Here is a 72,089-nt window from a genome sequence, read left to right on the forward strand (position 1 = left end):
TTTTTCTTCTTTGATTTCAACCGGTAGTGTCGTGACTTGATGGACGCCGAAGTGTGAACACGAGTGAATTTCTTCACGGACGATATATTCAAGAATCATAGGGACATGGCCACCTGGTCACCGGCGCACAAGTCAGCCTGCAAAACAAAGAAATTCAACGGCACAATCCGAGTAGCGAGTTGTCAAGGCCGGGGTCATCGATGAGGGTAGCCACTGGTGGTCCGGCTCTTTTGGATGGCAGGTCTTCGCTGGTGCTCAGCTCGGAGAGATCACGGGGCAAAAGTCAGTGACGGATCGCAACAAGGCTTTTTTTTGCAGTGATGCTTCTCAGCGTGATGAAACAACTCTTAATGGTGTGCTCAGGGTTGGGATTAAAATCTGTCGGAGCAATTCACTGGAGATTCCACAAACCAAGAGCTTTAAACGTGATGAGGGCAGAACATTGGGGAACTCGACACAACTCAGGCATGTCAAACCATGGTGTCGGCAACAGCTCGATAGGGTAGCACTCATTAACAAGGCGTTGCGAATGAAGAACTGAGGCTGCACAACGCCAAAAAGACGGCTGGAACGGTATTTTGACTTTGCTCTATCGCCACCTTCGTGAAAAAGGAGTCTTCCCCTCGGTATTGCCTCTCTCTTTTATTTTCGTGGAGAACGTGAGTTCTCTCTTTTTGCTTAATGCCGTGTGTTCTCAACTTTTGTGTGTGCCCCCCATTAGGTTTGAATTTATGATCTCACAATATTCAATAAACCCTCCACGACGAAAAACCTTTTATAGGCTGAAGATTAGGGTTTTATTTCCCTTTTCAAATCAACATCCGCAAAGATTTCTTTTCGCACGCAATATCACTTTTTATTTTATTTTCCACATGTCTTGATTTTATCACCTAAAGATAAGATTGCAACCCGATTTTCTTAAATTCCAAAAATCCACCATAATATTATTTCAAATCTCCATTTAGGTCATTTTTATCATTAAAAGAAAACGGGCTCGGGCCAATTTACTTGCTTCGTGGGCTTAGTCCGACCTGCCAAATTAAAGCTTAGAACTACTAAATCAAACCCATTTGTCACTGACCCAATGTAAATGCAAATTAGAAATAAATGCACCTAAAACTATATGCTATGCAATTAACTATTTTTTCAGGAATAAAATTAACTAATAATTTTTTTAATGCAATAAATGACTAAACGAGTCGTCAAAATGTAGGTGTCAACACAGAGGCTCCCTGTTGTGATCACTAATTGGTTCCATTGTATTTTCAATGTAAAGACCAGATTCCTATAAGTTCAAATAGTGCAAGAACAAAATAACAAGCTAACTGAAAAAGTCACCGAAGTCAAAAAATGGAGAAAAATGAGTAAAACTTACCAGATGATTGGATGGCTCACAAGCAAAACTATGTGAGGTTTCTCGAAAGTTGTCTTGGCAAATGCAACACTGCTTTTCTGACCACCTATTTATATGGGCAAAGAACCATGTTATATGTGCAATAACATTCAAAAAGCCTCAGAGAAAGTACACAGTGAACCACAATTTAGATTACAAATTAACTCACCTCTAAAAGAGCTTCACGATCTCACACAAAAATTGCTGTAATAAAAAAAAATTACATATGCAACAATAGCAGAGAGGGAGGAGATGTATCAGACAAGGTTTGCATTCGTCGAAGTGCAAGATTTCCAGTTAGACCAAACAAACACAAGTGAGCTCGAAACTTTTGTTCTGGAACTCCCCACACGAAAAATGCCACATAAGGAGGCATTTTCAGATAAAATAACATAATATAAGACAAAATAATATTCCACATTAGAGTAAATGCACACGACTGTTACTTTAAGGAACTAAATAGATTTGCCCTAGAGCTCACTGCTGACAACACAATCACAGAAGCAGGTAGCATATAATTTCAATCTCAACCGAACAAGCATAAGTAAATTGGCTAAAAATTTCTTGCAAGCCTTTAGTAATAGTTCTTAACCCACCAGAGATCAAGACCCAAGCGGAAGGTGATTTATGGAATATCAATGCTATCATGAATTGGTGTGGCATTGAAAGGTTGGAGCCATGAGGCGCCCCAGAATTTTATCCAAGATTGACTGGTTAATACTACGAAGGATCATCATCAACAAAAATAAGGTTCTCAATGATAAAGGAAACCATTTAAAAAAAAAAAAGAAAACAAGGAAGTGCATCCCTTTTCTTCACAATCATATCACAGCATCCACATAACTAATCATGTTTTAGATTTTAGAAAAGATTATTCTTATTTAGATTGTATTCACTAGAAGAAAATTTAGAACATCTCAATGCACCAAATAAAAATAAACGCTTCTCTTTTCTATTATTAAATTGCAAAAGGTGACACTTAACATTGACAGCATTAGCCCCACCTCAACAGCATTTGCAAGTTATCCTTCCAAGAGATTTTGCCAATAAAGATCACAGTGGTATTTGCAAAGCAACCACAGTGAATGAGCTTAAGGGCAGAAGAAAAAAGATGTTGGGAAGAGAACATACAACAAATGCTGAAACATACAACAAACGCTGAAAAGCATAGTGCATTTTGATTCACAATTTGTTTGGTAGGTCACGCAAGTGCAAAAATAAGCACAGGTTTTGGGCAGCAAGAAGAGTTCAAGATATGTCATCAATATAGCAAGATGCAGTTTTGTGAACATTTCGTTCTACAGATGTCAATCTTTCAGCTTCACCGGCTGGTTTTCGAAAATTAATGTGAAAAATCTGGACGAGGAAAATCAGTTTGTATCAAGCATCGAATTGAGGAACCAGCTTCACCTCATTCCGGTGGGTGCTCATAACTCCGCAAACCTCCGAGCTGGTGAAGAAAAGCATCCTTAGTTGGAAAAGAAGGCAACGTTAAAAGTGAACAATTTGGCGCTCAAAAACCATTGGAAGAGCAACATTGTAGGTGAAAATGCACAAATCAAAACATGCATACAGATAAAGAACACCATTTTAACCATAAATTATAAATTTAGGTTCGGAACCAATTTTTCCAATATGATGTTACCCAACAACATAACATTCTCCCGAACTCGCTTAATATCAGTGAGCTCATCCATCCTTACTTTTCACATTGCAATGCATGGACCGAACTCTAGTGGAGCTGCATCAACAATCTGAAAAATAATTACCTTAAGGGAATGGCGCAAAAAGATTTTCCAAGGCCCATCTTCACGACTTACGCATCATCCGAGAGAACAAGGCGCCTCCGAGAATCAATTCTCCGAGAAGAAAGGAACACTTCCATCAACATCCTGCATGATTCAGAGAACAGAAAGGATCAGATATAGATTGCAGGTGGAGGCAGAGATTATCCCAGAATGAAACCAATGAACATTATCATTACTCACGGTGGCCTGAAAAGTGGTTTGAGAAGAGCTGTCGAAGAGCACAAAACCGAACTTCCTGCTGATGTCTCTCACAACTTGATCAGCAGGGTAAGGCCTCCGATCCCTCAGAGTTCTATAAGCTTCTATAACGATGATGACCTCATTAGCGGTTTTGTTCCATCCATATTGCTGCTTAAGAAGAACTGCAATCTCTATGTGTGTCCTCGGAACAAGCAGGAGATATCATCGACAATTGCAAACAATCTGCCACAGAGGGTAAGACATGTCAAATCTTGATGTGGGATAAGCTAATCGAGAAGAGAAGACAGTAGTGCAATCCCCGTCAATTAACAATCCAATAAATTTCATTTTCTGGCTTTCAAGAGTGAGCCAGGGGCTCGAGTTCCAATATCAGTCTGTATTACGCATCGATTTGAGGGAGCAGAATCAAAATTTATGCCTTGAAAAACAAAAAGTTACCCGAACCCAAGAAAATTTACTGTACATCAAAGAATAAATCCCGGCAGTTAACAAATGAAAGCGAAATATGAAAGAAGTTAGAAGCATTACCTGAGGAACAAAAAGAAGTCAACGGAGACAAATCTATAATCATGGCTCGGGCATAATTGATTTTACTTCATTGGATCCGAATGCTATCAATGCTGATGAAAGGTATCTCTTGGAGGGGAGAGAGAGGGCCATCCTCTGGCAAATACCCCGACTTCGCATCCATATATGAACAAAAATTGTTGGAATTGGGGCGGGCGAAACGGGGAGATGGTTGCCTGCAGAGGGGGCTGAATTACTTGCTGTTCGAAAGAGCTTTGCAGTGGCTGAAGAGAAAAGCCAGCCCAAGGCAGTAGTGGACATGGATGCAGCTGTGGCATACAAGAATATCATCATCATCATCATCATCAACTTTCGCAAGCCAGTGCAATCGGAGACTAAACGAAGCTCTTGCTGGATATTCAAGCAGCTAATTTTCAATTTTTCAGCTCTGAAATTCAGTCGTACTTCAACACGAGAAGCAAACGTCTGCGCGCATTGGAAGAAATTACTTCGTATTAAGCGTCGAACTGAAGAACAGAGACACGAAATCGATGCATTCAAGACGAAATGACTCACTTGAACCCGTAGAAATCTGACCGTAGATGGAAGGGATTGAATCGCGGCAGTTAGCAAAGGACAGCGAAAGTGGATCGATTTCACTTCATCGGATTTGAGAACCCAATCAATGCGGATGTCGGGGATTTCTTGGATTTCCGGAAATTCATGCGGAGCTTCTTCGTGGAAAGTATCGATTTGTATTGAGCATCGAGTTGAGGAAACAGAATGGAAACCGATGCCTTCAAGAACATAAACTTACCCGAGCCCTAGAAATATGATAGATGAATCAATTTATTGGATCCGATGGCCCTCAATGTAGATCCTAGGGATCTCTTGGACGAGGGGCCAATAGTCGCCGGTGTGTTTTGAGCATCGATCTTTCAGATTCTCGCATCTTTCTATATACAATCGTTGGAGGGAGGGAGGGAGGCCATCCTCTGGCAAGTCCCTCAACTTCGGACAACTGAAAATCGATAACGCTTGGAGAGAGGAGAGATGGCGAAGACCGCTTGATAGTCTTTCCACGTTCCTCATATGATTAATCCGAAGAGAGGTAAGAGAGGAAGGAAAGTGAAGACTCCAGGAATCCTCATCGTCTTCCTCCGAAGGAAAGCACTCCTTGTCTCCCTCCTCCCCTCCCATGCTGCTTCCGTCCATTACCGGTGTCTCGAGGGAAGTGAGCATGGGCAAGCCCCATTTTCTCACTGGCTGCTTCATATTCTTGCACTCCCAAATATAAAACGACCGCAAATTTGGAGGCAAGCCCCCTTCGGGGAAGCATTCGATATTTTCACAACACGTAATTTCTAGCCATTCAAGGGACGTAAGACGATGCCACTCCAATGACTTTATCTTTGGACAAGAGTCAAGTCCAAGGCGCAATAGGGTGATTGGAAGGGGAGGGAAGTCCTCCGTCTCCAATGCTGGACACCTCATTATTTTCAAATCAGTGAGATTGTTACAACTATCAATGTTACAGCTGGCAATAGACTTTATCTTTGGACACCTAGAAAGTGAAAGTCTCAACAAGGTGAGGGGAAGGGGAGGCAAGTCCTCCATCTCCAGTGCTAGACAATTATCTATATTCAAATGAGTGAGATGGACGAGCGTGCGAAGGCACTGTGGTAGGCTTCTCAAATTCATACAATCGCCAATATATAGAGATTCTAGCGAGTCTACTGCGGTGATCTCTGCTAGAGACTCTACTCCCTTACAATTCACAATATGAAGTGTCTTAAGAGTAGCAAGTCTATCCTTAGCAAACGGAAAAGATATCCAAGAATCACAACCGCAAATCCGCAGATATTTAAGCTGGGACATTGTGTTATTGTTGCTTGGGTCATTTGGAAGAATGGTTAGTCCCATGATTTTTGGACAACCCAGAAAGCTCAAATGTCTAAGTGTGTGTAGCTTGCTTGGAAGCCTTTCTAAGCTCGTGCAATACCTCAAGTCCATCCTTTCAAGGTTGCATGGCAGCTCAATCTCTCCTTCTGCCTCCATAAAAGATGTGAATTGAGGACAATCTTCAACGACCACTCTCTGGAGGCAAGTAAGATTTTGCGTTCCATCTCCATCTTGCCATAGGTATGTTAGCTTGTCACATCTACTTATATGAAGCTCCTTTAGCTTGACCAAGTGGCTGATAAATCCATTATCAAAGCAAACAAGCTCGGCAAGATTCTCAATTTTGAGAATGGTTAAAGAAGTTAGGTGGTCCAACCTCTTTAAGATCTCCTTGTTACATTCCTTAATGTGTAACTCACAGAGAGATGGAAGACAAACCACATTGGTTGAGTCATTCAAATGCGAGCATGAACAAATTTCTAGCTTTATGAGATTATCTAATTGACGAGGTAATTCCCCTATCAACTCTCGACATCTTCGAACAACAAGATGTTGAAGACGGGAGAATGGTACTTTTTCTTCTCGGCCTCCAGCATAATAAGACCAATCTTTCCATGCCAACAACCCTTCAAACTTCAAAATCGTTAAGGATGGAAAAGGGCTTTTAGTTCCGTAAAATTCAGAGCCTATCATGAGTACTGCACTTAGACCTTCAAGAGATAATTTTTTGAGTGAAGGGAGTTGTCCAAGTGATGGCAATGATGTAACATTCAGACAACCATGCAAGCACAAAGACACTATGTTAGAATAGGATGGATCACCAAACCATGATGGGAATATTCCACCACCATAATATGAAATATTGAGATTTTCAAGATTAGTGTGAGGTCGCAGAGAGTCAAGAACCCGTTCTTCGCATTTTGTATTCCAGAAATTTCCAAAACCTTCATGCCAATGCAAGAATAAGTTGCTAAGGTCTTGCTTTCTAGAGAAATTAGCATTAGTTGCATCTCTAAATTCGTCCACCTTCTGCAATTCAGATATGAGTAACTCTCCTTGAAGATGTGGCAAGTTCTTTAACTCATTTAATTGTGACCCTCTCTTTTGTCCTACCACAAACTTGGACAAGATAATAAGATTCCTCAGATTACCGATATTCAATGGCATCTCTTTCAAATCCGTTGTATCTCTAATGTCAAGAAACTGTAAGTTGACCAAATTTGCTATATCCGGAGGCAACATAGAAAGGTACCCACAACCTCTTAAGATCAAAACTTGTAATTTCCACAAGGCGCCAATTGACTCAGGTAACCTTTTGATTTCAGTGTACGAGAGATTGAGATGTCGGAGATATTTTAAATCACAGACACAATTCGGTACCTTTGTGATGTCACAATGAGATAATGATAGCACCCGCAAGTACTTCAAGTTTGTTAGCAAGTTGTGCAGCACCTTTTCGGAAATGAAAATTCTTCGACTAAATTGAACATTCAACATCATTAAACTTCTTAGTACCTTCATTTGAGCATATGCTCTTAAGCTTTTTGATGTAACAAAGTGTGAGACAAATGATGCATAACGAGCTTTCTCTTTAGTACTCACTACTTGAGAGTCCCCAGAGGTAAAGCATGTCGTATTTGCAATTGATTTTGCTAGATCATTCAAAAGATCATGCATCAAAAACTTTGATGTGTTAACATTGGATTGCTGAAAAAAAAGATCTAGATACTAACTCATCAAAGCAATCACGTCCTAATCTCAAGATACGCTCTTTTTCTTTTTCTTCACCTAAAAAGCCCTCTGCTATCCACAAGAATGCCAGCTTGTCCCTCTCAAATTCATAGTCCTTTGGAAATATAGCGCAATACGCAAAACATCTCTTCAAACAAGAAGGAAGATGCGAATAGCTTAATTTCAAAGCTGGAAGAACCTCACCATCTTTTCCTATCGCTTTATCCCATGTTATGTTATTTAAGATAGCTTCCCATTCTTTGGGATTCTCTCTATTATGTAGGAGACCGCCCAACATCTTTGCTGCCAAAGGTAAACCCTTACATTTTTCAGCTATTCTCTTGCCTGCTCTTTCCAAATTTGGGTGCTTCTCAAAATTTCTTGCTCTTAGAGCATGATAGGCTAACATGCTGGTACAATTATCTTCAGACAACACATTCAAAGAATATGACAAAACTCTTTTTATGCAAACAATAGAATTGTTACGCGTTGTGATGATGATCTTGCTTCCCTTGGCCCCTGCTTCAAATGGCTTTAGGAGGGAAGTCCATTCTTCGTACTTCACATTCCAAACATCATCTAAGACCACAAGAAACTTCTTTCTAGATAGATTGTCTTTCAACTTTGTTTGAAGCCTATCAAGATCTTTGTCCTCGCAAGGCTCTTTGGTGATCGACCCCAAAATAGTCTTTGTTATGTCAAGAACATAAAAAACATCTGAAACACAGACCCATGCTCTCCTCTCGAAACAATTACTCACTTTGTCATTGTTATACAATCGTTGAGCCAAGGCCGTCTTTCCAACACCGCCCATCCCAATTATGGAGACTATGCTTAGTGTGCTATCAACATTTTCGGCTTCACCTATCAGAAATTTGAGTATATCCACTTCTTCCTTCTCCCTACCGAAAAGCGAGGCTCGGTAGAGAAGTGCTGGGGAGCCTTTTGTTGGTGTAGTGAGATCTATCCACAACATTCTCTCTCAAGCTTAAGGGAGCCTTCTTGTTGACAATATCTTCAAACCTGCCTTTGATCTCTTGTAACTTGGTTTCAAACGTGGGTGAGTGCAGTTGGCTAAAGGAAAGGAACTTCCTTTTCACCCCACCTTTGTTTGTGCTGGATTCTGCCTCCGACTTGACTTGAGCAGCTTCGATCTCGAACTCATCGAGCAAGTCTTCTGTGTCATAGGCCAAGTCCCTAACATTGTCTAGCCACTGCTTCACTCGATGGTCACCGTCGAGTTGCTTGTCCTCTGCATCATCAAGCACTGCATTGATTGTTTTTAGCATCTCCTCACACTTATGGAGCAAGGTGCCAATTCCTTCCCGTTGCGCATAGTTCGATACCATAGAAGCCAACTTTTCGAGCAGGAACTGAAAGAAGGAACCCAAAAAGATCTCTCCAATGGCCATGGTGAATCAATCACTATAGTTTGTGGAGAACAACAAGGGTTATGAGGAAGCAAAGTGATAGTGAGCTAATGGAGAGAGAAAACTGTGAAGACCAGGAAGACCAAGACTTTTAAGGATGCACATTAGAGGTTAGAGAAATCAAAGTAAACTATTTTTTTCCACAAATGGTTGTTTTGTAATATTTTGAGAATATCCCCGGTGACTGTATTGAGTATCATGCGCCTTCTTTGTCTAGAAAGTGAAGCAAAAGTGAAAAAGAGCAAATGGGAAAGAAATTTTAATAGATTCCAAGAAGAATAAGACTTTGCAAGGCACAAATTAGTTGTGTTGCTTCACTTTTCACATCCCTTGTCTTCCGTCCCAATGTGAATATCTCTTTTATCTTTATTAGTAGAACTTCCTCACTTTACATGTCTTGCTTAAAATTGACAATGCAATAATTTTCGTCCAACTCTTTTCCAGTTTATTCATAGAGTGATTTTTCATTCATAAATCTAGAATTATGTCAAGACTTTCGTGTATCTTTTCAAATTCACTTTCAATAAAAAAAAAAAAAAAAAAAGCAAAGAGGAAAATGAAAGTTAAAAAAAGAAAGCAAAAAACTAAAAAAGAAAAAAAAATGCAGGGATGGGGCAGGAGAGAACCCCACCGTTCCACGGCCCTCTCGGCGGCGTTCTTACCGTAGAAACCCCCGCCAGGTTGACATTTCCAACGTCGCCACCTTATAGGGTGCATTTGGAATTGGCATTTCCAAGCCACTTTAGCCCTCCAAAGCCCTTTGAGCTAAAAATGAGTGTTTGGCAAAATGTTTTGTAAAGATACTTGGCTGAAAGTCTACCTTGTGAAGGTTGAAAGCCCAAGGTAGGTTGGGGGCTGCCTTGGGCTTTCAGCATGCCGAAAATGCTGAGCTGAGGGGAGAAAAAAAAATTCTTTCCAAATTATCCTTGTTGATTTTTTGTTTTTCCGATTTTGCCCTCTCATCGTCTTCTTCTTCTTCCATGAGTGGGTACTGTTAATCTTCTTTGCGGATACAACCTTGCCCGCACCGGCCACTATGCTGGCAGCCCTCTACTGCGCCAGAACCACCCGCGCTGGCGACACGTGAGCCCTCTCTGCTCCACCGTCGTTCCGCCGGCCCTGCCAGCCATCGTCTCTATGCCTCCACCAGATTTGAACCCGAGCGGATGGCTGCCCCTTTCGAACCGAAGCCCCTGCAGCAGATCGTGAAGCTCGCCGCACCAATCTCGCTCGACGACCGCATCACCACTGACTGCTGCTCGCCTCCGCCCGACGCTGTCGTCGCTCAGCAGCTCGGGACCCAGCACCTAAGGCCTTCACCGCTCGACTACTGTTGTCCTGATCTCGTTGCTTGAGTGCCTCGACACCTGCAAATCTGAGCTTGCCTCCGCCCGATGCCGTTGCTGCCCAGCAGCCCGCGACCCAGCACTTGACTCCGCTGTGCCGGCCGACGCTTCCACTCGCCATTTGCAGGACCTCCGCCTCAGCAGCTCGCCTTCGTCGCGCCTTTGCCCACTGTCCTCCGCTCAGTCGCCGACCCCTGCGCTCCCTGTGACGCTGGTTTTCCCCCTTTGCTGGAGCCCGACGCCACCGCACCTTAGCACCACCGCCCGCGAGCGGTCGCTGGCGAGGTCCTCCCACGACCTCGATGCCCTGGATCTAGGTCGCGGCGGGGTCGTCGGAGGTCGAGGCGGCATCGCGTGACCTCGCCGCCCCATATCCGGGGTCACTGTAGGTCGCGGCGGCGTCGTGTGACCTTGGACGGCCTTTGTCGATGGTCTTCGGGGGTCAGCGGGGTCGCCGGAGGTTGCGGCGGCATCGTGTGACCTCGGATGGCCTTTGCCGGTGGTCTTCGGGAGTCGCTCGACCCCGGCAGCCCTCCCTAGTCGTCTCCGGGGCTGCCTAAGTCGGATGTTGGCTACCGGCGACAAATTTCGATCACCGGCGGCCGCCTACCTTTGCCGGTCAATTTTTTTATTTTTATTTATTTTTTCACAAAAGCCCTTTGTAAATGTAATTCTCCCAAACACCATTTTGCTCAAAGGTACTTCACAAAGGGCTTTCAAACTACAATTTACCAAACATAGTTTGCATTTTGAAAAACACCTTTAACTCAAAGGTCTTTGCATTTTCCTAAAGACTTTCCCCAAAAGCCTTCCCAAACACACCCTATAGTCGCCTTCATAGACAATATTTTTCTTGAGATGTTTTTCTTAAGAGTGGTTTAGGAGTTAGGGTGTGATACCGTAGATACCTAAACTTCTGTTCATAATATAAACTTCTTTTTTTCAATGAAGCATCTCATTTTTTTTTTCAATTTTGGCTCACTTTAAGGCATCCATTAAATAAATTATTTTGTTATGTTATATGATTTTGTTGATATGACTTGCTCACTCAATAGAAATTGAGCATAACAATTAACGTGGCTCGTTTAACCTATGGATTGGGTGATGAAGAGATAATGGATGTGTGTTGGTTTAAATGATCTTAGCGTCCAATATGTCTATGCTAATGTGCAACATCTCAAGATATCACATCGGATGTCAATGTGGACAGTTAATGGCTATCAATAGCGTTATTGTCATATCTACGTTTTCAATTTGTGGTTTTAATGAAGGCCTTGACCCATTGAACAAGAAAACCTTTAGGCACTTAATTACAAAAACAGGGTAACAGTTCGGATTCTTGTGTGTCAATATCCAAGAATTTATCATACTGATTATTGGTCTAGATTCAAATCTTAACCATATTTTTGTTTACGTGATAATTGTCCTACAAACTTAATCTCTTGATTCACTGCTTAGTCTCACTTTATTAATTTCTATATTGAGATTTGTCATTCTTTCATGTAAAAGAGAATAGGAAAAAGTTTTGTTAATTTCATGCCATTACAAAAAGATTTTAGTGGATAAATGTCAAGCACACTTAGAGACTATAAAGTTCTCGATGTTGATTTCTTTCTCAAGTAATTTCAATCATAAAAAGTCGAAAAATAAGGTATTGTTCTTGCCTTTCTTTTTAGCCAATTCCATTGCTTTCCCTTTGATCTCCTCACCCAAACCAAAAAAGTATATGCTCAAGCTTCGGCTTATAATTAGTGTGTACATATTTTTTAAAGTTGAATCTTTCAATTTAGGAACTTATGAGCAACAGTTGAAATTGTCCGCAACTTATTGAATTTTCATATCTTTTTGCTTAGTTCTCTCTTATGTAAAGCAGAAGCAAGCTAATGGAGAGAAAAAAAGAAAGAAAAAAAAAACTATTTAGTCCTAGAAGACAAAGACATTCACCTACCAAAAACATTAAACAAAGACGAAGATCAAGGCATTTTTTTTTTCTTAATCCATACATTCTCTGCAACCTTATAATTTCAATGTCTTCATTTGATATTTCATTGGTGAATATGCAAATAATGCAGGCTTTTACGTGGCACTCACAATGCTAAAGATTTGCAGCAAGACGGGCAATGATGATCTACTGAAGGGTGCTAACATAGTAGTTGATGATCGAGAACCGCTTGATAGGAGAATCATGGTCCTTTGCATGATTTTCTTGTTCATAAATGTGATGCTTAGAGTATATCTAGTACATTGTACATTGTTAGTTGGCGATGTCTGACCCTTTTTTTTGCCTAGTGCCGAATGAAGCTAACCACAATTAATACAACTGACAAATAAATATCTTTGTACAACTTGCATTGACTGAAATAAATGTTGACGATCCACCTAACATTGGCATCTTCTATTATACATTTGCAAGTCATTAAAGACAACTAGCTTTGACTGTTTGATAAGGGGAACCAAAACACGTGCTTTGGGAAGAGTCAGGTACACCAACAAATCCATAAAGCAAGTTGCTTAATTTTACTCTAGAAATAAGTAAACAATTCATAAATCACAAACTAATCCATCAAGCAAGTTGTCTTGGGCTAGCTTTTCCTATTCAAAGGACCACGATTCTTCTATCAAGTGATTCATGGTCATCAACAACTACTTCAACACCCTTTAGCAGATCATTACTGCCCATTTTGTTGCAAATTTTTAGCACTATAGCTGCCACATAAAACCCTATATTTAAAAAAAAAAAAAAAAAAAAAAAGCCAACAAAACATTCGTAAGTTATAAATTTTTATCAAGATATGCGTGTCTTCTAAGTTGGTCATGTGAAGAAATATCACCTCACATCCTCTGTTTTGGATGGCCACAAGAAAAGGCCCTCTCTTTCGGACGACAGCCAAAAGTCTTGATTTGAAAAAAAAAAAGAAGAGTTTATTTATCTAACTCAAGGACACAACGTGCATCAAAACATGGTCTCTTCGGTCTAAACTCAAATTGTTTGCCGTGGTGGTATACTCATAAAATACTTTTCATCGAGAAGACCAGGACTTTACTATATATCATGTACTCTTTCTTTTTTTTTTTTCTTTTTTTGGTTTAGAAAGTGAAGCAAAAGTGAAAAAAAGCTAATGGAGAAGAAACTTTAATCAATCTCAGGAAGATCAAGACTTTCCAGGCGCAAATTGGCTTCATTGCTTCACTTTTTGCATCCCTCATCTTCCTCCCTAGGTCAATGTCCCTTTTTCCATTTCTAGTAGACTTTTCACACGTTACATGTTTTGTTTAAAATTAAAAATACTATAAATTAGTATAAGAAGGAAGCTAAGAAGTAACCCAAAAAGATCTTTCAATGGTCATAGGTGAATCCGTTAGTGTACAGTCAATCAAGGGTTATGTTGAAGCAAAGTGACAATGAGCTAATGGAGAGAGACAACTTTAAAGTCCCGGAAGACCAAGATTTTCACCTACCAAAGAGTGTAAATAAAGACCAAGACTTTTAAGGATGCTTTCTGTCTACAAGTGCTTTGTTCATGTTGACAAACCATACACGTGGGAAGACCAAGACTTTACTGGATATCAGGTACTTTGTGTCTAGAAAGTGAAGCAGAAGCAAAAGATCTTTCAATGGTTATAGGTGAATCCGTTAGTGTACAGTCAATCAAGGGTTATGTTGAAGCAAAGTGACAATGAGCTAATGGAGAGACAACTTTAAAGTCCCGGAAGACCAAGATTTTCACCTACCAAAGAGTGTAAATAAAGACCAAGACTTTTAAGGATGCTTTCTGTCTACAAGTGCTTTGTTCATGTTGACAAACCATACACGTGGGAAGACCAAGACTTTACTGGATATCAGGTACTTTGTGTCTAGAAAGTGAAGCAGAAGCAAAAGAGAGCAAATGAAAAGGACAGAGGCTTTGAAGGACAGGACGCAAATTGGCTTTGTTGGTTCACCTCTCGCATCCCTCCTCCTTCATCCCCATGTGAAAGCCTTTGTTTTTCCATTACCAGTACAATTTCCCCACTTACATGCCATGCTTAAAAATCGACCCACCAAAATTTTCGTCCGACTCTTTTCATGCTTAATCTTACTGTGATTTTTCATTCAGTAATTTCTCTTGTACTTGTCTATTAGAATTATTTCCAGCTTTCCATGGTTCTTTTTGAAATTCAGGTTCAATAAAATAATTTTAAAAAGCAAAGATAAAATGAAAAAGAAGAAACTTTACCAAAAAAAGAAAAAGAAGAAAGGGCAAAAAGTTAAAGAAGGAAAAAATAAAATAAAAGCAAGAATGGGGCAAGAGAGCGCACCACTGTCCCTCGGCCACTGCCAAGCTGTTCCATTAGCAGCGCTGCTTAATGTCACCTTCATAGACAACATTTCCCTGAGATATTATTCCTAGAGCGTTTTAAGAGTTAAGAATAATGACGTCATAAGTACCTAAGCTCTTGTTCAGTTTACAATTGAATATCTCAACCTTTTTTTTTTATTTCAATCATGAACCTCAATTTTTCAAATTTGGCTCAATTTAAGGCATCGGCTTAATAACTTGTCATGCTATATGATTTTGCTAATGTGACTCACTTACCCAGCAAAAGTTAAACATAATAACTAATGTAGCTCCTTATCTTACAAATTAAGTGATGAGTAGAGAGAAAGTGTGTTGAGTTAGACAATATTAGCATCTCATATATCTTAGTTGATGTGACAACATATTAAAGTTTAGAATTGAATTGGTAGTCATATAATAAATTTATGGATTTTTTGGATAATATTTTGTAAAGTCATATACATTTGTCAAAATATTGAAGTCGTAATGATGCTTTCTTGGGACAAGGGTATGGCACTTTGTCATCCATTTAATTTTGGGTGCTTTTCACATGCACATTAGTGGTTAGAGGAATTTTTTTTTAAAAAAATACTGTTTGTCCACTGGTGCTTGTTTGGTAATATTCAAAGAATTTCTCCATTTTTTTTGTCTCGAAAGTGAAGCAAAAGACAAAAAGAGGTAATGGCAAAGAAACTCCAATAAATTCCAAGAAGACCACAACTTTTGCAGGACACAAATTGAAGTTTGTTGCTTCGCTTTTCCATCCCCCTCATGAATCCCCATGAGAACGTCTCTTTTTCCATCACTAGTAGAACTTCCATGCATTATGTTTGGATTAATCTCTGTTGTTTTTTCTTTTGTCAAATTTGTCTCAATTCGAGGCATTTGTTAAAAAAATTGCCACATCGTAATGATTTTATTGACACAATTCGTTTACCCTGTGAATTGGGTGATGTGGAGAGAGTTTGTATTGGCTTAGATAATCCTAGCATCTAATGTCTTTATTGACGTGGCAACATCTCAAGATACCATATTGGACACTTATCTAGACATTTAACAACTGTTTAACGGTGTTGCCATCATGTCAACATTTTTCGTTTGGAACATTAACAAAGGCCTCACATTGACCCTCATGAAAAATTGAGATAATTGATTGAACGAGAAAACTTTAGGTACCTAATTGTGAAAGGGCTAATGATTAAAGTACTTGTAATGTCATTGTTCCAAAGAGTTTATCACAAAATCATTGGTCCAGGCTCATATCTCAAACATACTTTTATTTATGGAATATTTGCTCCACAACTCATCCTCTCGATTCATTTCTTGGTTTCCTTTTAATAATTTTCTTTTGTAAGATTATTCATTCTTTCGTGTGAAAGAAAACAGGAGATAGTTTTGTTAATTTCACGCGCCAAAAGATTTCAATGGCTAAATGTCAAGCACATTGGAAGACTACAAAATTTATCGATGTCAATTTCCCTTAGTTTTCTTCCTGATCATTTGATCGTAAAAATTCAAGCTTTACACTTGAAAATTTTTAGTGGATTATCAAACGTTTGATTGAAAATAAACTTTTTCTTAGTACTTGATTTTAGTTCGGTTGGATATCATATTAATGGTTGGATATCATATTAATAGTCTTATCATCACATGTAACTATATGGGCACACTTAATTTAAAACCTTTCTATGATTTCTTTACCAATTACATCTAATTTGCCTAAATAATATTTTTTTGTAGATAATTTGTTCCAACTTTTCGAGAGATCAATTGATATCATCTGGAATCCCCAGTCTGACCCGCAAGAGACAAAATTGATACCATAGAATATATTGCAGCCCAATATAAGCAGTTAACGACTACTTAATAGCATTGATGTCACATAGACATTTTCCGTTCACGATTCAATGGAGGTCTCGCATTGACCCACATCCGAAATGTCAAGATAATTGATTGAATGAAAAAAAAAAAAAAACTATAGATACTTGATTGCCAGTTCATAGGTAAGAAAATTCATGCACCTCACAATCTGGTTTTATTTCAGTCAATTTGAATATTTTTGGAAGCCGTAGATACATAATGAAATTGATGACGTTTCTTTTATGAAGGGTTTGCTTCAACCACACGTATGTAAAATCGAATAAGTTTCTCCTCTGATTGTCTTTCTCTTTTCCTTAGCCAGATCCCAAATGCTTGAAACAAGGTGCCATCAAATCATATATATGTGCCAAGAGATATTTTTTTATATATATACAAGGCGATTGTTAATGAGAGTTGTAAAGTTATACACATATTTCAACAGTATTGAAATACTCCCTCATCCATTTAATTTTGGCGCTCTTCACCGCATTATGGTCAGTATTGTACATTTTTTTCTCTTTTATAGTCAATAACTTCGTGGATTCCATAATTTTTTATTTTGTGAAAAAAAGAAAAACAGAAAATTGATATTGCTTGCAGTTGAGGCCTCTATGTACCAAATTAGATTAGTGCATTTGTCAATTTAATTTTTTTTTTTTGATGTAGGCACTTATATTTGGTTCAAGTATACCAACTTATGAGGTTGGAGTTGAAAACAATCAACCATAAAAACAGCGCATTTTATGCTAATTCCTTATTCTTAATCAGATATGATATGGAAATATTAGATATGGACATAATTAAAGGACCTCATTAATTGGCATCAAATTCAAATGGACTTTGGATTTCATAAACAAGATTTTTACTCACTTATTAATCTTTTCCTTTTTTCTTTAATAGATTCCAAGAAGACCAAGACTTTTACACATTTGTATGTTAGCAACAAACCACTGGGGGTTGCCCCAGTGGCCACCCTTCCAACATGGAAGGGGAGGTGAAGGGTTCAAATCCCCACCTTCTCAGGGGGGGATGGGGGTAGGGACGCGTAAGTTTCGAGAGTGGGTTGCGACTCCCACGCCCTGCAAGAGACAGGGCACAAGTCTGCGAGTGAGTGTAGAGTAGGAATAGAGTATGACTAACAAAAAAAAAAAAATGTTAGCAAGAAAGAAACTTCAATAGATGCCAAGAAGACCAAGACTTTGTATGTCTTTCTTGCCATTACCAATAGAATTTCTAGGCGCTACAAGTCTTTCTTAAAATTAACAATGCCATAATTTTCCTCCAATTCTTTTCAGGTTTAATCATTTTGGGATTTTTTCATTCATTAATCTCTATTGTATCGGCAAAGAAACTAATTTATTCCAGGAAGACCAAGACTCTACATGTCATTTGATTGTGCATGTCATTTGATTTTTTATTTTTTTTCGTTATTATTTTTTTATTTTTTTGTTATTATTTTTTATTTATTCAATTTCGTTACTATAAGCAAAAAAAAAAAAAAAAAAAAGAAGGGGAAAATAGTAACGAATTCAGACATTTATCAATAGTTCAGAGACCAAATTAAGCCGATCGAAAATTCAGGGACCAAATCGGGCATTTATCAATAGTTTAGGAACCAAATTGAGCCGATCGAAAGTTCAGGGACAAAATTGCACATTAAATAATAGTATAGAGACCATTTTTGTGATTCCAAGAAGACCAAGACTTTTGCACATTTTTAATGGGAAAGAAACTTTCCAAGAAGACCAAGACTTTATATGTCTTTCTTGAAATTACCAATAGAATTTCTGGCGCTACAAGTCTCGCTTAAAATTAACAATACCATAATTTTCCTCCAATTCTTTTCATTTGGGATTTTTTCATTCATTAATCTCTATTGTATCTTTTCAAATTTGAGTTCAACAAATGAAAAGAAAAATGCAAAGAGAAAAACTGACAAGAAGAAAGAGCAAAAAAGTTAAAAAAGGAAATAAAGAAGGAAAGGGGCAAGATAGAGCACCATTGAAGAACGGCCACAGCGTGTTGTTGCCGTTAGCACCGTCACTTTGGTGACTATTCCCAACTTTGCCACCTTATAAGTTACAATGACCTCCATAGACAATATTTTTCTTGAGATGTTTTTCTTAGAGTGGCTCAGAAGTTGAGGATAAGGACATCGAAATTATCAAAACTTTTGCTTGTTTTACAATAGAGTACCTAAACTTTTCTTTTTTCAATCAAGTATCTCACTTTTTCAAATTTGATACAATTTGAGGCATTCGCTAAATGAATCATCATGTCATATGATTTTGGTTACATGATTCGCTCACCTCGCATATTGAGTAATGTGGAAAGAAAAAATATTGACTTAGATAATCGTAACGTCTTATATATCTCGGCTGATGTGGCAGCATATCAAGATATCGTAGAAAATACTAATGTGGGCAATTAACAACTATTTAATAACATTAGTATGATATCAACATTTTTTGTTAGTGATTTAATAGAGGACTTAACCTATATTCGGAAAATTGAGGTAATTAACTGAATGAAATAAAATTTTGGTATGATTAAAAAAAGAGTAATAATATGGATACTTGTGCATCATTATCCAATAATTTTATCCTTTTTTTTACGTGGTATTCATGTGAAAGGGAATATTAAATAGTTTGTCAATTTCAAGCCATTGCAAAAAGATTTTAGTGGCTATATGTCAAGTCCATTCGGAGACTATAACGTTGTCAATGTTGATTTCCTTTATATTTACCATTCCTGCCCCTTTTTCTTGGCCAATTCCATTGCTTTCCCTTTCATCTATTCACCCAAAACTCAAAAAGTATGTGTAAGGTGGTTTGGCTTAAATCAGTTTGAACCAGTTTGAAAATGTACCGATTTTCAAAATTGGATTTGCCTAGTTTTAGAATCCCACGGGTATAGAACTGGGCTTTTGGCTACTGTTGTATATGAAGGGACTCAAGCGCTCAATTCCACGGATCACCATCATTTTACTTTATCACCAAGGCCAAACGATTCATGCGTTCATGGGCAATTGACAGCATTACATATCTATAACCGTTTGCTCCAGACACAATCACTTATTCACCCCTAATCCAATCACTAGGATCGCAAACTAGCAAACTAACTGGTTCTCCGACTGGCCTAAGTTTGAAAACATTGGTGCCAAGTTCCTATTTCTTCTTAAAACAAGTAGATAATGACCATCTTATATTAATTGAGTTGTAATTGACGCAATACTTTTGCCACGTAACGAAAGATGATAGCTAAGTGATTATAACTAATAAACATTGATGCTCCTCTTTCTCCTTGATTATATTAGATCTAGAAATTCTTCGTACTGCTCCAAATGAGGTTGATGCTGAACTTCCATGGTACATTACTCCTGTTGTTGCGCTAGTTGGAGCTACGACTAATGCTTGACCTTTCCCTTAAAAATTTCGTATTCAACGGTAAGTCTTTGCTTTGGCATCGCACGGACTTCAATTTAAGATGCTAATAAATCTTAGTCAATAGGGAAAAAAAGTTAACATCTACCACTCTTAGGAACCTTATATGCTATTAGGAACTTTGTCGAGCATGGCATGCTATCGAGAGGTCGTAGGACTTTGTCAGGCTTAAGAAGAGATCTAATCGCCCCAATCAAAAGAAATGAAATCTATCAACCATTGGATTTTGTTGTAAAGCAAAAAACTAGAAAATGATGCAGTGCAATATATTTAGCTACGCAGTAGCAGTTTAATTTGTCACATGTAGTTTTTGGATATCATGGTTTCTGCGAGCACGAGAAGAAAACTAGTCACAACATTTGGAAGCAAATTACTCAGTATCATCTCCAGCGAGTTTGCTAAGAATTTTCTTTTGATAAGCAAAAGAAATTTACTACACAATGGCGTCAAGCAGATGCTAGCCCACGTAACAAATCATAAACGCAGTTCATGCTATGAGGTATAAGAAAGAATGCACATTAGTAATGTCATTGTCACACAACCAAAAGCCGTGAAAAGCCATCTATCATTCAAAAAATAAATAAACCAGTCTTGCTATTTTCAAAAGTATTTCTTTCTTCACAACGAAACAGTAAGCTGTTGAAGTGAATCAACCATGAACACGGCCCAACATAAACGATGAGTAACAAAAACTACTTACTGTTTGATGTTGGGTTCTAAAATCCAACAAAAGGAAGCTCTCTAGTAGAACGCAAAAACAGGAGTGTGCCATAGATTCATGGAGAATTTAAACAGAAATTACAAGACCTATGAAACAGGCAATTGGATAGAAAGCAAATGAAGGTGTGTTGCAGAAGGCAATCATAGACATTGTGGACCTGAATATCCATGCACAGTGATGAACAAAGCATTACTGCAGGGTGAGCTCGGCATCTAATTTGTAACAACAAGAGAGAGTGTGTCAATCATCATAGATGCTGAGGCTGTGTTCTCCATTATAGCTACTACCTAATCATCTCTTTGACCCAACAATTGAGATTCAAATGCATAGTGGCAAGTTCATCTTCAGAATAGCAGATTAGTACGGCCGCACCCATTAAGTCAAACCATTAACTGAGAATGAACCAGTCACTGTAAGTAGACTGCTTCTGATGTCCTTGCTGGCATCAAGGCGAGCTGAGAGTTGCCAAAAGCATTATCTGCACATTCTTTCTGAATCATTGATTTCAGGAGTTCCAGTGGCAATTTTTAGGACTAACAAGGAATGAGATGGATCAGTCCACTATTAATTAACTTGGTTTATAGATGTAAGCAAAGTTTGTCTAATTAAATCTGTACAAAAACTTGAAACTTTGAACTTGTGAAGAAGAAGACTTGGAAAGCAAGTTATCTTGACAACTCGAATAAGAACATATGACCTTTAAATGAATCACGAGGCTTGTACTTATTGTCAATTTCATGTATATCCATTAAGGAGCTGTCTCCAACTGCAATATCCTCCAATTCACTGATGGCTTCTATTTGGTTAAGCTGCATAGCAATGCCTCCATCCTCAGAGCTGCCATCTAGAAAATCATTATCTTCCATATCTGATGAGTCCATAAAAGTTTCTATCTTTTTCTTCCTCCCCGTATAACCAATAAGGCTTAGGACTTTTTCCTTCCAAATAACGAGCGGACATTTCCGAATCAGCTCCGCACCTTCATAAGCTCCTCTGAAGAACACACTAAACCTCTTTCCCCTCTCAGAGACATAGAAAACGCCATAATGCTTCAACAAGAGTCTCATCAGCTTCTGAGGCATCACAAATTCTTGTCGAAAGTGCGAGAGGTGATTGGTTACCAACCTCTTTTCCATTGTGAAGCTAAGTAACTCGTGCATTGCTGCAATGGATCTCTTGTTGAATTCTTTCAATCCAGCTTGAAGGCCACATGCATCAGCATAAGGAGTCAAGTAAGACCTTTTCTGAAAGTGCTCAATCTTCCCTCCCTATCTACACACCTTCTTGTAATTGGGAGGAAACTTCAAGGGGAAAGATAGGGAAAGCAACCCTAGAGTATGAAAAGGCAAATTCTGATACCCCCAATATGATCTTGTCCAACTCTGTGATAGCCCAAGCAGGATTCCGCTCTATGAGCTTGAGGTAATCAACTTCATATGGAGATTTAACCACTTTGAAGTGCCGCAGATACTTGTGTACCCACTTGCTCCTAAAATTAGCTGGCAAACCATACTCTCTCCTGAAATGAGCAATTTTGTCCAGAGGAAGCCATTTATCGACCGATATCGTCAACATCCTAGTCACGTATTCAACAGCCGTGCCAGAATGTCCCCTAATCAATCTCTCCTCTTCCTCTAATGAGTCTTCAGCTTCTTTAGTTAATTCCAAACCACAATACCCCTTTGATCCTTATACAACTCAAAACAGTTTTGGTGACTTCAAATAAAATCCACTATACCGTTTGCTTGGCTATAGATCCAGCGATCACACATGGATTATCATCTCGGGTTCCTTTTTCAACATTTCCATCAAAACCAACACCTTTGACACCACTTTTGCTTCTCAGTGGCAATTTCGAGATCATGGACCCTCTTGTCCTTATTCCTATCTTGCACTCTCTTGCTGGTGGTCATGAATCTACGCTGTGACCAGTTAAGTAAAATCTCGCCAAACTCAAGTTTCCTCTCAGGGTAGGCGAATGCACTAGTGAGGTGACAAAGCAACCAAACTCTCTTGCCAAACTTCATTCATTCGAGAAAGCCACTGTTTTACCAATGATTTGAAGACGGGTCATCTCAAGATGGTAATGCGTCGCTCCAAATTCAAGAAACAAGCCCAACAAAAGCAAATGCCTCTCACTCAGGGCAAACATCAAACAGCTTACATGCAATGGAACAAGGAACAACAAGAGCCCAAGACAAAAACATTCGAGAAGATCGCCGTAAATGCGCGATTAACAACTCTCTCGGATCACTCGATGAAGCATCAGTCTCGACTTCGATGGAAGCTGGTTGGGATTTCAGGCGGGGTTTGTGCGGAGAACGAAGAAGAAGAAGAAAAATAAGAAGAAGAAGCGGGGCGTGAAGAAGAGGGAATGGGGGTAGAAACGGAACGGATTGTCGTTTTGGTTTTTGCATTTCTCGTCGTGGGAGAGATGATATTTTGATTTAAATAATTAAAAGAGCTTGAGGGTCTTATAAATGGCGATATTCTTGTGCTTTTAATATATATATAATTGAGGCATTAGAGATTACATTAGAAATCCGACTTAAAAACATAATAAATTTTAGTAAAAAAAATCGAACCATATTGAAACCAAACATTGTATCTTATATTTTGTAGCGTCTTCTCTCATTATACATACATTCAAATACTTATGTAAAAGAACAAATTTTTTAGGAAAAATATAAGGAAAAATATGTTGAGATTAGTGATGGTTCTACATTTTAAGTATGATTTGCCTATTTTGTAAGTTGGAGTCGAACCACAAATCAACTTGTAGACATTAAATGTGCTCCATGTTTGTTACATATGCTTCATGTTCATCACCTTTTATTGAATCACTGAGTTACAAATTTTAGAATGTGTGCCCAAATTGGTCAAAAGCAAGTTCTTAGCAAGTCATTTCGGATAACTCAATTATTCATTGATATTTTTCTAATTCTGTGAGTAATAAGTGTGGAGTTTAAACATAATGCCACTAAATCAAGTATTGACCACAATATGGATCGATTCTTTTCCTTTTCTAAGAAGAGCTTACTTCAGTCCAATTTAAGAAAATTATAAGCCGAACAGGATTAAGATAAATATAAAACCAAGCTAAATAAAAACTGAGTTATTTTATGCAAAAAAAAAAAAAAATCAAACCAATATTTCCCTCTCCCTCTTTAGGAGTATATCTGATAAATTCTTAAAACAGATCTATTAAACCTCAGTCAAACCTCAGAATAACGAAACTCAGTCAAACCTCTTTTTCTTAAAAGAGAAAAAAAAAAAAGGAAAAATAAGCTGAGAGCCATTCCCCCCGCTTCCCGCCTCTCTGTATATATATAAGATTCCCTCCAATTTCCGATCGTTTCCAAAATCTGCAAAAGAAAATTCGAGAGTTTCTCCTCCTGCGCAGAGCGAAATTCCATCGTCGTCGAAGATGCTTTTGTCTCTCAGGTGAGTTTCACGAAGCTCCGCTTGATTTCACCTCATGTCCCTTTCCGCGGCACGATCGCCGGCGATGATGATTCTGAGTTTCGTCTCGTGTTCTTTCGTTGATGTTCAGAGCCAAAAAGCAGAAGATCGTGGAAAGAGAGGACGTCGACGACGGAGCAGAAGACCTGCTCAAAACGATCGACAAACAAACGCGAGTTACGGCAAAACAGAGCGTAGGCAACTCCTCTCTGTTCATCTGATCGCTTTTCGTAATGAGTTTCGGTGCGTCCTTTGATTCTCAGATGATTATCGTGATTTCCTGATCCGTGTTCGATGAAGCTATGGCTGTGATTATCGTGATTTACATCTCGAGCTTTCTCTCGAACTTGCTGTGATTTCCTGCGCGTGCAGTAGTTTTCACTTTTCAGTTTTTGTCTTCTGATCATACGAGAGCAATTCCAGCCTTCCTTATGTTACGTGACCTTGGAATTGCACCATCGTACGTCTTATTTTCCATGTATTCGTGACGTAGCTGGATTAATAACGAATGTCCCAAGCTTAATTCATCAATAAAGACTGTTGGAACGCTAGATTGTCATTGATCATTTAGGAAATGCTTTTGTCCTGACATTCTACATTCACCAGAAAACATAGAGTTTAACGCAATGGTTAAGCTCGAGTCTTTGTTGAAGGACGATTCTGATTCGCTCAAATCCAGCAAAGTGAAGAATAATGTGGAGAGAATCGAATACTGAAAGCCAAGCCCTCGATAAGCTTTTAGGCGGTAACAGACTTTCTTTTGCAGACTGCGTGTCGTTTCTCCATGCATTTCAACGAAAACAAATTTCACCGGTTTGGCAATGTTTACAGGTGGTATTGAAACTCCAGCAATTACGGAAGCATTTGGCGAACCTGGGTGAAAATCACAGTCCAATAACGTTACCTTTGATGAACTTTTAGTTGCTTTTGTTAATTAGCTTTCTCAGAAAATGTTGCTGACGTCACTTCAGGTCTGGGAAAACCCAGCTTGCATATACCCTATGTGTTACTTCCCAGGTTGGTCTGAATTGGATATTAGGTTTCTGTCTTGAACTTCTGTTGCATTTTTTGTTCAGATGAACAATGCCAAATAGTAACATAATGATTGAATTTCTATGAAGTATAAAGATGTGGGTGATCTTGGCATCATAATGTGTGTATTAGGTGATTCTGGAAGTATGGCACTCATTTTCTGTAATCTGCAGTCAGTATACTGGAACGCATATACAGTGGCTCAAACCAAGCAGGAAAAAGGCCAGAAGAGTTTGTACCATGTCACAACCGAGTAAAAGCCTTAATCATAGTCGGACTCGGACTTGGGTTGATCATTAGTCGAATGTGATGCTTGAAGATACTCTACTTTATTTGCAAATCCTACAACAGTATTTACCCCAGTTTTCAATCATTCTTTATTAATAGTTTGTGGATTCCATGCTCGTAAAATATTTTCAGCTGCCACCTCACATGAGAGGAGGAAATGGCAAGGTAGCTTATATCGTAAAACAGCGGTAGGAACTTTGTATCCTATTATAATCTGTCTGTATTTTTCTTGACCTCAACAAAGCTACTTGTGTTTCATAATCGTCGTCTGTCCATGTAAGCGCATGTGCACTTTCTTAACTTAGTACACCTGCAGTCTTAGATAATGTAAGCAATGCTTTCTATACTGGTGGCAACTCTTACTTTTCTGGCTAGTGTACTTGCTGTAATCTAGTCTTTCCATGAATTTGAAGATCATTTATGCCCGTGCCTCTACTTCTGAGCATCAGTACAACTTGCTTCTTGGTTTGGCTGTCAAAATGTCTGAAGAACCATTCAAATTACTGGTAAGACACTGCTCGAGAATCAAACCCTACATATTTTCTGAGGTGTGGATGGTTGACCTATGGTGAGTGCCTTTTTCAGATTGTGGATTGGTGATTGCTCTCTTCAAGTGGATTTTACTGCAAGAGAACTTGCAGAGCCCCAGGTTGATCCTGAAACCATCAAATCATGCAAGTTGTTATTTTGCCCTTATCTGGTTTGACACTAATGAATTCTGAATTGCAGCAAAAATTGGCACAAATGCTCTCACGTTTAATTAAGATAGCCAGGAATCTAATGTGGCAGTGTACATAACCAATCAAGGTACTGCATCACATCTCATTTTTCCCACTTGTAGTCCTGCATCCATTAAAGTTGTTATTCAATTTAGCCCTTTGATGGTTGCACACTGACAAATAGCATTTTGGGGACTGCACTAAGCTCATACTGATTCTTGTAAATCTCAAGAACCAGCTATTTGGTGTAAACTGGTGATGCATACAGTAGCTTCAGTCCATGACATAGGAAAAGGATTTTATTATTTTTAAGACTTCATCTTCGATTTATTTGTTGCAGTCGTAGCTGATCCAGGCAGAGGTGTGTTATCAGACCCAATGAAACCTGCAGGCGGGCATGTTCTGGCTCATGCAGCCATAATTAGGTTAATGTTTGGGAAAGTCAGGGGAGCAGCGTGTCTGCAAGGTGTTTAAGGCCCCAAACCTACCCGAAGCTGAAGCTAAGTCGATACTGAGTCTACATATGGATAGGTGGAGACCTGATTTAAGCATGGTGCTTACAGTATACTTGATGTTGTATGGAGATCCATGAACACGTTGAATACGAATTTTGTGCAGAGCAATTAAACAAAAAGAAGTGGATATCGAGAATTTTTTTTTAGCAGGACTAGTAAGTTGTGCAGCCTGTGCTATGTAGACGGCACATCTATCAAAACCATCACTTATGTAAATTTTTTTAGCGAGAGCTCCTATGTCAATAGGATGAGACTGAGATTTATTTCATCTATGTTGAACTTGACAAACACACGTTTTTCAGATAACAACAGGGGCATAGCCGATGCGAAGGACTAAAGAGGTCTCTCCTACCAAGATGGCTAGGCGAAGTGTTTTTTTTTTTTTTTTGCAGTTTGATTCTGCATCGTATTGATAGCTACCTCTATCTTCCTTCATGTTAAGTTTGTATCGACATGCATCAAGGTCCTTTTGACTGCTTTAAAATTGCACGAGAGGTTACTGCTTTAGCCTTTAATATCTAACATGCCACAAGGCATCGTGTAAACTCGATTTCCATATGAGGACCAGCATGCTCCAAGTTATCATAGTTCACATTTGTCCTCATATAACAATATCGTCCCGGCCTAATTTACAAATGGAGAGAACAATTTCACAATAGACATCTAAGTGAAAAAAAAAAAAAAAACATGACAGTGAATAGACTCTGCATGATGGCTAAATGAAATGCCAGAAAGATATTACTTCACAAAGCATGATCAGGTTCTGTAAAGGCTTGGTTTTATAAGCAAGATATACAGCTGCATAATACAATGTCATCTCAAACTCTCAACATAGAGTAACCAACCATTAGAGCTGAAAAATTGTCAATGTATGAGAAAGCGTGACTGGGTTAAACGCAACAGAAGGCCACTCAATAGCTAATGGCCTGTCCAGAAAGGGCCACAAACCATACGACTCAGTACAACGAGGACTGGTTCGCAGCACTCCCGATTCCAGGCATGCTGGAGTCCTTAGTCTCCGCATCCACTTTGAATGTGGTGCTGGACACATGGCCAGAGCTGTCCACCCAAGGAACCGGCTTCACCTCATTCGGTGGGTGCTCATAACTCCTCAAACCTCCAGAGCTGGTGAAGTAGCATCCTGAGTTGGAAAAGAATGCAACGTTAAAAGGTGAATGATTTGGCGCTCGAAAACCATTGGAAGAGCAACATTTTAGGTGAAAATGCACAAATCAAAACATGCATACAAGTAAAGAACATCATTTTCACCATAAATTATAAATTTAGGTTCGGAACCAATTTTTCCAATATGATCTCACCCAACAAGATAACATTCTCCTCTGAACTCTGCTTAATATCAGCAGAGCTCATCCATCCTTACTTTTCACATTGCAATGCATGGACCGAACTCCAGTGGAGCTGCATCAACAAACCCAAAAATTAAATTACCTTTAGGGAATGGTGCGAAAGATTTCCCACAGCCCATCTTCACGACTTCTGCATCATCCGAGAGAACAAGACTGCCTCCAGAATCACTTCCCGTAAGAAAGCAACACTTCCATCAACATCCTGCATGATTCGAGAACAGAAAGGATTAGATATAGATTGTAGGTGGAGGGAGATTGAGAGCGATATCGAGAATGAAACCAATGAACATTATTATTACTCTCAGAGATCAGAAAAGCGGTTTTAGAAGAGCTGTCAAAGAGCACAAAACCAAACTTCCTGCTGATGTCTCTCACAACTTGATCAGCAGGGTAAGGCCTCCAATCCCCCAAAAGTTCTATGAGCTTCTATATGATGATGATGACCTCATTAGCGGTTTTGTTCCATCCATATGGCTGCTTACGAAGAGCTACATTCTCTATGTGTCCTCGGAACAAGCAGGAGATATCATTGACAACGGCAAGCAATCTGCCACAGAGGGTAAGACATGTCAAATCTCAATGTGGGATAAGTTGATCAAGAAGAGAAGACATCAGCACAATCCCTGTCAATTAACAATCCAATAAATTTCATTTTCCGGCTTTCAAAATGAGCCAGAGACTCGAGTTCCAATATCAGTCTGTATTACGCATCGAATTGAGGGAGCAGAATCAAAATTGATGCCTTGAAAACCAAAAACTTACCCGAACCCAAGAAAACTTACATTACATCAAAGAATGAATCCCGGCAGTTAACAAATGAAAGTGAAATATGAAAGAAGTTGGAAGCATTACCTGAGGAACAAAAAGAAGTCAAGGAAGACAAATCTATCATCATGGCTCGGGCATGATCGATTTTACTTCATTGGATCCGAATGCTATCAATGCTGATGAAAGGGATCTCTTGAAGGGAGAGAGAGAGGGCCATCCTCAGGCAAGTAACCCAACTTCGCATCCATATATGAACATAAATTGTTGGGATTGAGGCCAAAACGAAAGAGAGGAGGCTGAATTAATTGTTGTTCGAAAGAGCATTGGGTGGCTAAAGAGAAAAGCCAGCCCAAGGAAGTAGTGGACATGGATGCAGCTGTGGCATACAAGAATATCATCACCATCATCAACTTTCGCAAGCCAGTGCAATTGGAGACTAAACGAAGCTCCTGCTGGATATTCAAGCAGCTAATTATCAATTTTTCAGCTCTGAATTTCAGTCATACTTCATGAAAAAATCGTCTCGCACGCATTGGAAGAAATTACTTCGTATTAAGCATCGAACTGAAGAACGAGACATGAAATCGATGCATTCAAGACGAAAGAACTTACCCGAACCCTTGAAATCGGTAGATGGAAGGATTGAATCGCGGCAGTTAGCAAATGAAAGTGAAAGTGGATCGGTTTCACTTCATCGAATATGAGAACCCAATCAATGCGGATGTTAGGGATTTCTTGGATTTCTGGAAATCCATGCGGAGCATCTCCATGGGAAAGTATCGATTTGTATTGAGCATCGAGTTGAGGAAGCAGAATGGAAATCGATGCCTTCAAAACCAAAAACTTACCCGAACCTTAGAAAACTGACTGTACATGGACGAATCAATTCACTGGATCCGAATCAATCAATGATGATGAGGGATCTCTTGGATGAAGGGCCAATAGTCGCCGGTGTGTTTTGAGCATCGATCTTTAGATTCCCGCATCCAATCATATCCACAATTTTGGAGGGAGGGAGGGAAGCCATCCTCTCGGCAAGTCCCTCAACATCCGGGCAAAAGTGAATATAAACCCTTGGAGAGAGGAGAGATGGTTGCAAAGGCCATTTGATAGTCTTTCCACATTCCTCATACCTTCCAAGCGTAGAGAGATAAGAGAGGAAGGAAAGAGAAGACTCCAGGAATCCTTGTCGTCTTCCTCCAAAGGAAAGCACTCCTTGTCTCCCTCCCCTCCCATGCTGCTTCCGTCTATTCCCAGTCTCTCGAGGGAAGTGAGCATGGGCAAGTCCCATTTTCTCACTGGCTGCTTCATATTCTCGCACTTCCAAATAGAAAACTCCCGCAAATTTGGAGGCAAGCCTCCTTCAGGGAAGCATTCGATATTTTCACAACTATTAATTTGTAGCTCCTGAAGGGACGTAAGACGATGCCACTCTAATGACTTTATCTTCGGACAAAGGAAAAGTTTAAGGCACGATAGGGTGATGGGAAGGGGAGGGAAGCCCTCCATCTCCAATGCTGGACACACCTTTATTTCCAAACTAGTGAGATTGTTACAACTATCAATGTTATTGTTGGCAATAGACTTTATCTTTGGACACTCAGAAAGTTTAAGACTAGACAAGGTGAGGGGAAGGGGAGGCAAGTCCTCCATCTCCAGTGCTGGACAACCACTTATATCCAAACGAGTGAGATGGACGAGTGTATGTAGGCATTGTGGTAGGCTTCCTAAATTCATACAATCGTAAATACTAGAGATTCTAGCATTTCTACTACGGCGATGATCTTCTAGCAGACTCCACTCCTTTACAATCCTGCAATATGAAGTGTCTTAAGAGTAGCAAGTCTATCCTTAGCAAACGGAAAAGATATCCAAGAATCACAATCGCTAATATGCAGATATTCAAGCCGCGACATCGTGTTATTGTTGCTGGGGTCATTTGGAGGAATGGTCAATCCCATGATTTTTGGACATCTCCAAATGTTCAAATGTCTAAGTGTGTGCAACTTGCTTGGAAGCCTTTCTAAGCTCATGCAATGACTCAATTCCATCCTTTCAAGGTCGCGCGGCAGCTCAATCTCTCCTTCTCCCTCCATAAAAGATGTGAATCGAGGACACCATCCAATGACTACACTCTGGAGGCAAGAAAGATTTTGCATTTCAATTCCACTTTGCCATAGGTATGTTAGCTTGTCACATCTACTTATATGAAGCTCCTTTAGCTTGACCAAGTAGCTCATAAATCCATTATCAAAGCAAACAAGCTCCGCAAGATTCTCAATTTTGAGAATGGTTAAAGAAGTTAGTTGGCCCAACCTCTTTAAGATCTCCTTGTTACAATCCCCAATGTGTAACTCACAAAGAGATGGAAGATGAACCACATTGGTTGAGTCATTCAAATGCGAGCATGAATCAATTTCTAGCTTTATGAGATGGTCTAGTTGACGAGGCAATGTCCCTATCAACTCTGGACATCTTCGGACAACAAGATGCTGAAGACAAGAGAATAATACTTCTTCTTCTCGACCTCTAGCATAATGAGACCAATCTATCCATGCCGACAACCCTTCAAACTTCAAAATTGTTAATGATGGAAAAGGGCTTTCAGTTCCATAAAATTCAGAGCCTATCATGCGTAGTGCATGTAGATCTTCAAGAGATAATTCTTTGAGTGAAGGGAGCTGTCCAAGGGATGGTAGCGATCTAACATTAGGACAGCCAAGCAAGCACAAAGACACCATCTTAGAATAGGATGGACCACCTAACCATGACGGGAATATTCCACCACCATAGTACGAGATAGTGAGATTTTTAAGATTATTGTGAGGTCGCAAAGAGTGAAGAACCTGTGCTTCGTGCTCTGTATTCCGGAAATTTCCAAAACATTCATTCCAATGCAAGAATAAGTTGCTAAGGTCTTGCTTTCTAGACAAATTAGCATCAATTGCATCTTTAACTTTTTCCACCTTTTGCAATTCAGATATGAGTAAATCTCCTTGAAGATGTGGCAAGTTCTTTAACTCCTTTAATTGTGACCCTATCTCTATTCCTACCACAAACTTGGGCAAGATAATAAGATTCCTCAAATTACCGATATTCAATGGCATCTTTTTCAGACTCTCTGTATCTCTAATGTCAAGAAATTGTAAGCTGACCAAATTTGCCATATGTGGAGGCAACATAGAAAGGTACCTACAACCTCTTAAGATCAAAACTTGTAATTTGCACAAGGTGCCAATTGACTCAGGTAGCCTTGTGAATTTGCTGTATGAGAGATTGAGATATCGGAGATATTTTAGATCACCGACACAATTCGGTACCTCTACTAGTATGTCACAATGACATAATGATAACACTCGCAAGTACTTCAAGTTTGTTAGCAAGTCATGTAGCACCTTTCCGGAAATAAAAATTTTATTTTGTAAATAATCAATTTGAATAGTCAACAGCATTAAACTTCTTAGTACCTTCATTCCAACATATGCTCTCAAGCTTTCTGATGTAACATATCATGAGACAAATGATGCATAACGAGCTTTCTCTTTAAAAGAGGCATCATCTTCATCACTCACTACCTGAGACTCCCTAGAGGTAAAGCATGTTACATCTGCAATTGACTTTGCTAGATCATTCAAAAGATCGTGCATCAAAAACTTCGATGTGTCAACACTGGATTGTTGAAAAAGGATCTAGATACTAACTCATCAAAGCATTTCCGTCCTAATCTCAAGATATTCTCTTTTGCTTTTGTCCATCTAAAAAGCCCATTTGCTATCCATAAGAGCACCAGCTCATCCCTCTCAAATTCGTAGTCCTTTGGAAATACTGCGCAATAAGTAAAACATCTTTTCAAATAAGAAGGGAGATGGACATAACTCAATTTCAAAGCTGGAAGAACCTCATCGTTTTTTGCCAATGCTACATCCCATATTCTATTATTTAAGATAGCTTCCCATTCATCTAGATTCTCTTTATTACGTAGGAGACCACCCAATATCTTCGCTGCCAAAGGTAAACCTCTACATTTTTCAGCTATTTTCTTGCCTACTATTTCCAGATGTGGGTGCCTCTCGAAATTTCTTGCTTCCAAAGCATGATAGGCTAATAAGTTGGTACAATTTTCAATGGACAACTCCTTCAAAGGATATGACAAAGCTCCTATTAAGGAAACAACAGAAAGGTTGCGAGTCGTTACAATGATCTTGCTTCCCTTAGCCCCTGTGTCAAATGGCTTTAAGAGGGTAGTCCATTCAAGGTACTTCACATTCCATACATCATCTAAAACCACAAGAAACTTCTTTCCCGATAGATCATCTTTCAACTTAACTTGAAGCCTGTTAAGATCTTTGTCCTCACAAGGACACACCAGTGATTGATTGTAAAATAGTCTTTGTTATGTCGAGAACATCAAAAACATCTGAAACACAAACCCATGCTTTCCTCTCAAAATAGCTATTCATTTTGGGATCATTGTACAACCGTTGAGCCATAGCTGTCTTTCCAACACCGCCCATCCCAACTATGGGGACTATGCTCAGCCCAGCATCAGAATTTCCAACCTCACCGATCAATATTTCCTGTAACTCCGCTTCTTCCTTCTCCCTGCCGAAAAACCGAGTCTCTGGCAAAGAAGTGCTAGGGAGCCTTTTGTTGGTGTAGTGGATATGTCACAACATTCTCTCTCAAGGTCAGACGAGCCTTCCTAGTGACAATATTTTCCAACCTGCCATTGATCTCTTGTACCTTAGTTTCAAAGGAGCACGAGTTCAGATTCGATCCAGATGATCCATCTTGGCCCCAGGAAAAGAATTTCCTTTTCTTCTGATCTCTGCTTGCGCTGGATTCTGCCCCAGACTTAACTTGAGTGGCTTCAATCGCGAACTCATCAAGCAAGTCTTCCATGTCAAAGGCCAAGTCCCTAACATCATCCAGCCACAGCTTCACTAGACGGTTACCACCCAACTGCTTGTCCTCTGCATCATCCAGCACCACGTTGATTGTTTCCAGCATCCCCTTCCACTCGTCGTGTAAAGCAGTGTTGATTCCTTCGCGTTGTGCATATTCCAATCCCAGAGAAGTCAACTTGTCGAAGAGGACCTGAAAGAAGGAACCCAAAAAGATCTCTCCAATGGCCATGGGTGAATCAGTCACTGCAGAGAACAACAAGGGCAATGGCGAAGCAAAATGACAGTGAGCTAATGGAGAGAGAAAACTATGAAGTTCAGGAAGACCAAGGCTTTTTTCCTGCCTAAAAGGACCGAACGAAGATGAAGACTTTTAAGGACGATTTCTGTCCACAAGTACTTGTTTCACCTCCCATTTGCATTTTTTTCTTTTTTAAGTCAGGCCCATATATTCGTACTTTCCACTATCATTTATTTGTTTTCGTAATTTAAGCATAAACTCAGGAAGACCAAGGTTTTTGTGGACATCATGTAGGTTTTTTTGTCTAGAAAGTGAAGCAAATGTCAAACCGAAAGGCAGTAAAATCCAGCAACACTAAGACTTTGCAGGACACAAATGCCATTGTTGCTTCACTTTTCACGTCCCTCGTCTTCCATCCTTATGCGAATATCTTGTTTTCCATTACTAGTAGAATTTCCATGCATTACTGTTAAAGTTTACAATACTATAATTTTCATCCAACCCTTTTCATGTTCATTTATTTTGTGATATTTCATCATTAATCTCTATTGTACCTGTCTATGAGAATTATGTCTAAATTTTCATATATCTTTTCAAATTTAAGTTCAATAAAAGCAAAAAAAAAAGCAAAGAGGAGAACAAAAAGAAAAATACAGCAAGAAAAAAAAATGCCGGAATGGGGAGAGAGAGAGAGAGAACACTACCAGTCTCACGGTCATTGCCCTGCCGCTGGGCCGTCCACACCAACGTACCATTTTATAGTCACATTTGTAGACAATATTTTTCGTCAAATGCTTTTCTTAGAGCGGTTTAGGAGTTAGGGATAATGACATAGTAAGCTAAGCTTTTGTTCAGCTTACAATCGAATACCTACACTTCTTTTTAGGCGATATTTGTTCTACAAACTCATCCTTTGGATTCATTGCTCAGTTTCACTTAAATTGTTTTTGTTTTTTATTTATTTATATTTTTCATTCTTTCATGTGAAAGAGAATAGGAAATACTTTCGATAATTTCACGCCATTGCAAAAATACTTTAGTGGCTAAATGTCAAGCACACTTGGAGACTATAAAATTCTCAATGTTAATTTCTTTAAATTATCATCTCGAATAATTTCAATCATAACATTTGAAAAATAACATATTATTCGTGTCCACTTTTTTGGCCAATTCCATTGCTTTTTCTTTCATCTCCTCGCCCAAATCAACAAAAGTATATGCTCAGATAGTTTGGTGCACACTTGAATGTAATTGGAGATTTAAAATATATTTCTAAGTCTAAAGCACTTCTTTTCTTCCACTCGAAATATTTTAGTGGCTTATCAAACATTTGATTGAAGACAGACTTTTTCTACGTACTTGATTTTTTGTCGGTTGGACATTATGTTAATAAAAAATACTATTACATGTACCGTTCATGCACACATAATTTAAAACTTTACTATGATTTATTTTATTCATTTGAAGACGTTGGCACATTTATATGTTCTTGGTTTATCTATCTGGTCTACCAATTCAACTAATTTGCATGATAGTCTTTTTCGTAGATAGCAGTTTGTATATTTTTCTGTAAGCCAATGAATATTCCCTAATTTTCTTCGTCATGGGATAATTATCCTAAATATCGTAAACCTATTGGACAACCGCCAATTCAATCCTAAACTTTTCAAATTGATCAATTTAATTCTAAATTTGTTAATGATTTGCTAATGTAGTTCTTCGAGCCAATTTTGACTAAAAAATCGTTGATGTATATGTTAACCATCCTATGTAGCATGATCATCAATTCAGCACTTTAGATCAAAAATGATTATATTGATAAATTGTAAAAAAACTTAAGATTAAATTACTTAAATTGAAAAGTTTAGAATTTAATTTGCTATCATATAATATCTTTAGGACTTTTTTAGACAATTTTGTCGGCAAGTCACGTACATATGTCGAAAGCATTGAAGCAGTAATGATGTTTTCCTGGGACTAGGCTACAGCACTCTGTCATCCATTGAATTTTGGGTGCGTTTCAGATGAACGCTAGTGGTTAGAAGAATCAAAATGATGTACTTTTTGTCCACAAGTGCTTCTTTCGTAGTATGCAGAGAACATCTACAGAGACTTTATTGCATATAACGTGCTTTTTTGTCTGGAAAGTGAAGCAAAAGTGAAAGACCTAACGGGAAAGAAACTTTTAAGTTTCCAGGAAGACCTGTTCAAAAAAAAAAAAAAAAATTTCCAGGAAGACCAAGACTTTGGCTATGTAAATGTCTTGGTCATCATTACAAGTGCCACTTCCACGAGTTATATTAACATTAATCTATTCTTTTTTCTTTTTTTCAAATTTTGCTCAATTTGAGGTGTCCGTCATATAAATTGCCATGTCTTGACATTGTTCGATTACCCTACAAGTTCGACGATGAGGAGAGAGAGTGTACGTTGGCTTAGACAATCTTGGCATAGATTGTTTTTGCTAACATGACAACATCTCAAGGTACCATATCGACACCAATATGGACATTTGACAGCTATTTAACAGCGCTAGTCACCATGTCAACCTTTTACATCCGAAATTATAACAAAGACCTCACTTTAATCCACATTTGAAAAATTGAGGTAATTGATTAAACCATAAAAAGTTCATGTACTTTATTGCGAAAGGGATAACAATTTAGAAACTCACGATTTCATTATCCCAAAAAGTTTATCATACAATCATTGGTCTAGGTTAAATCTCACATGTACTTTTGTTTATGCGATATCTTTTCTACAATTTTATCCTCTCAATTCATTGCTTGGTCTCCCTTTTAATTTTCTTTTGTAAGATTATTCATTCTCTCACGTGAAAGACAACGGGAGATATTTTTGTTAATTTCACACGCCAAAAGATTTTAAGGGCTAATCGTCAAGAACATTGAAAGACTACGAAGTTTGTCAATGTCCATTTCGTTAAATTTCCTTTCGTTTAGACTACTAAGTACTAATGATACCTTGGCACAAGTGAACAGCTTCTTTGGGCCAGCAAATCTCACGAGCCCATCAGTCCAGCAATTTTTCAGCACCGTTCAGCGAAGCCCGTTTAGTTCAGTCCAGTTTAAGGCCCGGTCCAAGCCCGCCGGTGTCGTCGAAAGCCCGATTTCGGCCGCCATCGCGGTGTCTCGGTCTTCGCTTTTATCAAGTGAGTTTTGCTCACTAATCCCTTATTAATCGGTGAATTATGCTTAGAGGTTGGATAGTGTAGATATCAAGGAAATAGGTCTCGTGTATTTACCGAGCAAGTCTCAGTAATTTTCCGGGCTCGCATTGGCTTCCAATTAGGCTATAACGGGCCTAAGTTGGATTTATTGCATTTATTTAATATTTTCCGTAATTATTTAATTATTTATTTATTTTCCAAAAATTAGGTTGGGACAATCGACAACCGAAATTTTGTGTTGATTCCAATGCTGCTTTCTGTTTATATATTCGAGTATCGGATTGTGAAATTTGAGTGAAATTGGTGAATATGGGAATTTATCCCAAAATTGGGAAAATGTCGATACTTGAAGGGAAAGCAACTGTATGAGGTTGTGAGTTGGATTAAAGATTGCTGGTGGGGCCGTGATGCCATCAAGTTGAGAAAATTGCCGGTGGGGCCGTGATGCCACCAAGTTGAGAAAATTGGGGTGGGGCCGTGATGCCACCAAGTCTAGAAAATTTGCCGTGTGAGGTGTGATTCCACTAAGTCTAAATTTGCCGAGTGGGACCGTGATTCCACTAAAAATAAATTATGCCTATAGGGCCGTGATTTAGAGTCAATAATGAAGAGTCGGGATGACCATGTGATGGTTTTGATGACATATAATCGACTGAGTCGATTGATCATTAAGTTGATCCGATTGGTTGGATGTTATGATTGTCAGTATTTATTATTTGAACTGACTTGCAGAAAGGAAACTGAGACCAAGGTAAGCTCTCTGACCCATGATGTGCTTAGGCAGCCCTCATGGCGTATTTTCTTACTAATCGGGTCTTAGGGGGTAGAACTCGCTGAGACGTGGTCTCATTGGTTATTGAATAACCATTTCAGGACCCTGAGGGGGAGCCAAGGAGGAGGAACCTAAGAAGGAGAGCACTGATGTGAAACCTGAGGAGGAGAAAGATTTTTGAAGTAGAAGATGATCCAGAGAGGGATCTTAAGTACAACCCGAATGTGGATTGAGATCCCATCCCTTTTGTGAACCCTGTCGTAGTGTAGATAGGTGTGAGACAAGTATGCTGTGAATAGTATTGTAAATGTACTATGAGTTGTGCTGTTAATAAAAGTGTGGTTGTGAATTTTTATATGAAAAATATGGTCAGCTTTTCTATCCTATTGTTTTATTGTTTGGGGATTTATAACTGCTTCCACATGCGTAATAAAAAGAAAGGGTTGACGATACTTAATCCTGGGATATCGTACGTTAAAATCAACCTGTAGAAGGATGGGCGCATCCCCAAGGATTGGGGCGTGACAAATTAAGCACTCTAGAAATAGTAAATCACCAACTAATTCATCAAGCAAGTTGCTTTGGGCTAACTTTTTCTGTTCAAAGGACCACAATTCTCCTATCAAGTGATTCATGATCATCACCAACTACTTCAGCACCCTTCGCCAAATCATTGTTGCCCATTTTGCTATAAATTTTTAGCATTATAGCCGCCACGTAAAAGCCCTTACCAAGAGAAAAAAAAAGCCAACAAAACATTTGTAAGTTTTAAATTTTTTAGGAAGATATGCATGCCCTCTAAGTTGGTCATGTGAAGAAATATCACTTCTTATCTTATGTTTTGGATGGCCACAAGAAAAGGTCCTCTCTTTCAAAAGACGACCAGAAGTCTTGCTATGGAGAAAAAGGAGAACAATTGATTTGTCTAACTCAAGGACACAATGTGCATCAAAACGTGGCCTTTTCGGTCTAACTCAAATTGCTTGTCGGGATAGTATACTCATAAGGGACTTTTCATCAGGAAGACCAAGACTATACCAGACAAAATATACTTTTTGTCTAGAAAATGAAGCAGAAGTGAAAGAGAACAATTGAAAATAGAAAAACTTTGTAGGATGCAAATTGGCTTTATTGCTTCACTTTTCATGTGCCTCCTCTTTCATCCCTATGTGAATGCCTTTATTTTTCCATTACTAGTAGAATTTCCCCACACGTTATATGCCATGCTTAAAATTGACTGTTACTATAATTTTTGCACAACTCTTTTTTTTTTTCATGCTTAATCGAACTATGATTTTTCATTCAGTAATATCTCTTGTACTTGTGTATTAGAATTATGTCTAAATTTTCATGTATCTTTTCAAATTTATGTTCAATAAAAGCAAAAAAAAAAAAAAAAAAAAGCAAAGAAAAATATGTATAGAAAAACAACAGGAACTTAAGAAAGGGAAACAAGAAGAAGCAAGAATGATGTTATTCTTAAAGTGTTTAAGAGTTAAGAATAATGATATCGTAAGTACTTGAGCTCTTGTTCAATTTACAATTGAGTACATGAACTTCTTTTTTCTTAAAAAAATTCAATCAAGAACCTCATTTGAGGCATTGGTAATGTAATTTTGCTTATATGACTTGCTTACTCAGTAAAAGTTAAAACATAATAGTTGACATGGCTCCTTACCCTATAGATTGAGTGATGAGGACTGTAGGGGTGAGCATGGTCTGTGTTGGTCCGGGCCACCCTCTAACCCTAGGACCAACCCATACAGTGTCGGTCCTCAATTTTTAGGACTGAGGACCGACCCTATTGAGCCTAGGACTAAGGACTGAATCAACCCAATGGGTCCGGTCTGGTTCCAGAGTCAACCCGGGACCGATAGATAATTTTTTTGTCTTATTTTTTATACTTCTTAAAAAAGCAAACCTACAAATTCAAATTACACATCCATCGACAATGCGGTATTGTGCAACTAAACTATAAATATTAATACATATTTAGCAAATTTAAGATGACACAATAATAGAAATTTTGTACCTGCTAACTGCTCATCGAGATATGGGACAAGATGGAAAGTTTTTGTAATCATCTATCTTTAATATTCATAACACCATATGCAAAAACGTTTTCCTGCATTTGATCATGTAGTCCACTCAACCAAAAAATTGAGCTTCACACCACTTGACTAGCAAATCACCACAACAACTGCAGTACTATTCTACTATTCAAAAACTTCTACCATTTGACATAAATTGAAAAGCAAAGTGCCGTTGAAATTCAATAGTAGAATACAATTAAACCATAAAAAGTTCAAAATACTTAATATAAACCATGAATATATAACTTCACATCTTGTTAATTCACTTGAACTTCTAAACACCTGAAAACAAAACAAACGACACATAATTAATACTCAACGGAAGTTTTAAATTGAAATTACTATTAGTGCTATTGATAGAACATCTCAATATAATATAATATAATATAATATAATATAATATAACAGACATTTTACTTAAGTTTGAATATATAAAAGAATTATAAATAATATAATATAATATATAGGGTTGGTTCAGGGTTGGACCGACCCAAAACTCTTATGACCGAGTGTTGGTCCTGGAATTTCAGGACCAAGGACCGACCTAGTCCCCTTAGGAACCGGACTAGGACCAGCAGGGTTGGGCCGGTCCAGAGTCGGTCTAGGGTCGACCCTAGATTGTTGCTCACCCCTAATGAGGAGAGAGAAAGTGAGTTGACTTAGACAATATTAGCATCTAATATATCTGGTCGACATGGTATTATATCAAAGTTCAAAAATGAATTATTCATTATACAATAGATTTTTGGATTTTTGGATAATTTTTTGTAAAGTCATATAAATATGTCAAAAATATTGAAGTAGTAATGATTCTCTCTTGGGACAAGGCTATAGGGCTCTATCATCCATTTAATTTTGGGTGCTTTTCACGCGCACATCAGTGGTAAGGGGAATCAAAATAAGAAAATCTTCGTTCACAAGTGCTTGTTTGGTAATACTCAAAGAATTTCTCCCAAGGCTTCATGGATACCATGTGCTTTTTTGTCTGGAAAATGAAGCAAAAGAGAAAAAGAGGTAATGGGAAAGAAACTTCAATAAACTTCAGGAAGACCAAGACTTTATTGGACACAAATTGAAATTTTTTGCTTTGCTTTTCACATTCCTCCTCTTGCATCCCCATGAGAACGTCTCTTTTTTTTCTATTACTAGTAAAAATTCAATGCTTTTTGTCAAGATTAATCTCTATTACCTTTTCTTTTTCAAATTTGTCTCAATTTGAGGCGTCCATTAAAAAATTGCTACGTTGTAATGATTTTATGTACACAATTCGCTTACCTTGTTGATTGGGTGATGTGGAGAGAGAGAGATTGTGTTGGCTTAGACAATCTTAGCATTCAATGTCTCTACTGATATGGCAACATCTCAAGATGCTATATTAGACACCAGTATGGACATTTAACAACTATTCAACGGCATTAACGTCCTGTCAACATTTTCCGTCCACAAAATTAACGAAGGCCTCGTGTTGACCCACATGGAAAATTAAGATGATTGATTGAAAAAACTTTAGGTACCTGATTGCAAAAGGGGTAATAATTCAAGTACTTGCGATGTCATTGTCCCAAAGAGTTTTTTATACAATCATTGGTCTAGACTCAAATCTCAAACATACTTTTGTTTACGCGATATTTGTTCTACAACTCATCCTCTCTATTCATTGCTTGGTCTCTGTTTAATAATTTTCTTTCGTAAGATTATTCATTCATTCGTATGAAAGAGAATAGGAGATAGTTTTGTTAATTTCACATGCCAAATAATTTCAGTGGCTAAATGTCAAGCACATTGGAAGACTACAAAGTTTCTCAATGTTGATTTCCCTCAGAATTTCTTCTAGTCATTTGATCATAAAAACTCAAGCTTTACACTCGAAATTTTTTAGTGACTTATCAAACTTTTGATTGAAAATAAACTTTTTCTTAGGACTTGATTTTTGTTGGGTTGGACATCATATTGATAATACTATCATCAGATGTAACCGTACAGGCACACATAATTTAAAACCTTACTATGATTTCTTTACCAATCACAACTAATTTGCCTAAACAATATTTTTTGTAAATAATTTGTTCCAATTCTTTGAGAGACCAATTGACATCATCTGGAACGGCTGGTTTGACCCGCAAGAGACAAAATTGATTCCATAAGGATCATATCTGAAGCCAATGTAAACAGTTAGCGGCTACCTAATATTGTTGGTGTCATATAGACAGTTTTTCATTTACGATTTCAACAGAGGTCTCACATCGATTTACATTAATAAATGACGAGGTAATTGGTTGAATGGAAAAAAAAATTACATACTTGATTGCCAGCACGTAGGTAAGAGATTTCATGGAGCTCATTATCTAGTTTTATTTCAGTCAATTTGAATAATTCTGGAAGCCAGGGATATAGAATGAAATTGATGGGGTTCCTTCTATGTAGTTTTTGCTTCAACCTCTTGCATATAAAATCGAATAAGCGCCTCCTCTTGAATGTCCTTTTCTTTTCCTTATTCAGCCAGATCCCAAATGCTTGAGATAAGGCACAATCAAATTGTATGTTTTTTTTATAAGCCAAAAAGTATTCTCTGATTTTCTTTGTCATGTATTACTGCTAGGCGATTATAAATGATAGTTGTAAAGTTATATACACATGTCAAAAGTAACGAAGTGCTAATGATGCCTTCTTGGGACCAAATTAGATTAGTGCATTTGACGATTTATTTTGTTGTTGGTAATTATATTTGGTTCAAGTATGCCAAGTTCTAAGGTTGAGTAATATTTGGAAACAATCAACCACCGAAACAGTTCATTTTATTCTAATTTCTAATCTTTGTTTACGTGTAATCTGAAAATATGTGTGCAATGTTAGCACGTGTATGAACATTCGTAATCTAATATAATTTCATATTTTATAGCTAATTGACCTTATTAAGTGGGTTCATATCTAAATGGATTTTAGATTAAATCATGTGTTTTCTAAATTGATGACTTTTAGGAAAGAGAAAGTAAATAATTGATAGAGCCCGTCAAGCAGGATTGACCAACTTTATATATATAGACACATCCGCACACACACTTTCGTAGAGTACCCATCCTACATCGGCTTATAATCAGTGTGTACATATTTTTTAAATTGAATCTTTCAATTTAGGAACTCATGAGCAACGGTTGAAATTGTCCACAACTTATTGAATTTTTTTCTATCTTTTTGCTTAGTTCTATCTTATTTAAAGCGGAAGCAAGACAGGAAGACCAAGATATTCACCTACCAAAAACATTAAACAAAGATCAAGACCAAGCCTCTTTTTTTTGTTGGGCATCCATACAATCTCAATAAACTTATAATTTCAGTGTCTTCATTTAATGTGTTATTGGTGAATATGTGATCAATGTAGGCTTTTACGTGGCAATTACAGTGCTAAAGATTTGCAAAAAGACAGGCATCAATGATTTACTGAAGGGTGCTAAGGTAGTAGTTGATAATCAAACCGCTTGATAGGAGAATTGTGGTCCTTTGCATGATTTTCATGTTCATAAGTGTGATGCCTAGAGTATACCTAGTACATTGTGCATGTTAGTTGGTGATGCCTGACCCTTTTTCTTGTCTAGCAATGAATAAAGCTAATCATAATTAATATGATTGACAAACAAGCATCTTTGTACAACTTGCACAGACAAAACAAATGTTGATAATGCACCTAACAATTGCATCTTACTTTCTATTATACAACTGTAAGTCATCAAAGACAACTAACTTTGACTGTTTGATAAGGAGAACAGAAACACGTGCTTTTGGCTAAATAAGAAAAAGAGTTGAATACACCAATGAATCCATGAAGCAAGTTTTCTAATTTTACTCTGGAAATAGTAAATGATTCACAAATCACCAACTAATCCATCAAGCAAATTGCTTTGGCTAACTTTTTATGTTCAAAGGACCAATATTCTCCTATCAAGTGATTCACAATTATCAACAATTACTTTAGTATCCTTCAGCAGGTCATTACCACCCGTGTTGCTGCAATTATTAGCACTATAACTACCATGAAAAAGCCCATACTTAAAAAAAAAAAAAAACCAACAAAACATTTGTAAATTATAATTTTTTTATGAAGATGTGCATGCCCTCTAAGTTGGTCATGTGATCACCTCTTATTCTATGTTTTGGATGGCCACAAGAAAAGGTCCTCTCTTTCATACGACAACCAAAAGTCTTGCTATGGAGAAAAATGAGAACAATTTATTTGTCTAACTCAAGGACACAAATAAAATTTAGAACATATTAATGCACCAAATAAAATTAAACGCTTCTCTTTTCTATTATTAAATTGCAAAAGGTGACACTTAACATTGACAGCATTAGCCCCACCTCAACAGCATTTGCAAGTGATCCTTCCAAGAGATTTTGCCAATACAGATCACAGTGGTATCTGCAAAGCAACCACAGTGAACGAGCTTAAGGGCAGAAGAAAAAAGAAGTTGGGAAGAGAACATACAACAAACGCTGAAAAGCATAGTGCATTTTGATTCACAATTTGTTTGGCAGGTCACGCAAGTGCAAAAATAAGCACAGGTTTTGGGCTGCAAGAAGAGTTCAAGATATGTCATCAATATAGCAAGATGCAGTTTTGTGAACATTTCGTTCTGGACGTCAATCTTTCAGCTTCACCGGCTGGTTTTCGAAAATTAATGTGAAAAATCTGGACGAGGAAAATCAGTTTGTATCAAGCATCGAATTGAGGAACTAGCTTCACCTCATTCCGGTGGGTGCTCATAACTCCGCAAACCTCCAGAGCTGGTGAAGCAGCATCCTTAGTTGGAAAAGAAGGCAACGTTAAAACTGAACAATTTGGCACTCAAAAACCATTGGAAGAGCAACATTGTAGGTGAAAATGCACAAATCAAAACATGCACACAGATAAAGAACACCATTTTAACCATAAATTATAAATTTAGGTTCGGAACCAATTTTTCCAATATGATGTTACCCAACAACATAACATTCTCTCTCGAACTCGCTAATATCAGCAGAGCTCATCCATCCTTGCTTTTCGCATTGCAATGCATGGACCGAACTCTAGTGGAGCTGCATCAACAATCCGAAAAAATAATTACCTTAAGGGAATGGCGCAAAAGATTTTCCAAGGCCCATCTTCACGACTTCTGCATCATCTGAGAGAACAAGACTGCCTCCAGAATCAATTCTCCAGAAGAAAGGAACACAAACAATCAACATCCTGCATGATTCAGAGAACAGAAAGGATCAGATATAGATTGCAGGTGGAGGCAGAGATTATCCCAGAATGAAACCAATGAACATTATCATTACTCACGGTGGTCTGAAAAGTGGTTTGAGAAGAGCTGTCGAAGAGCACAAAACCGAACTTCCTGCTGATGTCTCTCACAACTTGATCGGCAGGTAAGGCCTCCGATCCCTCAGAGTTTTATAAGCGTCTATAACGATGATGACCTCATTAGCGGTTTTGTTCCATCCATATTGCTGCTTAAGAAGAACTGCAATCTCTATGTGTGTCCTCGGAACAAGCAGGAGATATCATCGACAACCGCAAACAATCTGCCACAGAGGGTAAGACATGTCAAATCTTGATGTGGGATAAGCTAATCGAGAAGAGAAGACAGCAGTGCAATCCCCGTCAATTAACAATCCAATAAATTTCATTTTCTGGCTTTCAAGAGTGAGCCAGGGGCTCGAGTTCCAATATCAGTTTGTATTACGCATCAATTTGAGGGAGCAGAATCAAAATTTATGCCTTGAAAAACAAAAAGTTACCCGAACCCAAGAAAACTTACTGTACATCAAAGAATAAATCCCGGCAGTTAACAAATGAAAGCGAAATATGAAAGAAGTTAGAAGCATTACCTGAGGAACAAAAAGAAGTCAACGGAGACAAATCTATAATCATGGCTCGGGCACGATTGATTTTACTTCATTGGATCCGAATGATATCAATGCTGATGAAAGGGATCTGTTGAAGGGGGAGAGAGAGGGCCATTCTCTGGCAAATACCCCGACTTTGCATCCATATATGAACAAAAATTGTTGGAATTGGGGCCATAACTGAAACAGGGGAGATGGTTGCCTGCAGAGGAGGCTGAATTACTTGCCGTTGGAAAGAGCATTGCAGTGGCTAAAGAGAAAAGTCGGCCCAAGGCAGTAGTGGACATGGATGTAGCTGTGGCATACAAGAATATCATCATCATCAACTTTCGCAAGCCAGTGCAATCGGAGACTAAACGAAGCTCTTGCTGGATATTCAAGCAGCTAATTATCAATTTTTCAGCTCTGAATTTCAGTCGTACTTCAACACGAGAAGCAAACGGCTGTGCGCATTGGAAGAAATTACTTCGTATTAAGCGTCGAACTGAAGAACAGAGACACAAAATCGATGCATTCAAGACGAAAGGACTCACCTGAACCCGTAGAAATCTGACCGTAGATGGAAGGGATTGAATCGCGGCAGTTAGCAAAGGACAACGAAAGTGGATCGATTTCACTTCATCGGATCTGAGAACCAACTCAATGCGGATGTCGGGGATTTGTTGAATTTCCGGAAATTCATGCGGAGCTTCTTCGTGGAAAGTATTGATTTGTATTGAGCATCGAGTTGAGGAAACATAATGGAAACTGATGCCTTCAAGAACATAAATTTACCCGAGCCCTAGAAATATGATAGATGAATCAATTTATTGGATCTAATGGCCCTCAATGTAGATCCTAGGGATCTCTTGGATGAGGGGCCAATAGTCGCCGGTGTGTTTTGAGCATCGATCTTTCAGATTCTCGCATCTTTCTATATACAATAGTTGGAGGGAGGGAGGGAGGCCATCCTCTGGCAAGTCCCTCAACTTCGGACAACCGACAATCAATAACGCTTGGAGAGAGGAGAGATGGCAAAGACCGCTTGATAGTCTTTCCACGTTCCTCATATGATCAATCCGAAGAGAGGTAAGAGAGGAAGGAAAGTGAAGACTCCAGGAATCCTCATCGTCTTCCTCCGAAGGAAAGCACTCCTTGTCTCCCTCCTCCCCTCCCATGCTGCTTCCGTCCATTTCCAGTGTCTCGAGGGAAGTGAGCATGGGCAAGCCCCATTTTCTCACTGGCTGCTTCATTTTCTTGCACCCCAAAATATAAAACGACCGCAAATTTGGAGGCAAGCCTCCTTCAGGGAAGCATTCGATATTTTCACAACACTCAATGTGTAGCTTCTTAAGGGACGTAAGACAATGCCACTCTAGTGACTTTATCTTCGGACAAGAGTCAAGTCCAAGGCGCAATAGGGTGATTGGAAGGGGAGGGAAGTCCTCCGTCTCCAATGCTGGACACCTCATTATTTTCAAATCAGTGAGATTGTTACAACTATCAATGTTACAGCTGGCAATAGACTTTATCTTCGGACACCTAGAAACTGAAAGTCTCAACAAGGTGAGGGGAAGGGGAGGCAAGTCCTCCATCTCCAGTGCTAGACAATTATCTATATTCAAATGAGTAAGATGGACGAGCGTGCGAAGGCACTGTGGTAGGCTTCTCAAATTCATACAATCACCAATATATAGAGATTCTAGCGAGTCTACTGCGGTGATCTCTGCTAGAGACTCTACTCCCTTACAATTCACAATATGAAGTGTCTTAAGAGTAGCATGTCTATTCTTAGGAAACGGAAAAGATATCCAAGAATCACAACCGCAAATCCGTAGATATTTAAGCTGCGACATTGTGTTATTGCTGCTTGGGTCATTTGGAAGAATGGTTAGTCCCATGATTTTTGGACAACCCAGAAAGCTCAAATGGCTAAGTGTGTGTAGCTTGCTTGGAAGCCTTTCTAAGCTTGTGCAATACCTCAAGTCCATCCTTTCAAGGTTGCATGGCAGCTCAATCTCTCCTTCTGCCTCCATAAAAGATGTGAATCGAGGACAATCTTCAATGACCACTCTCTGGAGGCAAGTAAGATTTCGCCTTCCATCTCCATCTTGCCATAGGTATGTTAGCTTGTCACAACTACTTATATGAAGCTCCTTTAGCTTGACCAAGTGGCTGATAAATCCATTATCAAAGCAAACAAGCTCGGCAAGATTCTCAATTTTGAGAATGGTTAAAGAAGTTAGGTGGTCCAACCTCTTTAAGATCTCCTTGTTACATTCCTTAATGTGTAACTCACAGAGAGATGGAAGACAAACCACATTGGTTGAGTCATTCAAATGCGAGCATGAACAAATTTCTAGCTTTATGAGATTATCTAATTGACTAGGTAATTCCCCTGTCAACTCTCGGCATCTTTGAACAACAAGATGCTGAAGACGGGAGAATGGCACTTTTTCTTCTCGGTCTCCAGCATAATAAGACCAATCTTTCCATGCCGACAACCCTTCAAACTTCAAAATCGTTAAGGATGGAAAAGGGCTTTTAGTTCGGTAAAATTCAGAGCCTATCATGCATACAACACTTAGACCTTCAAGAGATAATTCTTTGAGTGAAGGGAGCTGTCCAAGTGACGGCAATGATGCAACATTCAGACAACCATGCAAGCACAAAGACACTATGTTAGAATAGGATGGATCACCAAACCATGATGGGAATATTCCACCACCATAATATGAAATAGTGAGATTTTCAAGATTAGTGTGAGGTCGCAGAGAGTCAAGAACCCGTGCTTCGCGTTTTGTATTCCGGAAATTTCCAAAACCTTCATTCCAATGCAAGAATAAGTTGCTAAGGTCTTGCTTTCTAGACAAATTAGCATTAGTTGCATCTCTAAATTCATCCACCTTCTGCAATTCAGATATGAGTAACTCTCCTTGAAGATGTGGCAAGTTCTTTAACTCATTTAATTGTGACCCTCTCTTTTGTCCTACCACAAACTTGGACAAGATAATAAGATTCCTCAGATTACCGATATTCAATGGCATCTCTTTCAAATCCGTTGTATCCCTAATGTCAAGAAAAGCGTAAGTTGACCAAATTTGCTATATCCGGAGGCAACATAGAAAGGTACCCACAACCTCTTAAGATCAAAACTTGTAATTTCCACAAGGCGCCAATTGACTCAGGTAACCTTTTGATTTCGGTGTACGAGAGATTGAGATGTCGAAGATATTTTAAATCACAGACACAATTCGGTACCTTTGTGATGTCACAATGAGATAATGATAGCACCCGCAAGTACTTCAAGTTTGTTAGCAAGTTGTGCAGCACCTTTTCGGAAATGAAAATTCTTCGACTAAATTGAACATTCAACATAATTAAACTTCTTAGTACCTTCATTTGAGCATATGCTCTTAAGCTTTTTGATGTAACAAAGTGTGAGACAAATGATGCATAACGAGCTTTCACTTTAGTACTCACTACTTGAGAGTCCCCAGAGGTAAAGCATGTCGTATTTGCAATTGATTTTGCTAGATCATTCAAAAGATCATGGATCAAAAACTTTGATGTGTTAACATTGGATTGCTGAAAAAATGATCTAGATACTAACTCATCAAAGCAATCACGTCCTAATCTCAAGATACGCTCTTTTTCTTTTTCTTCACCTAAAAAGCCCTATGCTATCCACAAGAGTGCCAGCTTGTCCCTCTCAAATTCTTAGTCCTTTGGAAATATAGCGCAATACGCAAAACATCTCTTCAAACAAGAAGGAAGATGCAAATAGCTTAATTTCAAAGCTGGAAGAACCTCACCATCTTTTCCTATCGCTTTATCCCATGTTTTGTTATTTAAGATAGCTTCCCATTCTTTGGGATTCTCTCTATTATGTAGGAGACCACCCAACATCTTTGCTGCCAAAGGTAAACCCTTACATTTTTCAACTATTCTCTTGCCTGCTCTTTCCAAATTTGGGTGCCCCTCAAAATTTCTTGCTCTTAGAGCATGATAGGTTAACATGCTGGTACAATTATCTTCAGACAACACATTCAAAGAATATGACGAAACTCTTTTTATGCAAACAATAGAATTGTTACGTGTTGTGATGATGATCTTGCTTCCTTGGCCCCGCTTCAAATGGCTTTAGGAGGGAAGTCCATTCTTCGTACTTCACATTCCAAACATCATCTAAGACCACAAGAAACTTCTTTCTAGATAGATTGTCCTTCAACTTTGTTTGAAGCCTATCAAGATCTTTGTCCTCGCAAGGCTCTTTGGTGATCGACCCCAAAATAGTCTTTGTTATGTCAAGAACATCAAAAACATCTGAAACACAGACCCATGCTCTCCTCTCGAAACAATTACTCACTTTGTCATTGTTATACAACCGTTGAGCCAAGGCCGTCTTTCCAACACCGCCCATCCCAATTATGGAGACTATGCTTAGTGTGCTATCAACATTTTCGGCTTCACCTATCAGTAATTTGAGTATATCCACTTCTTCCTTCTCCCTACCGAAAAACTGAGGCTCTGGTAGAGAAGTGCTGGGGAGCCTTTTGTTGGTGTAGTGAGATCCGTCCACAACATTCTCTCTCAAGCTTAAGGGAGCCTTCTTGTTGACTATATCTTCAAACCTGCCTTTGATCTCTTGTAACTTGGTTTCAAACGTGGGTGAGTGTAGTTGGCTAAAGGAAAGGAACTTCCTTTTCACCCCACCTTTGTTTGTGCTGGATTCTGCCTCCGACTTGACTTGAGCAGCTTCGATCTCGAACTCATCGAGCAAGTCTTCCGTGTCATAGGCCAAGTCCCTAACATTGTCCAGCCACTGCTTCACTCGATGGTCACCGTCGAGTTGCTTGTCCTCTGCATCATCAAGCACTGCATTGATTGTTTTAGCATCTCCTCACACTTATGGAGCAAGGTACCAATTCCTTCCCGTTGCGCATAGTTTGATACCATAGAAGCCAACTTTTCGAGCAGGAACTGAAAGAAGGAACCCAAAAAGATCTCTCCAATGGCCATGGTGAATCAATCACTATAGTTTGTGGAGAACAACAAGGGTTATGAGGAAGCAAAGTGATAGTGAGCTAATGGAGAGAGAAAACTGTGAAGACCAGGAAGACCAAGACTTTTAAGGATGCACATTAGAGGTTAGAGAAATCAAAGTAAACTATTTTTGTCCACAAATGGTTGTTTTGTAATATTTGGAGAATATCCCCGGTGACTGTATTGAGTATCATGCGCCTTCTTTGTCTAGAAAGTGAAGCAAAAGTGAAAAAGAGCAAATGGGAAAGAAATTTTAATAGATTCCAAGAAGAATAAGACTTTGCAAGGCACAAATTGGCTGTGTTGCTTCACTTTTTCACATCCCTTGTCTTCTGTCCCAATGTGAATATCTCTTTTATCTTTATTAGTAGAACTTCCTCACTTTACATGTCTTGCTTAAAATTGACAATGCAATAATTTTTGTCCAACTCTTTTCTAGTTTATTCATAGAGTGATTTTTCATTCATGAATCTAGAATTATTATGTCAAGACTTTCGTGTATCTTTTCAAATTTACTTTCAATAAAAGAGAAAAAAAAAAGCAAAGAGGAAAATTAAAGTTAAAAAAAGAAAGAAAAAAACTAAAAAAGAAAAACAAATGCAGGGATGGGGCAGGAGAGAACCCCACCATTCCACAGCCTCTGCGGCGTTGTTGCTGTAGAAACCCCCACCAAGTTGACATTTCCAACGTCGCCACCTTATAGGGTGCATTTGGAATTGGCATTTCCAAGCCACTTTAGGCCTCCAAAGCCCTTTGGGCTAAAAATGAGTGTTTGGCAAAATGTTTTGTAAAGATACTTGGCTGAAAGTCTGCCTTGTGAAGGTTGAAAGCCCAAGGTAGGTTGGGGCTACCTTGGGCTTTCAAAGATGCCGAAAATGCTGAGCTGAGGGGAGAAAAAAAATTCTTTCCAAATTATCCTTGTTGATTTTTCGTTTTTCCGATTTGGCCCTCTCATCGTCTTCTTCTTCTTCCACGAGTGGGTACTGTTCATCTTCTTTGCAGATACAACCTTGCTCACACCGACCACTGTGCCGGCAGCCCTCGACTGCGCCAGAACCACCCACGCCGACGACCCGTGAGCCCCTCTGCTCCACTGTCGTTCCAACGGCCTCGCCAGCCATCGTCTCTGTGCCTCCACCAGATTTGAACCCGAGCGGACGGCTGCCCCTTTCGAACCAAAGCCCTTGCAGCAGATCGCGAAGCTCGCTGCGCCAATCTCGCTCGATGACCGCATCACCGCTGACTGCTGCTCGCCTCCACCCAACGCCGTCATCGCTCAATAGCTCGCAACCCAGCACTTGAGGCCTTCACCGCTCAACTGCTGCTGTCCTGATCTCGCTGTTTGAGTGCCCTGACACCCGCAGCCGAGCTCGCCTCGCCCGATGCCATTGCCGCCCAGCAGCCCGCGACCCAAAGACTTGACTCCGCCGTGCCGACCGATGCTTCCACTCGTCATTTGCGGGACCTCCACCTCGCAGCTCGCCTCCGTTGCGCCTTTGCCCACTGTCCTCCACTCGGTCGCCGACCCCTGCGCTCCACTGTGACGCTGGTTTTCCCCCTTTGCTGGAGCCCGACGCCACTGCGCCTTGGCACCACCGCCTGAGAGTAGTCACTGGCGAGGTCCTCCCGCGACCTCAATGCCCTGGATCTAGGTCGCGGCAGGGTCGTCGAAGGTCGAGGCGGCATCGCACGACCTCGCCACCCCAAACTGGGTCACCGTAGGTCGCGGCGGCGTCGTGTGACCTCGGACGGCCTTTGCCGATGATCTTCGGGGTCGGCGGGGTCGCCGGAGGTTGCGGCGCGTCATGTGACTTCGGGTGGCCTTTGTCGGTGGTCTTCGGGAGTCGCTCGACCCCGGGCGGCCCTCCCTAGTTGTCTCGGGGCTGCCTAAGTTGGATGTTGGCTGCCGGCGACAAATTTCAATCACCGGCCGCCTACCCTTGCTTGTCAATTTTTTTATTTTTATTTATTTTTCACAAAAGCCCTTTGTAAATGTAATTCTCCCAAACACCATTTTGGTCAAAGGTACTTCACAAAGGGCTTTCAAACTACAATATACCAAACATAGTTTGCATTTTGAAAAACACCTTTAACTCAAAGGTCTTTGCATTTTCCTAAAAACTTTCCCCAAAAGCCTTCCCAAATGCACCCTATAGTCGCCTTCACAGACAATATTTTTCTTGAGATGTTTTTCTTAAGAGTGGTTTAGGAGTTAGGGTGTGATACTGTAGATACCTAAACTTCTGTTCATATTATAAACTTCTTTTTTTCAATGAAGCATCTCATTTTTTTCAATTTTGGCTCACTTTAAGGCATCCATTAAATAAATTATTTTGTTATGTTATATGATTTTGTTGATATGACTTGCTCACTCAATAGAAATTGAGCATAACAATTAACGTGGCTCGTTTAACCTATGGATTGGGTGATGAAGAGATAATGGATGTGTGTTGGTTTAAATGATCTTAGCGTCCAATATGTCTATGCTAATGTGCAACATCTCAAGATATCACATCGGATGTCAATGTGGACAGTTAATGGCTATCAATAGCGTTATTGTCATATCTACGTTTTCAATTTGTGGTTTTAATGAAGGCCTTGACCCATTGAACAAGAAAACCTTTAGGCACTTGATTACAAAAACAGGGTAACAGTTCGGATTCTTGTGTGTCAATATCCAAGAATTTATCATACTGATTATTAGTCTAGATTCAAATCTTAACCATACTTTTGTTTACGTGATATTTGTCCTACAAACTTAATCTCTTGATTCACTGCTTGGTCTCACTTTAATAATTTCTATATTGAGATTTGTCATTCTTTCATGTAAAAGAGAATAGGAAAAAGTTTTGCTAATTTCATGCCATTACAAAAAGATTTCAATGGCTAAATGTCAAGCACACTTAGAGACTATAAAGTTCTCGATGTTGATTTCTTTCTCGAGTGATTTCAGTCATAAAAAGTCGACAAATAAGGTATTGTTCTTGCCTTTCTTTTTGGCCAATTCCATTGCTTTCCCTTTGACCTCCTCACCCAAACCAACAAAAGTATATGCTCAAGCGTCGGCTTATAATTAGTGTGTACATATTTTTTAAAGTTGAATCTTTCAATTTAGGAACTTATGAGCAACAGTTGAAATTGTCCGCAACTTATTGAATTTTCATATCTTTTGCTTAGTTCTCTCTTATGTAAAGCAGAAGCAAGCTAATGGAGAGAAAAAAAAAACTATTTAGTCCTAGAAGACAAAGACATTCACCTACCAAAAACATTAAACAAAGACGAAGATCAAGGCATTTTTTTTCTTAATCCATACATTATCTGCAACCTTATAATTTCAATGTCTTCATTTGATATGTCATTGGTGAATATGCAAATAATGCAGGCTTTTACGTGGCACTCACAATGCTAAAGTTTCGCAGCAAGACGGGCAATGATGATCTACTGAAGGGTGCTAACATAGTAGTTGATGATCGAGAACTGCTTGATAGGAGAATCATGGTCCTTTGCATGATTTTCTTGTTCATAAGTGTGATGCTTAGAGTATATCTAGTACATTGTACATTGTTAGTTGGCGATGTCTGACCCTTTTTTTGGCCTAGTGCCGAATGAAGCTAACCACAATTAATACGACTGACAAATAAATATCTTTGTACAACTTGCATCGACTGAAATAAATGTTGACGATCCACCTAACATTGGCATCTTTCTGTTATACATTTGCAAGTCATTAAAGACAACTAGCTTTGACTGTTTGATAAGGGAAACCAAAACACATGCTTTGGGAAAGAGTCAGGTACACCAACAAATCCATGAAGCAAGTTGCTTAATTTTACTCTAGAAATAGTAAACAATTCAGAAATCACCAACTAATCCATCAAGCAAGTTGCTTTTGGGCTAGCTTTTTCAATTTAAGGGACCACAATTCTCCTATTAAGCGATTCACGGTCATCATCAACTACTTCAGCACCCTTTAGTAGATTATTACTGCTCATTTTGTTGCAAATTTTTAGCACTATAGCTGCCACATAAGAGCCTATACTTAAAAAAGAAAAAAAAACCAACAAAACATTCGTAAGTTATAAATTTTTTATCAAGATATGTGTGTCTTCTAAGTTGGTCATGTGAAGAAATATCACCTCACATCCTCTGTTTTGGATGGCCACAAGAAAAGGCCCTCTCTTTCAGACGACAGCCAAAAGTCTTGATTTGAAAAAAAAAAAAAAAAAAGGAGAAGAGTTTATTTATCTAACTCAAGGACACAACGTGCATCAAAACATGGTCTCTTCGGTCTAAACTCAAATTGTTTGCCGTGGTGGTATACTCATAAAATACTTTTCATCGAGAAGACCAGGACTTTACTATATATCATGTACTCTTTTTTTTCTTTTTCTTTTTTGGTTTAGAAAGTGAAGCAAAAGTGAAAAAAAGCTAATGGAGAAGAAACTTTAATCAATCTCAGGAAGGTCAAGACTTTCCAGGCGCAAATTGGCTTCATTGCTTCACTTTTTGCATCCCTCATCTTCCTCCCTAGGTCAATGTCCCTTTTTCCATTCAAGTAGACTTTTCACACGTTACATGTTTTGTTTAAAATTAAAAATACTATAAATTAGTATAAGAAGGAAGCTAAGAAGTAACCCAAAAAGATCTTTCAATGGTCATAGGTGAATCCGTTAGTGTACAGTCAATCAAGGGTTATGTTGAAGCAAAGTGACAATGAGCTAATGGAGAGAGACAACTTTAAAGTCCCGGAAGACCAAGATTTTCACCTACCAAAGAGTGTAAATAAAGACCAAGACTTTTAAGGATGTTTTCTGTCTACAAGTGCTTTGTTCATGTTGACAAACCATACACGTGGGAAGACCAAGACTTTACTGGATATCAGGTACTTTGTGTCTAGAAAGTGAAGCAGAAGCAAAAGAGAGCAAATGAAAAGGACAGAGGCTTTGAAGGTTAGGACGCAAATTGGCTTTGTTGGTTCACCTCTCGCATCCCTCCTCCTTCATCCCCATGTGAAAACCTTTGTTTTTCCATTACCAGTACAATTTCCCCACTTACATGCCATGCTTAAAAATCGACCCACCAAAATTTTTGTCCGACTATTTTCATGCTTAATCTTACTGTGATTTTTCATTCAGTAATTTCTCTTGTACTTGTCTATTAGAATTATTTCCAGCTTTCCATGGTTCTTTTTGAAATTCAGGTTCAATAAAATAATTAAAAAAAAGCAAAGATAAAATGAAAAAGAAGAAACTTTACCAAAAAAAGAAAAAGAAGAAAGGGCAAAAAGTTAAAGAAGGAAAAATAAAATAAAAGCAAGAATAGGGCAAGAGAGCGCACCACTGTCCCTCGGCCACTGCCAAGCCGTTCCATCAGCAGCGCTGCTTAATGTCACCTTCATAGACAACATTTCCCTGAGATATTATTCCTAGAGCGTTTTAAGAGTTAAGAATAATGACGTCATAAGTACCTAAGCTCTTGTTCAGTTTACAATTGAATATCTCAACCTTTTTTCTTTCAATCATGAACCTCAATTTTTCAAATTTGGCTCAATTTAAGGCATCGGCTTGATAACTTGTCATGCTATATGATTTTGCTAATGTGACTCAGTTACCCAGCAACAGTTAAACATAATAACTAATGTAGCTCCTTATCTTACAAATTAAGTGATGAGTAGAAAGAAAGTGTGTTGAGTTAGACAATATTAGCATCTCATATATCTTAGTTGATGTGACAACATATTAAAGTTTAGAATTGAATTGGTAGTCATATAATAAATTTATGGATTTTTTGGATAATATTTTGTAAAGTCATATACATTTGTCAAAATATTGAAGTCGTAATGATGCTTTCTTGGGACAAGGGTATGGCACTCTGTCATCCATTTAATTTTGGGTGCTTTTCACATGCACATTAGTGGTTAGAGGAATTTTTAAAAAAAATACTGTTTGTCCACTGGTGCTTGTTTGGTAATATTCAAAGAATTTCTCCAAATTTTTTTGTCTCGAAAGTGAAGCAAAAGACAAAAAGAGGTAATGGCAAAGAAACTCCAATAAATTTCCAAGAAGACCACAACTTTTGCAGGACACAAATTGAAGTTTGTTGCTTCGCTTTTCCATCCCTCCATCCCCCCCCAATGAATCCCTAGGAGAACGTCTCTTTTTCCATCACTAGTAGAACTTCCATGCATTATGTTTGGATTAATCTCTGTTGTTCTTTCTTTTGTCAAATTTGTCTCAATTCGAGGCATTTGTTAAAAAATTGCCACATCGTAATGATTTTATTGACACAATTCGTTTCCCCTGTGAATTGGGTGATGTGGAGAGAGTTTGTATTGGCTTAGATAATCCTAGCATCTAATGTCTCTATTGACGTGGCAACATCTCAAGATGCCATATTGGACACTTATCTAGACATTTAACAACTGTTTAACGGTGTTGCCATCATGTCAACATTTTTCGTTTGGAACATTAACAAAGGCCTCACATTAACCCTCATGAAAAATTGAGATAATTGATTGAACGAGAAAACTTTAGGTACCTAATTGTGAAAGGGCTAATGATTAAAGTACTTGTAATGTCATTGTTCCAAAGAGTTTATCACAAAATCATTGGTCTAGGCTCATATCTCAAACATACTTTTGTTTACGGAATATTTGCTCCACAACTCATCCTCTCGATTCATTTCTTGGTTTCCCTTTAATAATTTTCTTTTGTAAGATTATTCATTCTTTCGTGTGAAAGAAAATAGGAGATAGTTTTGTTAATTTCACGCGCCAAAAGATTTCAATGGCTAAATGTCAAGCAAATTGGAAGACTACAAAATTTATTGATGTCGATTGCCCTTAGTTTTCTTCCTAATCATTCGATCATAAAAATTCAAGCTTTACACTTGAAAAATTTTAGTGGATTATCAAACGTTTGATTGAAAATAAACTTTTTCTTAGTACTTGATTTTAGTTCGGTTGGATATCATATTAATAGTCTTATCATCACATGTAACTATATGGGCACACTTAATTTAAAACCTTTCTATGATTTCTTTACCAATTACATCTAATTTGCCTAAATAATATTTTTTTGTAGATAATTTGTTCCAACTTTTCGAGAGATCAATTGATATCATCATCAGTCTGACCCGCAAGAGACAAAATTGATACCATAGAATATATTGCAGCCCAATATAAGCAGTTAACGACTACTTAATAGCATTGATGTTACATAGACATTTTTCGTTCACGATTCAATGGAGGTCTCGCATTGACCCACATCCGAAATGTCGAGATAATTGATTGAATGGAAAAAAAAAACTCTAGATACTTGATTGCCAGTTCATAGGTAAGAAAATTCATGCACCTCACGATTTGGTTTTATTTCAGTCAATTTGAATATTTTTGGAAGCCGTAAATACATAATGAAATTGATGACGTTTCTTTTTATGAAGGGTTTGCTTCAACCACACGTATGTAAAATCAAATAAGTTTCTCCTCTGATTGTCTTTCTCTTTTCCTTAGTCAGCCATATCCCAAATGCTTGAAACAAGGCGCCATCAAATCATATATATGTGCCAAGAGATATTTTTATATATATATACAAGGCAATTGCTAATGATAGTTGTAAAGTTATACACATATTTCAACAGTATTGAAATACTCCCTCATCCATTTAATTTTGGTGCTCTTCACCGCATTATGGTCAATATTGTACATTTTTTTCTCTTTTAATAGTCAATAACTTCGTGGATTCCATAATTTTTTATTTTGTGAAAAAAGAAAAGACAGAAAATTGATATTGCTTGCAGTTGAGGCCTCTATGTACCAAATTAGATTAGTGCATTTGTCAATTTTTTTTTTTTGATGTAGGCACTTATATTTGGTTCAAGTATACCAACTTATGAGGTTGGAGTTGAAAACAATCAACCATAAAAACAGCGCATTTTATGCTAATTCCTTATTCTTAATCAGATGTGATATGGAAATATCGGATATGGACACTAGTAAATTTCATATTTTAGAGTTCATAATTAAAGGACCTCATTAATTGGCATCAAATTCAAATGGACTTTGGATTTCATAAACAAGATTTTTACTCACTTATTAATCTTTTCTTTTTTTCTTTAATAGATTCCAAGAAGACCAAGACTTTTACACATTTGTATGTTAGCAAGAAAGAAACTTCAATAGATGCCAAGAAGACCAAGACTTTGTATGTCTTTCTTGCCATTACCAATAGAATTTCTAGGCGCTACATGTCTTTCTTAAAATTAACAATGCCATAATTTTCCTCCAATTCTTTTCAGGTTTAATCATTTTGGGATTTTTTCATTCATTAATCTCTATTGTATCGCAAAGTGATGATGAGCAAATGGAGAGAGAACCATAAAGTCCGGGAAGATCAGGACTTTCACCTACTAAAAATATCATTTTCAGACAAGGACTTTCACCTACCAAAGATGTCATTTTCTTCTATTTTCTTTTCGTGGAAAGTGAAGCAAAAGTGAAAGAGTGACGGCGGCAAAGAAACTAATATATTCTAGGAAGACCAAGACTCTACATGTGCACGTCATTTGATGGTAGTAAAGAAACTTTAATAGATTTTAAGAAGACCAAGACTTTTGAATGTTTGTGTGTTAGTGGGAAATAAACTTCAATAAATGTCAAGAAGACCAAGACTTTGTATGTCTTTCTTGCCATTACCAATAGAATTTCTAGGCTCTACAAGTCCTTCTTAAAATTAACAATGCCATAATTTTCCTCCAATTCTTTTTGGGTTTAATCATTTTGGAATTTTTTTCATTCATTAATCTCTATTGTATCGCAAAATGATGATGAGCAAATGGAGAGACAACCATAAAGTCCAGGAAGATTAGGACTTTCACCTACTAAGAATATCATTTTCAGACAAGGAATTTCACCTACCAAAGATGTCATTTTCTTTTTTTGTGGAAAGTGAAGCAAAAGTGAAAGAGTGATGGCGGGAAAGAAACTGATATATTCCAAGAAGACCAAGATTGTGCACATCATTTGATTGTGCAAGTCCTTTGATGGTGGGAAAGAAACTTTAATAGATGGGAAAATCTCACAAATGGTCCATATATTATTACTTAATGTGCAATTTTGTCCATGAATTTTCGATCGGCTCAATTTGGTCCCTGAACTATTAATAAATGCCCGATTTGGTCCCTGAATTTTTTATCGGCTCAATTTGGTCCCTAAACTATTGATAAATGTCCAATTTAGTCCTTCGTTACTATTTTCATTTTTTTTTTGCTTATAGTAACGAAATTGAAAAAAGAAAAAAAATAACGAAAAAAAGAAAAATATAGTAACGAAAAAAATAACAAAAAAAATAGTAACGAAAAAAAAAAGAAAAGAAACCCTAGAGAGTAATGTTCATGTTCCTCGCAGAAGCAGCCTTGCCCACACCGGTCAATTATGCATGGGGAAATATCTCAAATAAAATAAAATAAAATAAACTTTGTCGCGATCCAATTTTTCGGTTCACCACCTAAAACTAGGTTAATGGATTACTAAGTCTTTAAGCTTAGCTCGGGCTCTCCCAAGCCTATACCAATTCGCGACTTAGGTTTGAATTCTTAACATGCAAATGATTTTCAATTAGGAGTCGCCACTAATCTATTTTTGGTGGGTCGATTAGAAACCCAAATAAAGTTACGGGAGATTTACTTTACTCCTACGAACTAGAGATTTATGAGTTCTGGGACTTGGTTACACCAGACTATCCTAGTGCTCTTTCGGTACCTTTCTATTTCATTTTCAAAAAAATGTTTGGCAATTGAATTGATTTTAATTTAACTTCCTAACATGTGAGGTGATCATATGGGTGTACATACCACCAATTTAACACTCATGAAAGCAATTAAATAATGCAAAACCTATCTCAAAGCAACGAAAATATCTGCGTTGTTAAATCAGAATTCACATTAGTAATCCTAAATACGATTTCTAATTAACACGCCATTATTCAATTTTTGTTTTCACTTTATTTAATGAAAGTTATGTGATGCATGCTAATAATCTAATATGACATGGCAACATGACCTAAACTATATGACATGAAGAAATACAATAATTAAATGCAATCTAAATTAACCAGGACAATTTAATTCTAATGATGCGTGATGAAATGCAATGACGTACAAGATTATTTTAACTAAAATGACATGCGACATACAATTTAATATGCGAGCTATATGTCACGTGACATTTATTAAATGACCTAATCTAATGACAGGCAATTTCTAATTAGAAGTGAACCTAACAATAATCACTAAAATGACGTGCATTTCATGGACTTAATTCTATATAACGTGCACATGATTTTTTTTATTCTAAAAATGCAATCTATCCTAGAAATTGCAACTAATTTATCCTAAGACAAATTTTATGAAATTCGAAATTAAAAAAATGCAAAAATGATCTAGCTAGATTAAGATTCTATCTAATTTAAACTAGGGATTAAGTCATATTAAATCCTAATTTAAACTAAGACATTAACTAAATCTAAGATGCAATTTATCTAAAAAGATGATCTAAATTTAAAATGAAACATGCAATTCTAATCTAAAATGCACAATGATTTTTCTTGTGTTTTTCTTTAAGAAATTCGAAATTAAAACTTCACATAATTAAACATCCAATTCAAATAAAAAACTAACAACATAAATGAATGCACTTTCTTTTTTTGGATTTTTTATTTAAAAATTCGTAATAAGATTGTAATCCTAAATATGCAAGATAATAAAAACAAACCTAATCCTTATTCAGATTTTTTATTTCCTTATTTAAAAAAAAGTCGAAATAAGATTGCGATTTTAACCTAAGACTAGGAATATTCTAAAACAAACTTAACCTTAATTAGAATATTTTTTGGATATTTTTAGTGGTTTTCCAAAACAAGCAATTATCAAATAAACATCATATTTAAACTAATCAGGACATTCAATCAAATAAAGTATTAAAATAATGGAAAAATAACTGTTGTTTCACAGGTCAAATTAACGATTATCCTAACCCTAATTATCACAACAACAAGATCAAAATAACTAAAAATTTGATCCGAATTCTTACGGATCAAATTAATAGTTATATTGATTCAACACTTAAAATACTATCAACAAGCCCCAAAAATTAATATGATTAAAAAATGATGCGATATCTTACGGATCAAATTAATAATTACAATAATTATGGGGAAGACCCTGCGGATAATGCCTACAAAATCCATGAAATAAAGATCACTTCAAATTTATACAATAACAACTAAACTTAAAAGAAATAAATAAAATAAAGTTAATAGAAAAAGAAAATAAAACTACCTAATTTCCTTTTCTTTTCTTTTTTGTTTTTGTTTTTCTTTTCCTGCTTCCTTCACCCACGGCTAAGCGGCTTCGGTGGATCACCGGAGGTTGAGTCGTCAGCGTGGAGAGCTCCGACAAAGGTTGGCGGTGAACCGGCGGCAGCAGAGGGATGCGGAGCACGGATCACATGTGGGCGGACGGCCACCAGCATCGGCTTTGCAGATGGCAATTGGCGGCGCTTAGGCGGAGGAAGACTTAGGCGTCGAGGACTCGGAGCGGCGCGGCGGTCGCGACTGGCTTCGAGGCGGCGAGCGGCGCAGGTCGACAGGACGTCGGGGGAGCGAGATCGGTGCTCCGGTGCGGTAGATTAGGCTCCGAGCAGGTGCGGGGACTGAGCAGAGGGCGGTGATGGCGCGGTGCGGTGCAAGCTGTCAGAGCGGGGGTTGGGCATGGTGGGCTTTGGCCACCGAGCGAGCAGGAGGAAAAGCTTCGGTGTCGAGCTTCACGGATGACGACCGGTGGGCTTCGTGAGGAGACAGCAAACGCGCGGCGAGAGGCGAGTTGCTGTGGCGCTGGTGCTCAAGCGAAGGGATGCGGGCGGAGACGCGGTGCGGAGATCCAAGCGCGATGGTGCATCGCGGTGCAGGGGCATGGTGGTGCGACAACCAGTGGTGTGCGGGTAGCAGCGCTTCGGTTCAGATCTACCGGAGTCGAGCGCTCAAGCAGGCAGATCAAGACAGCGGCAGTGGGTGTCGTCTATCGGGCGCGAATCGCAACACTTGGAGCAGGGGCACGCGGTGATTGGAGGCTGGGCGCGGGCTGTGCGGGGCGCAGGAGCAGTGGTGGCGTGGAAACGATGACCGGGAGGTGGTGGAGCGACGGCAGCGGTGCGGAGCTAGTAGCGAGCGGACGAGGCGCGGGTAGATGAAAGCAAACCTCCGGAGAAGAACAAGAGTTTTCTTTTTCTTTTTCCTCCTGTTTTCTCACGTCATCTCTTGTTCTGCTTTTTCAACTTTCACCTTTTTGACTTTTTTTTTTCTCTCCCTCTCTCTCACGTCACTCTTCCTCTACTCCTGTGTACTTTCTGTAGGAGACTTTCTTCTCTTTCTCTCAAAAATCCGACGGACGGCCCCCCTGTCTCTCTTTCTTTTTCTGAATTTTTTTTTCTCTCTCCTCGATGAAGAGAAGCCCCCCTATTTATAGAGAGAAAACCCTAGTTTGTTCTACGTACGAAGATATGCGTATATTGACCTAATCGCTAAGGATCATCCTTCGAAACGGAGAGATGTGCTCAACAAGAAAATAACCCCCAAATTCTTTATGAAGATTTTTAAAGATAATTCACTTAACTTTTGATATGAGTTCATTATCCGAAAATCCTTCAAAATCTCATTCCCCCACAAAATATTTTTTTAACAACCTTTTTAAGAGATAAGTTAAATATCATTGTTACCCTAATAAAAATAAAGAAAAATAAAATAAAATAAAATAAAAATAGTTAAAATTTAGGTGTCAACAGCTGCCCCTCTTCGAAGGTGAGCTCATAGAGGTTGCCTTCAAAGATAAATTGAGACCTAAATTTTGGTTATGCATGTGCAATGGATGATTTTTGTTGGAAAATGAATTCCATGTTTTGATGCAACTTATATGATACATGGAAATGCTAATGCAAACGATGAATGAACTTACCTGGAATAACTTACCTTCAAAGAGGGTAGAGTGATTCAAGATAGTTGGTGTTACATGTCCAGGACCCTACCATTTTACGGTCGCCCAGAATAGTAACATGGCTTTGTAAAGAGACTGCTTTCCCAGGACTCGTATCATTCTACGGTCGCCCAGTATGACAGTGTTTGGTTGTGTCTAGGACCCATACCATTTTACGGTTGCCTAAATGGGGATTTACCTTCCAAGACCCATACCATTCTACGATCGCCTGAATAGGGAAATAGGTTTTGTCTAGGACCCGTACCATTCTATGGTCGCCCAAACAGGGATTTACCTTCCAGGACCCGTACCATTCTACGGTCGCCTGAATAGGGAAATAGGTTTTGTCTAGGACCCGTACCATTATACGGTCGCCTAAACGGGGATTCACTTTCTAGGACCCGCACCATTCTACGGTCGCCTAAAATAAGGAATAGATGTTGTTGAGGACTCGTACCATTCTACGATCGCCTTAACGGAAAATTAATTTTTCAGGACCCGTACCATTCTACAGTCGCCTGAATGGGAAAATTGCTTTTCCAGGACTCGTACCATTCTACGGTCGCCTGTTAGAGCAATAAATGTTGTTTAAGACCCGTACCATTCTACGGTCGCCTAAACTGAGGTTTTGCTTAGCTAGGACCCGAACCATTCTTCAGTCGCCCAGCCTTGCAATAGAGATCAACTGACTAGGACCCGAACCTTTCTTCGGTCGCCTTAATCAAACTGAATCTAAAGAAAAATCTTTGGAGGACAATTCAATTGAGTGTCGATATACTTGTGCCATGACAAGTATTTAAGATATGGATAGAGATATACTTACTGGTAACATCTATGTTCTTGGGAAATGTCTCCCGCAAAAACATGGTCATAGGAGAAGCAATATGCATTTGTAATCGCAAACATGCATTAATTTAAGGGAGGTTCATGCACTATGATTTATATCAAGCTTGCATCACCTAATTTCCATTGGGAAAGATTTCAAAGAGAATGTTCCAATTTGAACACATGAATGTCATGATGTGCCAAATGGGGGATCTTTTGGTCTAAAAGGACTTCTTCTCTCATCCTCATTAAAATGGCCATTTCATCTTGACCTTTGATGCAGGATTTTGTCAATCACTCTATCTCACCATCGTCATGCCAAACAAGGGTTGAGCAATCTCGCAAGTGGTACTAACTTACCAATCTGAGAGGTCTTTAACAGGGATTATAATGCTGGCTTGGTCAACGGCTTAGCAAAGGAAACTCTTTGAGTTGAGGCTAAAAAATGAATGATATTTCACAATCATCTTGGGGTTTACAAGCCAAGAAACATGAGAAATGAAGCAGAAATTATCTTACTCGCACTTCTTCAAGCAATACTTCCAAACATATGAACTTTTACGTTAATTCAAGTGCCCTAATATGAAGAGACTTTGTGAGGGACGTAACGTAAGCTAAGTTCATGGGTTGAGAAGCGGAAGGATGATTAGGCCCAAAAAGTGTTTATGGGGTCAAAGTTGGTGATCATCTTGACATTTCCAACAATTTTCCTCCCCATCGTCTAAGATTTTCTTCACATCACAACTCCACCGATTGCAACATCTCAACATTTGCTGTTTTTTTTTTTTTTTTTGGGTATCATCACCTTGTTGGAGATATGACTCACTTCATCAAGTGTTTGATTTTTTTCTTTGGGCATTAGCCTTGCTTTTACTAGGCACACTGCATTTTCATGCCCCATTTTGCACTTATTTTCTTTGGACTTGCACAACCTTTCATCTTTTATTAGCATTGTAAACCATGCTACTTGAGTGGTTTGATTTTTCTTGCCTTGCCCCAGTGTGGGGGATGATCACCAACTGGGTTTAATATGAAACGAATTGATAGGCTCAAGGGGTTATGCAACAGATAAAGTGTATAGGATAGACAAAGAACTACTCTTCATCGTCCTAAGGCACTTTAAATTATTGTACAAGTTACACTGCGAAAGCAATACTCGAAGATTGATGCAAGTGCGAGTAAGAAAATTCCTATCACTCATTTCAAATCTTGTCCCAGTATGAGACGATTCTTGACAGGGATAATTTAAAAAGCTCTTCATGTGTGTGGGCTCAAAGGGCTGGACAATGGATATACCTGTAGTGTTTCGAGCAGCGTAAGAAAACCGCCTCTCATCACCTCGGTTGACGTACCCTTTGCAAGATCACCCTTTTCCTCATAGGCATGGAATTTTTCCACTCAACTCATTGGGGGTCAGTGTATGGAATAAGGTTTGCCTTCCATCATTCCAAAGTATCCCATTTTCACACATTCAATTTATCTCACACGATTCATCAAGGAAAACATGCAATATTTGCAACTAATGTGGACAATTGAATTTGTAACTCAATGAGGCAATTTATTCATCATAAAATGTTTGCAATTCAAAATATGACATTACAAGTTCTATTATGGGTAATACTTCTTGACAAAGATCTGAATTAACTGGAGTGGAAAACTCACGACTATCCATTTCAGCCAAGATCAAGGCGCCTCCAGAAGTACCTTCTTCACCACATATGGGCCGTTGTAATTTGGAGCAAACTTGCCCCCAGGATCCGGAAAAATTGGTAACAACTTCCTTAGAACAAGATCATTTACCTCAAAATGTCTCGGCCGCACCTTTTGGTTGAAAGATCTGGCTACTCTCTGTGGATATGTTTGGCCATGGCAGAGAGCCTTTAGTCTTTTCTCATCGATCAAGTTTAACTGTTCAAGTCTTTGTTGCGACCATTATGCCTTAGATAATTCCAGGGATAAGTACACTAATGGTGCCATAAGTTGTGTACGGCGCTCACTTTGGTGCCAAAAGTTTCCGCCAGATTACTTAAGTGCCAAATCAGAGAAAAGACGATCACTTTGGTGCCACCAGCGAGAAATTCCTGCCAAAATGATTACGTGGCTTTATATTTAAAAAAAAAATCGATAAACCCTTTAAACAACGTCGTTTTCTGTCATACTTAAGAAAACGACGTCGTTTTTCCGTCCTATGTGGATGGCTTAGGAAAAACAACGCCGTATTCCTCATTTGTGATTGAAATTAGGTTTTTTTGTTCATCCTCGCCTGACCAAACTTGCTCAGCCATTGTCACTTGGCCACCATCGCTCGGCCACCGTCGCTCAGCCATCGTGCTCGAACACCATTGCTCGGCGAAGAAGTGATGGGAAAATAGGAGGCGAGGGTAGCGAAGGAGGAGGAAGAAGGGGGATTGAAGGTGCAGAGAGAGAGAGAAGACGAGGAGTGCGAGGGAAACAAGGAGGGCGCAGATGGAGATGGTAGATTGGGCTCTGTTCAAAGAGTGACTGGTGCTGGTGTTGTTCTTTTCCTTTGAGGGCGATAAGGGGACAAATTCAAATGGCTGATAAGGGGGATAATTCGAACACCATATTCTTATTGGCCGCTTCAACAGCCCCATTCATTTGAGGGCGATAAGGGGACGAATTCAAATGCTTGATCTTGAACTCGTTGAACAACTCATCGACAAGCTTGTTGTTCAAATTTGTCCTGTTGTCAGTGATAATTGTTTCTGGGACACCATAGCGAGCAATTATGTCACGTTTGATGAACTTCACAACATTGTGAGCAATGACACTTGCAAAGGATGTAGCTTCGATCCATTTCGACCCATTGGAAGCCTTTGGGTTTATTGGGCCGATCACATCAATGCCCCACATTGAGAATGGCCACGGCTCGGAAAACTGGTGCAGCACAGTTGGAGGAACATTTATCTTATTACCATGGACCTGGCAACGATGACAACTTCGAACATGCTGAATACAGTCACCTTCTAGCGTGAGCCAATAATAGCCTAATTTCATGATCTTCTTAGCCATCATGAGTCCATTCATATGTGGGCCACACACTCCTTCATGAACCTCCTGCATAATTTGAGTGGCTTCAGCTGCACCCACACACCGCAATAAGACTGAATCATAAGATCTCTGTACAAATTTTCACCACTGACAAAGAACTTTAAGGCCATCTTCATAATGTACTTGCTATCAGCTGGAGTGCTTCCCTCGGGGAATTCCTATTTTTGGATGTAGTTCATGATATCGTAATACCATGGTTTTCTGTCAGACTCTTCTGTCATCACCATACAATAAGCTGGTCTTGGCAGAACCTCTATCTTTAGTGGCTCAACTTCTAATCCGTTAGTGACTTGCAACATAGATGATAAAGTTGCGAGTGCATTTGCAAATTGATTGTGAGATCTCGATAAGTACTCGAATGAAACTTCATCGAATTCCTTGATCAAATCTTCTAGGTACTTGTGCTATGGGAGCAATTTAGCATCCTTAGTCTTCCATTCACCTACGGTCTGTAGTATGATCAACGCGGAATCCCCGAACACTTTTAATTTGGCTACACCCATCTCGATCGCAGCTTGAAGCTCGAGGATGCAAGCTTCATACTCAGCTATATTGTTAGTGCATGGGAATATCAATTTCGTAGCTACCGGGTGATGTTGTTCGTCTAGGGATATTAAAACTGCCCTAGTGCCCAAACCAGACAAGTTCACAGCTCCATCAAAGAACATTGTCCATGAGTCTTCATTTACACTCAAGATACAGTCATCTAGGGAACGATCATCATTATTTGAGGCTTCCGGATTCTCAGCCAATAAATCGGCAATCACTTGACCCTTAATTGACTTCTGTGGCATATATTGCACATCAAATTCTGAGATCAAAATTTGCCACTTAGCCAACTTTCCCACCAAAGCTGGCTGATTAAGTATGTACTTGATAGGATCGTTCTCAGTTACGAGGAATGTTTGGTAATGCAGTGTATACTGTCTCAATCTATGTAACACCCATACTAGTGCAACACAAGTTTTTTCCACATCAGAATATTTCAGCTCTGACACGGTGAATTTTTTACTCAAGTAATAAATGGCTCGTTCTTTTTTGTCGATGGGACTTTCCTGTGCCAACATTACACCCAAAGACTCACTATGAATGGTGAGGTAGAGAATCAGAGGATGCCTTGGCGATGGCGGGACAAGAACTGGTGGATTCATCAAGTATTGTTTCAACTTGTCGAATGCTTTTCGACACTCATCATCCCAGTTGACTCGTGCATTCTTTTTCAAGAGCTTGAAGAATGGCTTGGCAGTTTCGGAAAGTTGGGAAATGAATCGAGCAATATAATTCAATCTGCCCAAAAGACTTCGGACTTCTTTCACTGTTGATGGAGGTTGCAGCTCACATATGGCTTTAGCTTTAGCCGAGTTGATCTCAATCCCTTTCTTTTGTTCACAATGAATCCAAGTAATTTACGAGATGTTGCTCCAAACACGCATTTAGTGGGGTTTAGATGAAGCTTGAACTCACGGAGTTGATCGAACAACTTCTTCAAGGTTTCGACGTGGCTTTTCCCAAGTCGAGTCTTTGTGATCATATCATCAACATAGACCTCGATCTCTTGATGCATCATATCATGGAATAATGCTACCATGGCTCGCTGGTAAGTTGCCCCTGCGTTCTTGAGTCCGAAGGGCATAACCTTGTAATGAAAGGTCCCCCATGGGGTGATGAATGCATTTTATCCATGTCTTCCTCTTTCATCCTTATCTGATTGTACCCAGAAAAACCATCCATAAATGAGAATAGTTAAAATCCGGCAGTACTATCAACAAGGACATCTATGTGAGCTAGTGGGAAGTCATCTTTTGGGCTAGCCTTGTTCAAATCCCAATAATCGACACAAACTTGAACTTGACCATCCTTCTTCATCACCGGCACGATGTTTGCTACCCATTCAGGGTATTGCGAGACTTCAATGAATCCAACTTTTAGAAGCTTCATCACCTCCTCCTCTATCTTCTTCGAAAGCTCAGGCTTAGTTCTCCGCAGCCTTTGCTTCTTAGGAGGCATGTCCGGGTTAGTAGGCAAACAATGCTCCACGATTGATGGGTCTAACCTAGGCATGTCGGCGTAGGTCCATGCAAAAATGTCCTGATATTCTTTCAGTAACTGAATTAGGCGTTCAGCCTCGTCTTTAGAGAGATTCGCCCCTATTTTCACCTCCTTGGCTTCTTCAGTGTCACTTAAATTAATAATGACGGTCTGCTCGGATGTGAGAGCCTTGGCTTTTTCATATTGTTCCCAGCTTCGCTGCACCTTGATGGAATCTTCGATCGAATATTCAGGATCATCATTATCATCACTTGTAGCATTGGATTGGACCATTTCCACAGCTTTGCATACTATATTGATTGTCCCTTAAACATGAAATAGAAGGATCAAAAAGACAAACAGGGTAAATCATATTTTTTGTGAATTTTTTTGAAATTCTTTTGAAGTATTTTTTTTCAAAACATTTTGACACGAGAAAGCATGATGGAGCCCATGCCTAAGAGTTCTTCTTGGATTTTTCTTTTGTTTCATCGGCCGGATATCATCACTAGGCTGGTTTGGTGTGCCTCATCATGCCCTTGAAATAAAACTTGTAATTTCATCGAAATTCATCAATCAATTACAATTTATTGAATGGAAAAAGCAATTCAAGTCCTAAGAAGAAAGTGAAAAAGAAGAAATCGAAAACAATTTCTAGAAAGCAATAAAAATTCCCGCGCAGGGGAATGTGTAAAAGTGACAAATGGGTTACTCTTGTGGGTGAGGGCCCGTTTCTTCCAAAGGTTCTCCATCGATGGCTCCAATGGAGATGTCATCGAACAAACTTGAAATTCCTTCCAGGGTATCGTCAGAGTTTTCTGTCTTTGAAGGCGTCGGATCATCCAAGCCATCCCATCCACTTGGAACTATATTGTGGGCATCAAAGTAAAAGCTGGGAGGAGCCAAATACTTCACCATATAGTCGAGCTTCCCACTCGGCTGTCCGAGAGTATCCATCACTTCAGCTTCATCTTGCATCATAATTGGAGGACCAGGGAATGTCTCATGAATGTTTAGAGGTGGTAAATTTTGCCTCCCTCGCCCTTGCTCAGGTGGCGAGTTATGCCTTCCCTGTTTTTGCCTTCCAAAACTTCCTCCACCTCTTCCATGGTACCCTAACGCAGCAGATCGGGACCTCTGAGGAGCTTCAATGGGGTTTTGAATACCTTGACCCCTTCTTCCAAGACCATGGCCAGGAACAAAGCCATTCCCAACCATCACCCTTCCTATCATAAGGGCAGCATTTGAAACTTCAGGAGTGGGTGGTGACGAATCTCGAGAACGATGTATGGTGGACACCAATTCAAATGAGTGATAACTTGATTCAAACTTAGAATCCGGCTCTACATAGGGGATAGCAGTTTCGTGATAAATCCGGTGGTCTTGCTCACCATAGATAGTGACCAGCTTCCTTTCGATCACAAATTTCACAGCTTGATGTAGACTTGATGGGACTGCTCCAGCAGTATGTATCCATGGACGACCTAGCAGAAAATTGAATGGAGTAGGGATATCCAGCACTTGGAAGGGAATGTTGAAGACGACCGGCCCTATTTGCACGTCAAGATGGATTTCCCCGATCACCTCTTTTTTCGTTCCATCAAAAGCTCTCACCGAAGTCTTCACAGTATGTATCTTTGACGGGTCTACCTTAAGCCGGTGAAGAGTGGCCAATGGACATATGTTTAGGGCAGACCCATTATCAATGAGCACTCGTGACACATGAGAAGCTTTATGCTTGACCGATATGTAGAGTGCTTTGTTATGCCCGCTACCCTTAAGAGGAAATTCTTCATCATAAAAAGTAATCATATCCTTGAGAAGGAACGACCCCACAAATTCCTCTAGCTTATCCGCCTAAACCATTTCGAGTACACGAATTTCACTCAGCACCTTCATTAGTGACTTTTGATGCAAAGGGGATGTTAGGAGGAGTTCGAGCAAAGAGATCTGAGCAGGCATCTTTCACAACTGATCGACCACATTATATTCGCTTGCTTTAATCACAGCCAGAAATTCCTTAGCCTCTTCGTTAGTGACGGGCTTTGCAGGTTGAGCACTAGCTTGAGCATAAGTTCGACCAGACCTTGTAATGAGGTCAACATCATAGGACCAAGGTACTACCTTATTGTTGACATACTCATATGGTTGAGGCATCTCAATCACAATGTCCTCATCAGATGCATCTTCTAGCGGGGGCATATCTGCGAGTGACGGATCTACT

General features: G+C 38.9%; 3 protein-coding genes and 3 pseudogenes across 3 annotated transcripts; 1 reads left to right on the plus strand and 5 right to left on the minus strand.

Annotated features, from left to right (window-relative positions):
• Nucleotides 1-6,332: 6,332 nt before the first annotated feature.
• On the minus strand, nt 6,333-8,356 carry LOC104429261 (putative disease resistance RPP13-like protein 1). The gene is made up of 3 exons (XM_039307254.1): nt 7,579-8,356; nt 7,327-7,463; nt 6,333-6,419 (listed from the first exon to the last, which is right to left on the minus strand). The coding sequence occupies exons 1-3, from the start codon at nt 8,354-8,356 to the stop codon at nt 6,333-6,335; spliced, it is 1,002 nt and encodes a 333-aa protein (XP_039163188.1).
• Nucleotides 8,357-21,217: 12,861 nt separating this feature from the next.
• Nucleotides 21,218-22,018, minus strand: LOC120290397 (protein WHAT'S THIS FACTOR 1 homolog, chloroplastic-like). The gene has a single exon (XM_039306515.1). It carries the CDS (start codon nt 21,819-21,821, stop codon nt 21,327-21,329), a length of 495 nt encoding a protein of 164 aa, XP_039162449.1. The 5' UTR covers nt 21,822-22,018; the 3' UTR covers nt 21,218-21,326.
• Nucleotides 22,019-25,637: 3,619 nt separating this feature from the next.
• On the plus strand, nt 25,638-26,784 carry LOC120290398 (annotated as a pseudogene).
• A 5,674-nt stretch (nt 26,785-32,458) lies between these two features.
• On the minus strand, nt 32,459-33,458 carry LOC120290824 (annotated as a pseudogene).
• An 11,259-nt stretch (nt 33,459-44,717) lies between these two features.
• LOC104432267 lies at nt 44,718-48,918 on the minus strand (annotated as a pseudogene).
• A 1,046-nt stretch (nt 48,919-49,964) lies between these two features.
• On the minus strand, nt 49,965-52,190 carry LOC104428428 (putative disease resistance RPP13-like protein 1). The gene is made up of 2 exons (XM_039307255.1): nt 51,902-52,190; nt 49,965-50,749 (listed from the first exon to the last, which is right to left on the minus strand). The coding sequence occupies exons 1-2, from the start codon at nt 52,188-52,190 to the stop codon at nt 49,965-49,967; spliced, it is 1,074 nt and encodes a 357-aa protein (XP_039163189.1).
• Between the last annotated feature and the right edge of the window lie 19,899 nt (nt 52,191-72,089).

The sequence above is a fragment of the Eucalyptus grandis genome, chromosome 2 (genome assembly GCF_016545825.1).
Source record: "Eucalyptus grandis isolate ANBG69807.140 chromosome 2, ASM1654582v1, whole genome shotgun sequence".
Lineage (NCBI taxonomy): Eukaryota > Viridiplantae > Streptophyta > Magnoliopsida > Myrtales > Myrtaceae > Eucalyptus > Eucalyptus grandis.

Coding starts and splice junctions, on each gene's coding strand:
- LOC104429261 (XM_039307254.1), bottom strand. CDS start 8,356: ATGGGCGGTGTTGGAAAGACGGCCTTGGCTCAACGATTGTATAACAAT. Junction 7,464..7,578: donor TGAAGAAAAAGAAAAAGAGC/GTATCTTGAGAT, acceptor TGAATGATCTAG/CAAAATCAATTGCAAATACG. Junction 6,420..7,326: donor GAGCATATGCTCAAATGAAG/GTACTAAGAAGT, acceptor TGGCATGGAAAG/ATTGGTCTTATTATGCTGGA.
- LOC120290397 (XM_039306515.1), bottom strand. CDS start 21,821: ATGCACGAGTTACTTAGCTTCACAATGGAAAAGAGGTTGGTAACCAAT.
- LOC104428428 (XM_039307255.1), bottom strand. CDS start 52,190: ATGACGGCGTTGGGTGGAGGCGAGCAGCAGTCAGCGGTGATGCGGTCA. Junction 50,750..51,901: donor ATCTGCAAAGAAGATGAACA/GTACCCACTCGT, acceptor CAATCAATGCAG/TGCTTGATGATGCAGAGGAC.